The following is a 72089-nucleotide window of genomic DNA, read 5'->3' as shown; positions in this document are numbered from 1 at the left end:
CCTTTATCCAGCTTTGTGGAATACCCCCAGGTACACAAAGTACAAAAAATATGTAAACACAAGTTATGGCTCCACCCAACACATGAACACGAACAAACGACTCCTCTACTGAAAGCTCACATTTCACAGATTCCACAGCTGGAAGTTTAATCTCGCTGTGACCAAGATTCACCGAACCAGAGGCAGAAGAAGACCCGATTTATGCTTCACGTTTGTAAAAGTCAGAAAACATGTCTTACCTTTGCTGTCTTGCTAAAATTAAAACCACATTTATTAAAAATGAATGAATGAATGAATGAATGAATGAATAAAATATTTCTCATTGTCTTTTGGGAGCAGTTTTCTATCCAAAAATCATGATGTTCTGCCCATTTGTATGAGTTTAGACAAAGAGAAACGTCCATTTTTTTTTTCTTCTTAAGTTCCAGACAGAAAACGTCTCTTCATTGTAATAAACCCGCTCTCTCCTGATTACATCAGACGTACCGCTGCAGCAGAGGAGGGAGACATGGACGCCATGTTTTTGTCATCAAAGCCATATTTGTACAGCTCTTGGCACACCACGATGATGTATGTAGACCACGAATCTGCACTTCGAAGTATGCAAACCATGAATTGGGACACAGCTATAGATGTACATTGCATGCTGCATTTACTGAGCACTGGACATCTGACGTTTATCCAAGGGAAGCTCAGTTAACAGTAAATTTTTGTAGCATCGGCTCTTTCTGTTGATACAATATGGGCAAATTTAAAGCATATAAAAACTTGCCAATGCCGATTAATCATGAGCAATTTGAAAGCTGTGATTAATCTGATTAAAAATTTTAATCTTTTGACAGCCCTACTTATAACTGAATTATTATTTTATTATATTATCTTAGTTATTTAATTATGTACTTATTTATTTTAAATACTACTTGTTTATGTATCCTTTATGATTCTGTTTTGTTTGACAGAAGCACATTATTTCTTAGGCTCATTTATGTAGATTTTCGTACTTGTTTATCTTATTTTTCATTATTGCTTTTAGGTTTGCTTAAGTTTTTGTTTTTAGGTTTTTTTTGTTTTGTTTTTTTTTTTTTGTTTTGTTTTTTTTTTTAACTACAGTTGTGCTCATGCGGATCCCCCAAACCAGGAACTACGCACAGGGTGGCTACCATGGTGATTTACCTTGGGTGGTTGGGGGTCCCTCGGACTGCAGCCCTGTGGTTGTGTAACAATCATAAAATCATTGTTACGTAAATATAAATACCCCATAGGACTGGAAACTCCAACCTTAATCTTTTATGCATTTACTCAGGAAGAAATTCAGTACCATCAAGACTAGAGCAATAGTATAACTGAAGATATGAACAGGTGTCTGTACTGTCTGAGCAAAGTAACAACTTGTGCAACAATAATAAACTGTAAAACCCACCAGTCACAATAGAATAAAAAAAGATTTTTGTATACAGAGCTCTAAAAATGTGATTTTGCATCTCTCTTTCAGTCAATAATTAAATAGTATAGTGTTTAGATTAAATGTGTGCAGGGTCACATGTTTAAAGTAAACTGTAACATGACCAGACCTGTTTACTTCCTGGTTGCACCTTGAAGGAAGGATGGCTGCGAAGAGGTTTGAGGCAGAAGAGGCCTCTGTTCAAGATCTGCAGATTGTGCAGGTCTCTACCATAAATGTTACCTTCATGTTCTATATTACTGCAATGAGACTATGACTGTTAAAAGTATAGTTATGTAAATATATAAAAAATATATATATAAAAATATAGTTATACACGAAGAAATCAAGCACTTTGTTCAAAGCCAGGTCCTTTATACATTTCTCTAATTTGCCATGGCATATGTTAAAACTTGAATGTGTATGACATCACACATAAACATGTTATGTTCAATGTAAATAAATCACATGAGCCTAATTCACACTATCAAGTACAATTTCAAATCTTGCATGAAAGTAATGGTGTTGCAAGCTATATTCAAATAAAGAAAAAATGTTGACATACTGTAATCTTTATCTTTAGGCAAAAAGCACGTCTACATGAAAGTACCACGCCTTATCCCACCGGTCACAATTGTGAACATGCATAAAAGACACTTTTTCTAATGTATTTTAATGTTATTATTTTTCTAAAACATATTGATTAGTTCAAAAGGCTACCAATGACACATGATTTGAATATTTTAATGTCTAGGAATAATTTGGTATTAAATGGGTTAATGATTAAATCTTACTATTATTACATTAAGCTACTAGATACTTGTACTTTTAGTTTATAGATACACAAGAAGAAAAAAGTCTGAGAAATTACTTTTTCATTTTAAATATTTTTATTTATATTATAAGGCTGGAGAGATAAAGGTGCCATAGTTTGTGTTGGAGTAGGAATCCCCGTATGAATTTAGATCATACACAGGAAATAACAGGGGTTACTCCACCAGGGTGGAGTTGGTGTTGGAGCAGGAATCCATGTATGAATTTGGATCATACACAGGAAATAACAGGGGTTACTGCACCAGGGTGGAGTTGGTGTTGGAGCAGGAATCCACGTATGAATTTGGATCATACACAGGAAATAACAGGGGTTACTGCACCAGGGTGGAGTTGGTGTTGGAGCAGGAATCCATGTATGAATTTGGATCATACACAGGAAATAACAGGGGTTACTGTACCAGGGTGGAGTTGGTGTTGGAGCAGGAATCCATGTATTAATTTGGATCATACACAGGAAATAACAGGGGTTACTGTACCAGGGTGGAGTTGGTGTTGGAGCAGGAATCCATGTATGAATTTCGATGATACACTGGGAAGTCATGAGGATTACTTTACCAGTGTGGAGCGGTGAAGGTGCCAAAAATTTGGTATTAAATGGGCTAATGATTAAATCTTACTATTATTACTTCAAACTACTAGATATTTGTACTTTTAGTTTATAGATACACAAGAAGAAAAAAGTCTGAGAAATTACTTTTTCATTTTAAATATTTTTATTTATATTATAAGGCTGGAGAGATAAAGGTGCCATAGTTGGTGTTGGAGTAGGAATCCCTGTATAAATTTAGATCATACACAGGAAATAACAGGGGTTACTGTACCAGGGTGGAGTTGGTGTTGGAGCAGGAATCCATGTATGAATTTGGATCATACACAGGAAATAACAGAGGTTACTGTACCAGGGTGGAGTTGGTGTTGGAGCAGGAATCCATGTATGAATTTGGATCATACACAGGAAATAACAGGGGTTGCTGTACCAGGGTGGAGTTGGTGTTGGAGCAGGAATCCATGTATGAATTTGGATCATACACAGGAAATAACAGGGGTTACTGCACCAGGGTGGAGTTGGTGTTGGAGCAGGAATCCATGTATTAATTTAGATCATACACAGGAAATAACAGGGGTTACTGTACCAGGGTGGAGTTGGTGTTGGAGCAGGAATCCATGTATGAATTTGGATCATACACAGGAAATAACAGGGGTTACTGTACCAGGGTGGAGTTGGTGTTGGAGCAGGAATCCATGTATGAATTTGGATCATACACAGGAAATAACAGGGGTTGCTGTACCAGGGTGGAGTTGGTGTTGGAGCAGGAATCCATGTATTAATTTAGATCATACACAGGAAATAACAGGGGTTACTGTACCAGGGTGGAGTTGGTGTTGGAGCAGGAATCCATGTATTAATTTGGATCATACACAGGAAATAACAGGGGTTACTGTACCAGGGTGGAGTTGGTGTTGGAGCAGGAATCCATGGATGAATTTCGATGATACACTGGGAAGTCATGAGGATTACTTTACCAGTGTGGAGCGGTGAAGGTGCCATAGTTGGTGTTGGAGTAGGGACCGCAGTATGGACCATACACTGGGAAATGAGGAGGGTTATTGTACTGGGGTGGAAAGTTGAAGGTGTTACAGGGGGGAACCTGGTAAGAGCCAGGATGGAGAACATGATGACCAGTATAATTTACAGTGAAGGGTGGAGCGAGGATGGTGTCATTAGAGGCAGTTTCAAAGGATGAATGATGGAATGAATCTGGATAAAACTCAGGTGTATTGACAGGATTAGAGATTGTTTGAGCACTGGAGGTGGAGCAAGGTTCAGGTTCAACAGAAATTTCACTCAATGGTTGAGCATGAACTTCCTGCATTTCTTTCTCATGATTTCTCTCTGCTCCCTGTTTTTCCAGCTGCATCGTTTTTCTCTCTTCTTCCAGTCGTTTCTTCTCCTGCTCCAGATTTTTTTTCTCCTCTAAGAATTTATTTTTCTCCAAATCCAACTCTTTTTTCTCCTGTTTGAGTTGGTTCACACTGATTTCCATATCAGTTTGTGCTCTCTTTTGCTCCTTCACTAAGTCTTTTCTTTCCTTTTCCAGTTGTTTGTTCTCTTCGTGGAGATTATTTTTCTCCTCTAACAGCTGATTAGTCTTCCCTTCTAATTCACTGATCTGAACTTCCAGCATTTTATATCTCCTGCTCCAAATTTCTTGTCTCTGTCTAAATTTTCTTTTCTCTTCCTTCACTTTTCTGTTGCTCTCTTCTTCCTTATTGGTATCCACTTCAGTTTGCTTTTTCACATCTTCCTGCTTCTGGACTTGTTTTTCCAGCTCTTCTCTTTGCTGCTGAATATATTGTTTCTCCTGCCACAGCTGATTTTTCAGCAGCTCAAATTCGTCTTTTTCCTTTTTTAGTTTCTTTGCCTCCGTTTCCAGTTGTTTTTCCCTGCTGCTCAAGACAGAGTTTCTCTGGGTGTATTCAATTTTCTGTCTGTCAATCTCTCTGTGGCTCTCCTCCGCTTTGCTGATTTGGTCCTGTAGTTGTTTTCTCTTGTTCTCCAAGTCAGTCTTTATCGCCTCAATTTCTCTCTTTTCATCATGAAGCTTTTTTTTCTGGTTCTTTATCATTTTATTCTCCTCTTTTACTTTTTTGATCATAGTCTTCATTTTCAGCCATATTTCCAACTGTTCTAACTTTTCTTGATCAGTGACTCCAAATGCTTCTGTTGGATGTTCTGTTTCCTCCAAAGCCTGATTGCTTGTCTGGTTCAAGTCTTTTATCTCTGTCACGATTTGTGTGATTTCAGCCTCCGTTTGTTTCTGCTCTATAGGAGTTGATTGTGTCTCTGGTGAATGTACCTTCACAATCTGTTTGACATAGTTACACGTCTCAGATTGGGTTTTTTCATCCGATTTTGAGCCTTCTGTGTCAATGCAAAACTTAAAACCGTTGAAATCGGTTTTCAAGGCACTGCTCTGACTAAATGGAATTTTGTCAGATTTTGGTTTATCCATGCTAAACGAGAAGCCATTTGCAAGGCTGTTTGTTTCTGCTTGTGAGGCTTTGCAAAACTTGAAACCTTTGAAATCGGTTTTCAAGGCACTGCTCTGACTAAATGGATTTTTGTCAGATTTCGGTTTCTTGGCGGTAAAGCTAAAGCCATTTGCAAGGCTGTTTGTTTCTGCCTGTGAGGATTTGGAAAACTTGAAACCTTTGAAATCGGTTTTCAAGGCGCTGCTCTGACTAAATGGATTTTTGTCAGATTTCGGTTTCTCTGCGGTAAAGCTAAAGCCATTTGCAAGGCTGTTTGTTTCTGCCTGTGGGGCTTTGCAAAACTTGAAACCTTTGAAATCGGTTTTCAAGGCGCTGCTCTGATTAAATGGATTTTTGTCAGATTTCGGTATCTCTGCGGTAAAGCTGAAGCCATTTGCAAGGCTGTTTGTTTCTGCCTGTGGGGCTTTGCAAAACTTGAAACCGTTGAAATCGGTTTTCAAGGCACTGCTCTGACTAAATGTGTCTTTGTCAGATTTTGGTTTCTCTGCGGTAAAGCTGAAGCCATTTGCAAGGCAGTTTGTTTCTGCCTGTGGGGCTTTGCAAAACTTGAAACTGTTGAAATCGGTTTTCAAGGCATTGCTCTGACAAAATGTATCTTTGTCAGATTTCGGTTTCTCTGCGGTAAAGCTGAAGCCATTTGCAAGGCTGTGCGTTTCTGCCTGTGGGGCTTTGCAAAACTTGGAACCGTTGAAATCGGTTTTCAAGGCACTTTTCTGACTAAATGAATTTTTGTCAGATTTCGGTTTCTCGATTCTAAAGCTGAAGCCATTTGCAAGGCTGTTTGTTTTTGCCTGTGAGGCTTTGCTAGCACCATTAAAATCGCAGATTTGTCTGTTTTCTGAAGCCATTGTAACAGAAATTTAACAGTATCTTTGTTGTAAACTGTAGAGAAATAGAAAAGTTGTCTCAGAAAAACAATCGTGTCGTGTGCACTCGATCGGAATCTCGGATGATCTGAGAATCTAAATTTAGATTTAGAATTTAGACTTCATAGCATCAGCAGTGATGTCACCAACATCAGACATCAAAGGTGTTTAAGCTCCGCCCACAACAGTTGAAGCTGCTCATTTATATAATCAGGCCACGCCCATAAATGACCTGCTTTTTTTTTTTTTTTTTTTTTACCCTGTCCAGCATCCTAAGATACAGAACGGTGGTCTGTGTGCCATATTTTGCTTGACAGATTTGCTCTACCAAGGAAGACATGTTGTATACATGGCTGCCCTTGATATTCTTATTATTTTTATTGTAATCTTATTTTATTTAGTCTTATATGTCAGTGCCGAACCTGACAAGGAGATAGAGGAAGAGTGAAGGAAGAAAAAGGGAGGGAAGGACAGGATTAAAATGTGTAAATAACAGTTGTCTAGGCTGCCTAAAACACACCACAAAAAAAACCAAAAAAAAAAAAAACAGTATAAACTACCACTGTCATGGTCTGCACTTGCCAGTGCGGCTTCCGCCTTTCTCCTTATTTGGAAGAAAGGCGGCTTCTCCCATCAGGACCGCACAGCTGAGGTGCATCAGGCTCTTTAGAAGACGGTATAAAGACTCCAGGATCTTCTCTAGTCTTCGCTGGATCGTACTACTTCTTGTGGTAACCAGCCGTGCACACGTCTAAACTCTGAGTTGTCTAATCAGCATTCTTTTTTTTTTTTTTTTAACTTGTCCTGTCCAGCATCATAGCAAGCAAAATGATAATCTGGTTGCTGTATCGTGCTGAACAAATTTGCTCTGCCAAGGGGAGGCCTATGGGTAAGGCTCCTCTTGATAATGTGATTAATTTATTTATTTATTTACTTTGAATCATGGAATCTATGTAATCTTGCTGGACCTGACCGGAGGGGACAGAAAAAGATGGAAAATAGCAAAAAGAGCAAAAGGGAAAGAACAAAGGAGACAAGAAGATCACAGACAGAAGGAAACGACCCTTCAATCCACACCATCACCAGACAACAAACTATTACACCTGTACATGAACACACCAGAAAATTTCCTACAACTTTTACAAAAGCAGAAACACACACACACACACAAAAAAACAGGGCTGCCAGTCATTAAGAGTTTTTAAATAATAACCAAATCAAAAAGACATAACAGTGACCAAATACTAACTCGCAGGAAAAATACAAAAAAAAAAAAAAAAAATTTAATAATTATCGCTTAGTATTAAAAACCCACTAGACAACTCAGTGACTGTGTCAGCATGCAGAGCATGAGAAACAAGGAGTGATCAGTGATGAAAAGTGGTGAGTGAGATCATGCAAATGCGACCTCGCCTCCACGGAGGCCAGAGGCAGACCAGGGCCTGGGCCGGGCCCTCAGCAGCAGACCCGGAGCACCAACCCAAGCCACCCCACCACAAAGACGACTCCAGCCCCACCCGAAGGGCGGCAGAGGAGAGCCCCAGCAAGAGCCCCCCACGGTCCCAGGGCACAGGCCCCAGTGGGCCAAAATCAGCAGCCGCGGGGCCGGCCACCCAGGGCAGCCCAAGCGAAGGGCCCAGGAGCCCAGAGACGGCCGCCCCACCCCCCAAAGGCAGAGGGCCCGCAACATGCCTAGGAGGACCAGGCCCCCCCAGACAGCCACCCGGCGTAGGCCAGCACACACCCCGATGTTCCAGCCGCACACCCCGGGAACCAGGGTGCTATCGGCCCCCTCCCCCCACTCCCCATCTACTTCAACCTGCACCCCATATAACCCCACACTCACACCCTCCCCCGTGCCGCACCCACAATCACTCACCACTACACAGTCACGCCACACACAACCCACCCACCATGCCCCAGGCGGACCAGCGGACAACGAGCCCCAAGCACCCCCCCATGACCCAACCCCCCACAGAGCCAGCAGCCCACCAGCGCAGCCACCCCGGGACCCGGCCTCGGGGCAACCACCCCCCTGAGAGGCGAGTAGCCACGGGGTGCATCCAAGGAGACCACTGAATGGTCTCCTCCGTTCCACCCCGCATGGCTCCACGCCTCCCAACTCCCTACGTGTGTGTGTGTGTGAGACAGAGAGAGCGGGAAGTAAGAGGGGTCCGGGGATGTACGTCCAGAGGGAAGCAAACATCCCTCTGGATGATGAGCCTTTAGTGGCATTAGGCACGACTGCTCCCCAGGAGGCCCCCCAGGGCAAGACAGGCCAGGAGAGGCCGCCCCCCACGACCGGGCCATTCAGGGACCGCAGCCAGTGAGCCGCCACCCACCCCAGAAAATACCCACCCTCCCACACCCCTAACGGGGAATGAGAGGATGGGGACAGCGGCAGACCCACGGCCCACCACCCCCAGGCCCGACCAGGCCCCCCCCCACAGGTGCACTTAACCCCGCCCCAACCACACACAGAAACACATGCACACACCTATTTCCTTGCACACTCCCACTCATCCTAACTCACATATGCCCTCTCAGCCCCACCCAAAAAATATAAACACTCGCACAGCATCCAACCCTCCCACTCTCACTCCCCAGATACACCCCCACTCATCCTAACACATGCATACGCACGCACATAAACATACCCCCCCCATTCACACAAACATCCAAAGTATAGACACACACACAACATACAAGCATCCCTGTCTCACACCCCAGCACCTCCCCCTATAATCCCCCGAATCCCACTCAGCCCTCCTTCAAACCCCTACACCCCCCCTGCCCCCGGCCCAACCCTGGGTCCCAGGGTGTCAACCAGACACCAGGGCATGCACCAACCCACACCACGGCAGCACATCCGGGCAAGCTCAGACCCCAGGCACATACGGAGCCCACCACCCCGGAGGGTGCCTAATCAGCATTCTAACCTGTTGTCGTTTCTTCCAAGCTCCCTGTCCTGGAGATTTACCTCACCCTCGAGATCCTGTCTGCCCGCTCCTCGCCTCTCCTGCCAGCCTGCTCCTCGGCCTGACCCTCACTGGAATCAGCGACCTATCATCATTTCATAATAAATCACTCACTGAAGCTTCTCGTGTGCTCTCTTCCTTGGGTCCTAGCCCTGACTCTGACAACCACAGTACTACATAATACATAAAGGAAATAGGATAATGATGATATGAAAAAGTACAGTAGTCATCAAACATACCTGCAGAGAAATGTACTACAAACATCAGCAACATCTAGTCAGAAGCAGATGGAGACACAAGCGCGTGTGTGGCCATGCAACAAGGAAGAAATGTGTGCTTGCAAAGCGGCCGTGATCACGCCGCACCCCGAAGCATCAGCGGGGGATGGGGGCCCAGCAGGTCCACAGAGCACCAAGCCCAGGACAGCCAGTGCAGACTGAGCAGTCCCCCCCCACATACACACACCCACACAACCACATACATTTTCCCTGAGGTCTCACCAGCGCCCCGATGCGGCACAGAGGGCAAGACCCTCAGGGCAAACGGCGCCCAGCAGCCCCCTGCACAGGACTCCAGGCGGGCACCAAACCTCCACCCCCAGCAGCCCCGAGCGCATCCCAGTACACGCGGGCATAGGAAGACCCCCCTGCCCACCTGCTTGAGTTGTGTGTGCTGTAGTGTGGACTGTTTATAATGCAATTAAAAACTGGAAGGAACCATGAGATGGTGGTGGGTCCCATTGCTACCTGGCAGCAGGAACCCCTCAGGGCACCCAACCCCCGTGCAGCCACCACCGCAGCAACCCAGCCACCCAGCCCCAGGCCAGCCTTCCGACAGCCCCTGACCCCCGGTTGCCTCCCGGTCCGCCCCCAGGTAGCACCAGCCCCCAGGCTACCAAGGTCACCGATCCGGTCAAACACACAGTCTCCCACCTAATGACCCTCCTGACCACCAACTCAGAGAAACAGCCAGGATGGACCCACAAGGCCCCCCAGCCAGCCCCACCCCTGACCCCCATGGAACGACTAGACCTCAGCACCCTTTCCCTCTACGTGATGTGACTAATCAGCAGGGTCCAGGGAGACTGAGAATTAACTGATTGGTGTTTAATGGATGCCGATGCAGTCTCTAGACTGATGTGATCCAACAGAAGATTTAATATTTAGATTGTTTTTAGACTTCCAATTCACTAGAATAGTTTTCTTTGCAATACATAAGGCCGTGAGGACTATGTGTGCTTTGTTAGTGTCTATATTGATGTCTCTTAGATCACCCAGCAAACAAAATTTCGGACATGCAGGAATGTTACATCTAACCCATATTGATAAATCCTCACAAACCTTATTCCAGAGCTTTTGGACAGCTGCACAGAGCAATAAAGTGTGTAGGTAATCATCTGCTGTGTTGCCTGTGCACTGTGTGCAGATATCTGAGTGATTAAGAAGAAGAAGAAGAAGAAGAAGAAGAAGAAGAAGAAGATTTTATTTGTCATTATACACAGTGCAGAACACAGGTACAACGAAATTTGTTTCCAGTACAACCCGTCCAAGACTAGACAGCAACAACATGTAGACACAACAGGAACAGGCATACTGAGGCAGCAGCCACTTACAGCGCACCTATGTATTAGAGTAGATATAGAAGGAAAAGATAACATTGGGGGAATAAGATGTGGCTGGGGAGAAAAAAAAGGCATCACCACACTGGGCCTAAGGGCCCAGTGTTGGGATACAAAAAAAACCTCCTTGGTACATAAAAGCACATAACTCAGACATTCACAACATCAGAAACACGTGGCGGGGTGGGAAAGGGGTCTCCCATCACAGCAAGTGCGGACGCAGCTGACATGAGCGCAATCCAGTCGACCCGCAGCCCGGGAGTGGAGGGAGGGGGGGGAGGAACGACCAAGGCAGTGAATCATCGGGGGAGGTGTATCTGTAGTGGTGTATGTGAGTGTGGTGCTTGTGTGACCCATTTTGAACATCCTTTGTCCTGTGTAATGCATTCTATGGAGGTCTTTGTATTGTATGAGTTGTAAATTTGGGCTGTCGGTCATATTAAATGTATTAAGACATATTTGTAGCCAATATGGTTGACTAGGATTGATGGATAAATCTATCTCCCATTTTGAAGTAGGTAGGGAATTTGAAAAATTTATTTTAACATTAATCTGTATATTTTTTAAAGTAATTTTGGGGTACAGAGGTCCATAAAATCTGCTACCACAGGAGGAAGTTCCAGGTCTGTTCGGTGAAGGGGGAACTTTGTGTGTATTATGGTTTTGAGTTGTTGATATTCTAAGAATCTGTTGCCGTTAATCCCATATTGTGATGAGAGTGTATTAAAAGATAAAATGTTTCTGTTATAGATAATATGTTCAAAGTATTTAATTCCTTTGTTAATTCATTGATTAAAATTTTGCATATTTTTGTTTAGTAGAAATTAGGATTGTTCCAGATGGGTGTGAGTTTACACGGTATTATCGAGGAGTTGTTTTTTTTTTTTGTTTTTTTTTTTGTTTTTTTTCTGAGAAATTCCCACCAGGCTGTTAGAGAAGTGCTGATGTTGATACTTTAGCACTTTAGCTTTTTTATACTTAAGCTGAAAAAAGGAAGATCTGAAATTTCCAAATTGTCACAAAATGTTTGTTCTGTATCTATCTACAGGTCATTTAGTAGACTAGGTTTGAGCCATTTTAGGACATATTAGCTAGGAATTAATGTTGAAAGTTAGGCAGGTCTAATCCTCCCCTTACCTTTGGATTCTGTAAAGTTTTTAAACTGATCCTGGGTGGTTTATTTTTCCAGAGAAATAGGGAGATGTGTGATTCTAGCAATTTAAACCCCGTGGAGGAGGGTTTCATTGGATTCATAGAAAAGAAATAGTTGATTTTGGGTAGAACCATAATTTTTTATAGTGGCAACTCTCCCCGTGAGTTAAATGGGTAGAGATTTCCAGCGAGCAAGATCATCTTCTATAGTCTTAAGAAGGTGAATGTGATTACGTTTTGTTAGTTCTGATAGCCTGAAGGGAATATTTATACCCAGGTATCTAATGTTACCTGACTGTAAAGAGATGTAGATTTTGAAAGCTACAGATGATGGGTAGAACTGTACTCTTAGATTAGTTAATGGAGTAATCCGAGAGTGATGAGAATTGTTAATTAGTGAGATTGTTTCAGATAGAGACGTTTGGGAGTTCTTTAGGAATAGTATAACGTCATCAGCATAAAGACTTATTTCATGAAATATATTTTTGGACTGAATGACTTTAATAGCTTGATGTTGTCTAATTGCAGCGACTAGTGGTTCAATAAATATAGCAAAAAGTGAGGGGGATAGTGGACAACCTTGTCTGGTGCCCCTTTGTAAATTAAAACTTGGAGAGGTTTGATAATTTGTTCTGACCCTCGCATTAGGAGAACTGTATAAGATTTTAATCCAGTTAATGAAAGATGGTCCAAAGCTGAATCTGTTTAAAGTAGCTAGTAAATATTTCCAGTTAACATGATCAAAAGCTTTCACTGCATCTAAACAATCTATTATTGTTTCCAGGTTATTGATGGTAGAATAATTTATATTCTATTAATATTTATATTAATTAGTCTCCACATGTTAACAGAGGAATATCTGCCCTTTATAAAGCCTGTTTGATCAGGGTGTATAATGAGAGGAGTTACTTTCTCTAAAAATATAATCCGAAAAAACTATGTATATGCTTATGTCTGAAGTTGTTAAGAAGATCTGATGTGAAAAAATATTTAGGTTTGAGGTTTTTATGACACTTTTATGTGGGGTACAGTACAGGTACTCAAACTTGAAGAATGTCAGTATTTTCAGTAAATGCTCATATCTCCAAAAGCAAAAATAACTCAACACCAGTGTTCTCATTAATTATTGACCTAGTCAAGGCTGTAATAACCTTATATAAAATATTCCAGTTTGCACTTTATTTTTGGAAAAAATGCATTTTGGGTTTTTTCTTATTGAAAAAAAATCAGGGTTTTCCTATGACATGAAGGGCAAAAAACCCAAAATATATTAAAATAAACTATATATGTGCTTAGGCCTGCACTAAACACATAAACAGATTTAGCAGCAGTTTTCTCTTTAAACAGCAAAAGTTAAAATATTATATAAAATCAAATATTTATGAGAAAAAGGATGAAATGTTCAGGATTTACTAACTAAAAGGTAAAAAGTCAACAGGATGAATTTAAAGCTGTAAAACTGCTTCCTTCTAAACACAGAAGGAACAATATGTGATGAATATCAGCATCAGGTCAACAGACAGAAAGCAGGATAAGAATCTCACAGCTTTTAGTGGTTGAGGAGAGAGAAATATTCACAATATGCACTATAACTTCCATCCATGCACCTTTAGTGGTTCATTATCCAGATTTCTGGCCTATAAATTTTCTAACCTTTCATTCTTGGCTTGACTGTTTAGCTTAACACCTCTGCACCTGCAGCCTCCACTACCGGGAGTTAAGTGGTTAACATCAGTAACTTCAGGTCTGAAGATGTAACTATAAACATGTGGTATCCACAGAAAGTCTAGAATCTCAGCTAACAGCTCAGCAAAACCCTTTCTATGACCAACAAACACAGTTAAGACAACAATAATTAAAAGACCAGGGGGGTACTCCACGAACGTAGCTAAAGAAAGCCAGGCTGTAATGGGAAAGCCTCGCTTGAACTAACACGATCTCTGAATTAAGGCTCAAGCCGTTCCACTAACACATTTCAGCTGCATCTAATTGAGGTTAATTCAAGCCAGGCTTACATAGCCTGGCTTAGTGGGAGGTCCTGAGGAACATAGGAAGCCCTGACGAGTGGATGGTGGAAAAGAGGAGCTGCAGAAAAAGAGGGCAAGCCGAGAGCTTAATTTTCTCAGCAGCTGAACAAAGAATGCTGATGGACATCAGTGACGTGCGGTGGGGTTCATGGCTGGTGAGGCATTGAGTTCTCTGGATTCAGATTTACATTGTAAGAACAGAAAAGAGCATCTTATGTCATTATTCAAAACAGAAAAAGCAGTTATGCCACTTAAGCTGTTTTTCATTAGCCTTTGGACCAAGAAACATCAAGTGGATTATTTGTCCAGTGACTCTGTGGCTGGCTCCCAAAAACAGACTTCATCCATAGCTGTCTAACCTTGAACATATACAGCTTTCCAGCCGGAGAAGCATTTCTTGTGTGACATGTTGACACTGAAAACATTGCGGTGTCCACCGTGGCATCTTCCACCTTACACTAAGCAGTGAAGGTGGGAGTGGCTTTCTTCTTGTGAATGTGCACAATCTGGAGACGACCAATAACTGTATGAAGTTTGTAACTTCAACTCATCAAGCTACCATTGTTCTACATTCACAAATCAGAACTAAAACACAAACCCTTTTTATTTTTGTTTTGTGGTCAAGAGGGTAGACATTAAACAACAAAAAGGGGTTGATTTGATTTATAGTCTAAATAACAATAAAAAAAATAAAAACAGAAACAAATGAAGATTTTTTTTCTTTTCTTTTTCCAAAGAGAACATCAAGAAAAGAAATGCCTTGAGATTACTGTCTGATGGTCAGTTAGACCATGGTTTCAGAGGACCAACATGATGACTAACTCACAGAGGTAACAGTTCTGGCTCTAGGCAGAAAAAGCCTCTCAGGTTTCCTTGCAGGCTTTTAACCATCATTAACATCAGCAGCATTGATCATGCTGCTCTGACCAACAGATGGATGCAGCCTCAGGGGATAGCTGGGTCCAACTTGGATATCATTCACAACCTGGGATTATGACATACTGTAAAGCATGAGCACTGATGGACTGGGCTAATCAATGTAGTGGATGAGAGAATTACTTTCAGATAATATTTTTTATTGTATAGGCATTTATTTCAAGCACAACTGCTCTTAATCAAACAATTAGGCAAGGCAAGGCAGGGCAAATTTATTTGTATAACACATTTAATTTACAAGACAATTCAAAGTGCTTTACACAAAACATAAAAACATTACAGCAAGGTGCAGAAAAAATATTAGAATTATTAGTGTATTAGAAAAACAAAGATAAAAAAATAGGACTGATTACATAAAAACAGAAAGAAAAAGCTCAGATAAAGAAATAAAGTTAAGATTTTATTGTAAAAGAACCAGCTGCAGATCTGGACTCCTAGTTAGAACTATTGAAATGCAGATGAAAACAAATAGGTCTTTGACCTTGATTTTAAAAAAACTGAGTGTTTCAGCTGATCTGAGGCTTTCTGGGAGTTTGTTCCAGACATGTGGAGCATTGAAGCTGTCTCCATGTCCAATAGGTTCATACCCAAGAGGTCTCTGATGTATTTTGGTCCTAAACCATTCAGAGCTTTTTAAACCAGCAGCAGAACTTTAAAGTCTATTCTCTGACCTCAGAGCTGGACTGATGTGGTCCACTTTCTTGGTCTTAGTGAGGACCCGAGCAGCTGAGTTTTGAATAAGCTGCAGGTGCCTAATTGATTTTTTAGGTAGACCTGTAAAGACACTGTTACAATATTCAAGCCGACTAAAGACTAAAGCATGGGCTAGTTTTTCCAGGTCCTGCTGAGAAATCAGATCTTTTACCCTTGATTATTCTTAAGGTGATAGTAGGCTGACTTTGTGATTCCCTTAATATGTTTCTCAAAGTTAAGGTCTGAGTCCATCATTCCACCCAGATTTCTGGCCTGGTTGGTGATTTTTAGTTGTATAGACTGAATCACTGTGGTGGCAATCGTTTCTCTTTCACTCCAAAGATCATAACCTCAGTTTTGTTTTTGTTTAGCTGGAGAAAGTTCAGGCACATCCAGTGCACAATGCATTTCCCAAGAGCCTGTATGGGGCCTCGGTCTCCTGGTGATATATATATATATATATATATATATATATATATATATATAACATATCTGTGTGTCATCTGCGTAGCTATGGTAACTAGTTTTGTTGTTCTTCATGACCTGTGCCAGTGGAAGCATGTAGATGTTAAACAGAAGTGGTCCCTGGATAGAACCTTGGGAAACTCTACATGTAATTCTTGTGATTCATGCTTCAAGAGAATTATTAAAAAAAATAAACTCATGAAACAGGCCTGGACAAAAATGATGGTACCCTTAACTTAATATTTTGTTGCACAACCTTTTGAGGCAATCACTGCAATCAAACGATTCCTGTAACCGTCAATGAGACTTCTGCACCTCTCAGCAGGTATTTTGACCCACTCCTCATAAGCAAACTGCTCCAGTTGTCTCAGGTTTGAAAGGAGCCTTTTCCAGACGGCATGTTTCAGCTCCTTCCAAAGATGCTTAATAGGATTTAGGTCAGGCCTCATAGAAGGCCACTTTAGAATAGTCCAGTGTTTTTCCTCTTAGCCATTCTTGGGTGTTTTTAGTTGTGTTTTGGGTCATTGTCCTGTTGCAAGACTCATAACCTGTGACTGAGACCAAGCTTTCTGACACTGGCCAGCACATTTCTCTCTAGAATCCCTTGATAGTCTTGAGATTTCATTGTACCTGCACAGATTCAAGACACCCTGTGCCAGATGCAGCAAAGCAGCCCCAGAACACAACAGAGCCTCCTCCATGTTCCACAGTAGAGACGGTGTTTTTTTCTTGATAAGCTTTATTTTTCCATCTGTAAACATTGAGCTGATGTGTCTTGGTAAAAAGTTCAATTTTTGTCTCATCTGTCCATAGGACATTCTCCCAGAAGCTTTGTGGCTTGTCAACATGTAGTTTTTTTTTTTTTTTTATGATTTGTTTTCAACAATGGTTCCTCCTTGGTCGTCTCCCATTAAGTCCACTTTGGCAAACGACGACGGATGGTGCGATCTGACACTGATGTTCCTTGAGCTTGAAGTTCACCTTTAATGTCTTTAGAAGTTTTTCTGGGCTCTTTTGTTACCGTTCGTATTATCCGTCTCTTTTAATTGTCATTCATTTTCCTCCAGCGGCCGCGTCCAGGGAGGTTGGCTACAGTCCCATGGATCTTAAATTTCTGAATAATATGTGCAACTGTAGTCACAGGAACATCAAGCTGCTTGGAGATGGTCTTATAGCCTTTACCTTTAACATGTTTGTCTATAATTTTCTTTTTAATCTCCTGAGACAACTCTTTCCTTTGCTTCCTCTGGTCCATGTTGAGTGTGGTACACACCATGTCACCAAACAGCACAGTGTCTACCTATATATAGGCCCACTGACTGATTACAAGATTGTAGACACCTGTGATGCTAATTAGTGGACACACCTTGGATTAACACGTCCCTTTGGTCATATTATTTTCAGTCTTTTCTAGAAGTACCATCATTTTTGTCCAGGCCTGTTTCATGAGTTTATTTTTTTTAAATAATTCTATTGAAGCATGGTTGAAAAGCAACGTCTGACTTTCATTGGTTAAATTTCATAGATTTTTTTAAATTATTACTTTTGTCAGATTCAAGTTATTTCTGTGACCATTGTGAGTTTTTCTTTCATTAACCGAAGGCTACCAACAATTTTGTCCATGTGTATAAGGCTCCTCTTGATAATCTGATTCATTTATTTATATACTGTTGAGTAGAATTATGGAATCTATGTAATCTTGCTGGACCTGACCGGAGGGGACAGAAAAAATAAGAAAGACAGCAAACAGAAGCAAAAGGGAAAGCAGAAAGTAGAAAGAGAAGATAAAAACACAACAGACAAAAGGCAACGACACCTTCAATCTGCAACATTTGTACATAAACACACCATTTCCTACAGCTTTTACAGAAAAACAGAGCTGCCAGTGGTTAAGAGTTCTTAAATAATAACCAAATCAAAAAGACATATCACAAACTTATAACAACAACAACCAAAGTACCAGATACAAACTAACAGAAAAAAGAAAAAAAAAATCTCTTGATGTATAAACCCACTGAACAACTCAGTGACTGTGTCAACATGCAGAGGATGAGGAATGAGGAGTGATCAGTGATGAAGGGTGCTGAGTGAGATCATGCAAATGCCACCACGCCTCTACGGAGGCTAGAGGCAGACCAGAGGGGTATTGCACGAAACCAAGATAAGGGATTAAGCCGGGATATGTTGGTTATCCTGGCTGAATTTAGCCCTAAGTCAGTTGCATGAAAGCAGCTCAAACTAAACCCGGCCAAGTTACTGTGGTGATTTATCCGCTGCAGCTAGCCTGCTCCAGACCAGGCTAACTGCCGGAAGATTAATCCTAGCGAGTCACCTGCATGTCCAACGTCAATTCTGTGAGGAATTAATGTGTTTTACAGCATGTCCATGGTCTTCCTAAGTATGGCGCGTCATTTTAATCATCCAGTATTAAAATATTACATATACAGTCACTGTACATTTAATTGAAATCTGTTCGTAATCGCAACAGCCTTTTTATATGGATTCGAGTTGCAGTATTATTACTCAGGCCAAGTGTTATATTGCTATGCTAATGAAGACTGCTAGTCAAATTGCTGTCAGAGGTTTTATAAATATGTGTTTTATTGCATTAATTGAGATTACAAAACACAGCGGATGAGGTTACAAAGGTGTATTCAAAGAAATCAGTGACAAGGGCAGTGTAGAATATATAGGTCCAACTCCCCTTCACCTGTTCCCTCTTCATAATGGCTTTCCCTTTTTCGGAGGATGTGCTGGACGAGGAAGCCCGCATCCTCAGAAGAGCATTCAGATGTGAACGAGTCTTCGGGGACAGCTCACATCCCCTGGCCTTTGGAGATGACTATGTCATTGAGAGATACAGATTTCGGTTACTGGATTTCCAGCAGTTTTCTGAGTGTCCGGCGTTTAATCTCAAGATCCAGCTCCATTCCTTGGAGCTTGCTCTTTTTGAGTCAGCTTTTAACATCTGCCAGCTCTATCTCTCTCTCCAGGTGCCCTGAATAAAGCGTTCTGACAGTTTGTGAAGTCTGTAAAGGAAATGTCAGTTAGCACAGCAGGATTTGTTCATCACGTTGATGTACTTTAGCCAATACTCACAATGTTACCAGGCTGCTTAGGAGACTGTGCAGCATCCGGGTCCTGCTACACATTTTCTATTAGCACCACATCACTGACTTTATATCCTTCATGGAATAAATAAGCAGGCCAATCCCATAAAACTGACATGCCTCAAGCCTTCTGGACTCCACTGACACAGTCTCCTCATCTGCAGACGTGCATTCTGCAGCTGCAGATGTGCCTTCCTCCTGCCGTATACATGCAGCGAGAGGACTCGGATTAAGATTTCACAGAACATACCAAGCCTGTGATTTCGAGACACTGTACTAACCGGATCATCTTCTGGTGGCTCCAAAAGTGTAATTGTGTTCCCAGACACTGCAAGGTTATCCAAAGTCAGACACTATATTATATTTGATTGTGTTCCATGTGCAGTAGAATTGCAGTACGTGATGTACCTTGTATGAAGCGGACAGTTTCTGTGGCTGGGACAGAGTCAGTTATTGTCCCTCCCTGGATCCCCTCCATCACTGGCCTCCCTTTATTTAAATGGAGTGCCAGTTCCTCTGCTGGAGTCACATCCTGGCTTGGTGGGCCGCCCCCTGTGCCAGTTCTATAGGCCTTTTTTTTAACTGCTACAATCATACAGACATTGACATGTCAGCAGACACCTCATCTATTCACCTCGTTTGTTCACATTTGTTATCTACTTTGGAGTCACTTACCAGCCTGCAAAATGTTCTTATATTTAATTTTTTCTTGCTGCCAGGTCCTTTTATGGCCAGACAGGTTTGTCCTTTATGAAGGACAGAAAGATAAAATAGATAAAAACGTTACATGAGTAAAATAGATTAAATGACACATTGTGGATAATTGTTTGCACCTAATCATACTCTACATTTCCTGAGTAACATGCACCTGTTTGTCACTCTTAAAGTATACAACAGTTAGTGGATTTGAAAAGTAACTCCTTTAATTGTAGCCTAATTATGACAGTTCCAGTGGAGCACTGTTTATTAATTGTACAGTTTTTCACCACTTAACTGACTTTGTCTGCCAGGCTCTCTCGCGTTCTTTACTTATGGCATTGGTATTGCCTTTTTTCCTTATAATATCCTTAACTTCGTCAGAGAACTCCGTAAGGAGCTGTTGTTCAGCGGCCGTGACGTAGGATGCGCGACTTTTATCCATTTTCCCATTGGTGATTCTGTGAGCGATCGTGAGGTCTGCTTCAGTATGCCGTGCAAACGCACTTATCCCAACTATCTTCACCTGGCTTAACCTTGCCGCACCTTCTCATCCTGGCTCAGCAAACGTGCAACCAATTAAGCCAGGATAGGCCGCTCAAGCGAGGTCAAGCTGGGCTTGCTTAATTATCCCGGATTTCTTTATTCTGGTTTCGTGCAATACCCCTCAGGGCAGCCCAGAGACCCGGGCTATCAGCAGCAACCCCGGAGCACGAACCCAAGCTACCCTATCCCGAAGACAACCCCAGTCCCACCCAGAGGGTGGCAGCGGAGACCCCCAGCCAGAGCCCTCAGTAGCCTTGGGGCTCAGGCCCCAGTAGGCCAAGATCGGCAGCCGCCGGCCCCACCAGGGACCGGCCATACAGGGTAGCCCAATCAAAGGGTACAGGGCCACCAGTGGCCTCACAACTCGCCATGAGGCGACCCGAAACACTGGCTTCCACAACCCCTGACAGGGCCAGACCCAGAGCCGCCCCCACCGCAGACCAGCCCGTTCCCGCACCATGGGAAACCACCAAGAACCCGCAACTGCTAGTCACTCCCCGCTATTTTCCAAACCCCAAAGCGACAAGGTCACAGTCCTCCACCTACACTAAGTGATCACAGGGGACCAGAGGGAATGAGATTCAGCTAACTGGTGTTTTAAGGAGGCGGACATTGTGTCACTAAACTGCTGAATACACAGATTAATTTTGGTTTTCCAGTTCACAAGGATAGTTTTCTTTGCAATGCACAAAGGATCATGCGTGCAGAGTTAATTGCTATGTTAATGTCACCCAAATAGAACTAGTAGACACAGTGTGGGGTTTGCAGGAATATTACATTTAAGCCATGTTGACATGTCCACACATACCTGAAACCAGAACCTGCGGACAGGTGTGCAGGACCACAAGGCATGGAGATAGTTGTCAGGTGTGTTTTCATTGCAGTGAGAGCAGATGTTCGATTGTGACAGACCCATCCTGAACATCCTTTGTCCTGTATAATGAGTTCTATGCAGAATTTGGAATTGTATTAGTTGCATGTTTGAATTCTTAATCAGTTTAAAGGTGTTTAAACATATTTGTGACCATTCATCTTGATTAAAGTTACAGAATAAGTCAGCCTCCCATTTTGAAGTTGAAAGAGAGAATGAGTCTTCTTGTTTAGATGATAGTCTATATACTTTTGATAATAGCTTTGTGGCATTATTTTAAGGTGTTTTTCCATTACCTTAAAATAATTGGCTCTTTAACCCTATTTATCCCAAGCACAGACCTAAAAAAAGGGTTCAAATAACCAAAAGTTGCATAGAAATGTTCTTTAGAATTACACAGATTACAGAATTACAGCACAATGTTCTGCAGAAGAACCTTACTTCATGCCATTTTTCATCATCTTTGCGATAGTTACCACCCATTATTGCCAGAACAGTTGAGAAATTTTGCACATTAAAGCCAAAAACACATGAACAGCATTTTGCAGAGGCACATATACGACAAGTGCTGCTATTCACACCAACAGGAAGTGTCGCTTTAGAGCCCACATAACAATCCTGACTGGCTGTGAAGTCCCCATGGAAGTCCTGTTTTTGATTATGTTGACAAATATTTCTTTTGCTCTGATGATATAAAAGCAGCAGAGCAAACAACATAGCTGTGCACATGAAGTCTGTTTTCACAATTTCTGTGAAATGAAATGACTCAGTTTCAAGAAACATTTAGCTCCTCACAACTGTTCTGCACAGAGGTCACAGTGTTTCACACAGACAGTTTTTACAGTCGGATTCTTCCATCTGTCCAACCTCCAGGCCGAACTGATCTGACCACTCGCCTGAATGATTTATGTAAGATGTGTGTGTGCTTTTTAAAAATAACATAGTCTCTTATCTGAAAGAAAATAAAAAAATATTAAAAACAGATTCATTTAGTAATATATGATCAAAGGTCATCCAGATCTTTCTTCTGTCCACTTTATTGCCCTGCAGGTCACAAGAGGATTGTTTGTTTCAGGATTTCTTCTGTTGAACTCGGCCTAGAGCCGCAGAAATAACAGGGATGGATGAGGGTCACCAAGCCAGACCTACTATAAGATTCATCAGAAAAGAACGTTTGAAGGCTGATGTTAAAGGTAGAGACAGTGTCTGCTTCCTGAAGCCAAACTGGGAGCTGGTTCCACAGAAAGGGGTCTGATAACTGAAGGATCTGTTTCCCATTCCACTTTTAGAGCCTATGGGAACCACAAGTGCACCAGAGAGTGAAGTGCTCTGCTGGGAAAATCTGAATCTCTGAGATCTGTAAGATCCAATGGAGCTTGGCCACTAAGAGCTTTATATGTGAGAAGAATTCTGAATTCTACTGTGGATTTAACTGGAAGCCAATGAAGAGAAGATAAACCTGGAGAAATATGATCTCAGATGGTGATTCTCATTAGAACCCTCAATGCAGCATTTTGGATCAGATGGAGACTTTTCAGAACATTTCTGGGACTGAACAATAATCAGGAATTACAGTCCAATCTGGAAGGAACAAATCCAGGTTCTAGTTTTCCTGTGTCAGTCTGAGACTGGATGTTCCTCATTTTGGGAATACTCCGGCAGAAGCAGGACATCCTGCAAACCTGTTTTATATGTGAGTCAAAGGACAGATCCTGGTCCAGAATAACACCAAGGTTCTCCACTGTAGTACCGGAAGACAAGGTGATTCCATCCATAGTAATTATAGTCTGAATTTATGAGAAAACTCAGAGTCATTCAGGTCTTTCATTCTTGTAATTAAACCAGACTGATTTGCTTCATTTAGTCCCAATAACATGTTCAATCCTCCGTAGCAAGAAAGTTGTGATCAATGGTGTCGAAGGCAGCACTGAGATCCAACAGGACCAGAACAGACAGAGTCCGTTATCTGAGGCCATGAGAGGGTCATTGGGAACGTTCAGTGAATGGCCGGTAATTCTCTGGTCGTAATTTTACCAAAGTGCTGTTACACTACAAGCCACATTCACAGTCTCCTACTCATCTAGAACTTTCTGTCACACACATTCATGTCCAGTGAGACATCAGAGGCAATGTGAGGTTCAGCATCTTCCACATGTAATCTGGGATTAAACCATCAACCTTCCACCTGTGAGACAAAAAAGGTGTAAATATAAAATTTAACAATTAAGTATCTGATGGACTAAAGAATTACAGCTTTAAGTGATTCAGGAACAGATGCAGTGGTACACAGGGCTAATAAGTAGAAACTGGGATGGAGTAAGTTGGTAATTTCGGCTAGAAGGCAAGTCTCAAGAGTAAGAATGGAAATGAAAAATAAAGATGTCAACCTGATCCTTTTTAGCGGACTGAAGGAACTAATGTACGTACAAGTTCTGAAGGTAGATGATACAGGACAAAAGGTAAGGAGTTCATTTTGGGTAATGGAGCCGAGTCAGACAGCAGGGACAGCTAAGGAATATAAACTTGAAGAGATTGAACCATGTTTGGACAAGAGGAGAGAATCCAAATATCCAAAACAAGATCCACACCCTTAATCCATAAAATTCATAGCCAGGTGCACAAACCAGGACAGGTAGAAGCACAGACTGATCCAGGTTCAAACAGAACTAGAATAGGTCTGAGATCAGAGCCAGAGCCTCATAGACAGTATAGACATGAAGACAGAATCTAAAAACTCCCAATCCAGAGATCCTGGTTTAAGAACAGTCAGTGGTCAGGCATCAACAAACTCACCAAACATTCAGGGTCCAGAGGCAGAGATGAGGATCAGGCCCAGAACGGAGGTGAGGCTCCAGATTCAGAATGCTGAATGCGGAGAGTTGCTAGCTGAAGTCAGGGTTGTAGACAATCTGGTAAGGGACATAGATGGATAGACATGGATCTCCTGGTGAAACTGATTTGGTTAATAATTGGCTGATCGCTGTGAGCAGAGAGGTAGAGAAATGACAGAAAACATGACCAAATAAGGCATCGGTCAGGGTGCCAGACTGGAAAAAGGGACAAGAACAAAAGATCTGGAGATCCACTTCTTCTGCTCGTCATGTAGATTTCTTTTTACATGTGTTGATTTAAAACCTCTTTCAGTGACAATCTGACCGTAAATCATTTCATGTGGAATATATGATTCTGTAGATAAAAAAATGTTCAACTCAAATGTTTTTATTATCTAATATAAAGTTTTGACCTTATTCTTGTTGTAACTGAAGTCTAAAGTTCAGTTTTGTTAGTGTTCTAATGTGTAGGAATGGAGATATCAACATTCTGTCCATACTTAGATATCTTCCAGTCAAATTATTGCAGTTTTCTTTGTGATTAAAAAGTACATTTCTTTTCATTCATTTTTTCCCAGTTCATTTAGTTTAATTTTATATCAGTACTGGTTTTAGACTTTATGTGGTCCCAGTGACGAGGTTCTCCTCAAGCTCCACATGTACTTTAACCAAGATTGGTTCTACAAGCAGCTTTTCAGAAACCAGAGCGCATCATACAAACCATGTCCTGTGTTAGCTTTCTGTAGCGTTGCACAGTCTTCTCCCCCCGCGGTGTACCCCACGGGGACAGCCCATCCTGTACTTTGTCCCAAACATTGGTGAGTTAGTTTAACTACATGAAAAGAAAATTAGACACATAACATCTATTACTGCATACTAATGACACATGAGATAAAAAATGCCCAAAGCACTGATCAAGTTGCTTGTCCTCATTTCAGGAGCTGCTTCTGTCCAGCCTCCTGATTAACCCTTAAAACTCAAAGCCATTGTAAAAAGACACGTAGAAGCTCAAACCTTTTAATCCCAGTCAACATCCCAGCATTATGTTTCAGGGCAGCCTCAGTTGTCAGATTATAAGGCTAAAAGAGTGTAAAATAAATGTATCAATATAAAAATAAATAAAGACCAACCAGAAAAAGAAAGCAGAAGTTATTACTAACAGAACTTTGTAGAAATAACACACAGATCAACAGTGACCAAGCCTTTTCTCATCTGCATCATTCTCTCAAGTCTTGGCTTTCAGGAGAAAAATGTTGTCATTGAAACAAACACACAACAGAAACTATTTACATATTTACACTTTTTCCTCGTTTACAGTTATTTTCGCTACTATTTACCTGCTATCCTCACAAAACCAACTCAGCTGATTTTTAGCGCCACTGTGCATCAAAATCAGTTGTTGATCTTTGGCTGCTCCTGATTGAACATGACCATCAGTTTAAGCTGATTGGTGGAAAGTTTGACAGAAGATGACTACATCATCATTTGTGGGTCAAAACAGAGGTTTCTTAACTTATTTTTATTGTGAAAATACAATAGTGGTGTTGACATGGATCACTCATTGTGGATTTACCAGATAGAGTCTCTAAATAAACTACATTTTGCAGCTGGATTATAAACCTCCTGGACGGGATATAAATGCCTGAAAACCTTCTGTAGATCACCTAAACGGTAAGCCATCCATCACAACTCACCCCACAGTTACACACTACCATGTGCCACCCTGGCCAACTCTCTAGCCTCTTCCCTGCCTGACTATTCTCATTTATTCTAGAATTGTTTCTGCTTTTTAGATAAGATCCATCCAAACAAGTTGCCAAATGTTATGAGCAAACTTACAGCAGTCACACACTCCCTTGTGTCACTGCTTCCCTTCAGATTTATGTGCCAGTTAAACTAAATAGAGGACATTTCTTTTTCAGAATGATCTGTCAGGTTCTGCTGTTCAAATTATTTCTGAGTCATCAAAATAGACTCAGTTAATTTATGGCTCAGCAGTGAAACTCCCAGCTCATAAAACATGTTTTATATTCTGTCACTTCCAGAAACAGCCGTCTGAAAACTGGATTTAATCAGACACATGCACTTCATTTTCTCCTTCAGCTCATCACTCTTAGTAAACGTAATTTCATACAAGCACATACAAAGACTCAACCAGCCCAGGAAAGATAGCACCTGAAAGCTGGTGGATGATTTGTGGTTTTGGCTGATTTGTTTTCATGCAGAACCCAAATGAAAATGAAAAAGACAACAAAGGACAGAGTCTGGATTTTTTCTGGGCTGGAATGCTTGGAAGCGATAATGAACTGAGATAGTGAGTCTGCAGCCTATTTAATCAATGATTCAACCCTTGTAGCTCACCAGGGACTTTTTTCCTTTCAGGCCATTTTTCTTCAGTTTCCAGCCTCCATTCTGGTTGTGTTTCCTCATACGGAATGATTATTTATAAGAAAATGTTTCTCTAGAAGAACTTTCAAATTCCTACTTAAATTTTTCTCAAAGCTGACCAAGAGACTGGGGACAAATGTACCGCCATAGCAGGTCATTAGACAACAAAACAGTCCTCTCCCAAAAACCGCTAAAAAAATATTACAAATTCACACATCTTTCAGACATCGCTCAATCAACTTCTGTCCTATTAAAAATACCAAAAATTATTCAGTTTATTTGAACCCTCTCTGATCCTCGTACTTACAGTCACTGTAACCTGTTAGATTTTGAGTTGTCCTGTGCATGAAATGAGAAAATAAAGATGACTTCATCAGAGTGATGGAGTCACACTTCTGATTAACAAAATCCGATCCATGCTGAAACATGACCTGGTTATTATTATTATTATTATTATTAATGGTAGTAATAATAAAAATCAGCTAATTATAACCATTACACTCTAGTCATTACATTCATGTGGGTTATTTTACGAGTCACAACATTAAAAATAAAGATGTATTTTAATATTTAAACCAATTAATATGCATTTTATTTAATATAAAGTGGTTTTACAGAGAGTTTAATAACTGGTTGTAAGGAGTGAAAATAGACTGAGGTCTGATTTCAGTGTGTTCAGTGTATGGTTACATTTGCAGTATGTGCATATAAAGTAGTATATATGCATTTTAATAATAAATTAAAGGGGATATTCAAAGTGTGTGTATATTTAAAGTGTGTGTGTAATATCAGCCCAGCATATGGTCTTGCTGTTTCTCCTCTTTGCTCCCCGGGGAGTAGAGGGGTGGAGGCGGGCAGAGCAGACAGCACCTGCCGCTGCTCCTGCCTCACTTCCAGGCAGTGGAGGCAACAACAAAGGGAGGTGCAAACTGCCTCCTCTGCGTCTGAGAATCTGGCTCAAGTTGCTCAGAGCGACGAGAAATCTGCCGGAAGCTGGTCGACTTTGCCTTCAATGTAAAAGGTTCATTATGAGCAGGTCAAACACGAGGAGAGGTCTTATTTTATTTATAATAAAAAAATAAATGAGAAATTAAGAATAAAGGAAATACTGCTTAATGCTGCTGGAAACTGAAGCAGAAACAAGGATTTCTTCTCTGAAATTTAAACTAGAAGAGGAGCAACACTGACCCAAAACTTGGCTTGAGTTGTTTATTTATTTATGTATTTTTAGCTATTTAATTTAATTTTAATTTTAATTTTAAAAATGATGGATGGATGGATGGATGGATGGATGGATGGATGGATGGATGGATGGATGGATATTTAGCATGCTACATTGTGTAGGATGCAGACCGGAAGTTGCTGTGTTTTTCTGGTGGACTTGACAGGGGTGTGATTGGAGCAGAAGGTGAATGAAAGAAATGAGGGATGAGGAGGGGAGGATGAATTAGAGGGAGGGGGCTCCGTCCTTGAATCCAGCTTCAGTCAGACCTGGTCCTGCAGAGGAGCAGCAGTGGACCTGAGAAGCAGACAGAACTGAGCCGTGTGGACCAGTCAAGGCTCGCTTTCATCATCAGAGTGACGCTCGCGCTGCGCATCGCTTCGTCTCGTGCGCACCGACAGCGGGTTCCCGGACTGAAGACGAGCTTTATCACTGCAAGGTAAACAAGCCGTCAGCCTCCTTCTTCCTGGCTGCTCCTCATCCTCCCTCTCTGTTGCATAACTGGAACTGGGACCAGAACCAGCAGCGATGTAGCTCTCCAGGAGGATTTTAAAGCTGGTCTCGGCTGGTTTTGATCCAGTAACGGGTGTTTGGTGTCCCGTTTTTGCCGCAGTAGCTCGGTGTGCGTCGGACGGATTCACAGTTTCATGTTAGGTAAACCAAGCCGAACATTTCTGCTCGAATGTGCTCAGAAAGGTCGGTCAGCTGCGTCTTCACGAGGTCCTAAAAGAGATCAGGGCAGATTTTTGAAAGCCGCACGTGCATTGTGCACGTTGATGTGTGGAGCTGCAGGGCTCAGCTCTGTCCCGGGTTGTGCTCCTGAAGAGGGGCCAGTCGGGGCCCGAGGAGCGGGGCCACACTGAAACAAGAGAAGTGAGTAAACCGATTGAATTGCAGTTAAAAACGATAAGCTCGGACGTTGGGAGGTGATGCATGTAGAAAATATTCCAGCTCCACGTGAGAGATGTTTATGTGAGTTTTCTTGTCTGTGAGGAGCTTCGGTCAGTTTTAGGTAACAGTTTTCAAGAAGTATTTGTTTACAATTACCTTTGCCTTTCATTACATTTCAAAGTGCCTTAAAACTTTAGTAAAAGACTAGAAAATCCTCTGGAAAACTGAATGTATTATAAACAGATTTCTCCAGCACGTGCTCAGGTTGCCTGCTGAAGATGGCAAACAGGAGTGCCTATAAAACAAATAAACAAAACAACAAATAAATAAATAAGAACTGAGAACTGATGTTAAATAAGAAGAAATAGATAAACACAGATTTTTATGAGCTAATGTTTCTTCGTGGTGACATCCAGACACATTTAAAACTTTTTACTTCACAAACTGATTTCAGCTTAAACTCTGCATCTTCAACAATCAGGTTTTTTTTGTTCCAGTCATGTTGGCAGACGGATACTTTTTGTTCTGATTCTGTGTTCCATCTTCCATCCATACCCTCCATCCTCCATCCCTATCCTCTGTCCTCCATCCACCGTCCGAAATCTTCTGTCCACTTTCCTCTATCCTCCATTCTTTGTCCATCATCCAATGTCCTCCATCCACCATCCACCATTCACTATCCTCCACCCTTCATCCTCCATCCCTATCCTCCATCCTCCGTCCTGTCAGACTGAATGATACTGATCTGCTCAGACAGTGTGGACATCTGGGTGAGTTCTGCTCTATTTCAGTCAGAATTCAGCTTTTTACTTTGATTTCCTGCCCTGGTGTGTGATTATTCTGTGAGACTGCAGTGTGTCCCACAGACCAGGTAGTAATTTGTGGTCCTCCCCTGGTGCCGGTGAGGGAATGGAGTGTGGCAGTGTCATGTTGGTCAGTGGAAATCGTCATCGGGGTGAATGTAAAGTGTATTCAGTGGGCGACGTTCAAACACACACTTTCTGAGCTGCTATATTAAATATACACCTGTGCTTATCTATTGTTCATCAATCACCTGCTGAGACCATTTTAAGCTACAACAAGCATTTGAAATTATTCAGCTCAATCCTGATTCTTAAAAGTAAGTTCTTTAGAGAGGAGAGAGAACAACGAGAGCTGAAATGTTTCCACCTCACCTGTTTCAGCAGCTGTCTTACAGCAGCATTATGGCTGCTGTTCTCCTGGCTTAAATCTCCCGAGCGGCACCGAGTTGTTCAGCGCTGTTTGATGGCTAGGAACATTTGAAATGATATAGTAGTTAATAACATTTACTAGCCACAGCCATTTGACCGTTCAACTTTATGTCATACCTCCTAAAGCTGCTTTGTGTCCTCCGGACGAGGAAAAAACTTTTAAATACTCATTTGGATTAAAGCAGCAAACATTCAGTCAATGAAATAGTAATAGAGCAGAACAATTTCTTTAGGGCTGTAAAATGACTTTTAATCAGAATAATCACAGCTTAGAAATGAATTAATTGTGATTAATCACCATTCGGGACTGAAATACGCCTGTTTTTACTGTATTGTATCAACAGAACGAGCCGATTTACTGTTAACTGACCTTCATCTGGGTAAACGTCAGATGCATAATTCATCCAGTATCATCTCACCAACCGTCTCCATGGTGATAAAATCTGTCCTAAAACCAGCAGATGTGACGATGAAGTTAAACAGCCAACACTGATGAAGAAACTCTGATGAAACTGATCTGGATAAAAACATGTTTTTTCTTTTATCGTTGAGGTGTAAGTGATAAAAGTCCCACAGCAGCATCACACAAAGTAAAAAAGTAAAGTAAAAAAAAGATCATTGGCTTTTTTCTTTTTTTAAGCTTTTCATCACTTTTTTCTTTTACATTAAATGATCACTGTATGTTTGTTACCATCAGTTCAATATTTTATAAAATCTAGACCTTGAAAAGGTCTCTTTTGTGGGTACGGGTTTGTAAAATTGGACTGTGCAGGACTCAGGTCTTGGGATTCCTAAATTTACTGTAGTGTGCAGAACATACACGTTTTTCTGAACACACACTGTTGGCTTTGTTTTTCCTCCTACCCAAACAACACTCTGCATCACTTCCTTCCTCTTCTTCTTCTTCATGGTCTGTTTAGAGCAGTGTGAATGAGCCCTTAGTTTTAGTTATTTGAAGTACCGTGTTTAGCTATATTTATAATTTTAGCGTGATAAATCTAATGAGAAATCTAATTAGATTATAACTGGACAACAATGAAGTGGCTTGAATTGGACTGTGTCTGTAAAAGTGACTTTGCTGATGATTTTATTGTGGCCTGGCGCTGCAAAAACAAAGCTGAATTTAATATATTTAGACAGAACGGTGATACAGAACACATCTGTATTTTCCATGAACATTTTCTGTTATAATATTTATGAGAGTACTACACATAAGTATTTATTTTCCTATCTTTCATATTCAGGATTTTCAAACAAATAATTCCAAGTTTCTTTTCAGTTATGGGCTAGAAACCGTGAAAGAAATGCAGACAGATTATCTCAGGTGGTTTTGGATGTCCTTGCCTGTAAAAAATGGCTGAATGTGGGTTCAGACACAGCTGCTGCTCCGCTCTGAGCTGGAAGAGGAAACGTGAACGCCCTGCTGTCCTGGCAACCGACCCGGTTTGTTCAGCATGTTGGTCCATTAAACGCTCTGCTTGTGTTTGACAACATATGCAGGATAAGTCGCTAATTACCGTGAGAAGAGATGATACTGGAGCTGCATCATCATCATCATCGTATTTATCATCATTATTATCAATGTCATCATTATTATCATCATCATCACCATCACAGTTTTTCAGAATCTCAAACTTTTTTCTTTGTTTTCAGTTTGTTCATTTAGTAGCAGATCACTCCAGACTTAAGTCCAGTTTAATCCAGTAAAATCCAGCTCATTCTGATCTGGTTCAGTCCAGTCCAGCGAGATCACATGTAGAAAAAACTGTCTCCCAAGTTAACCCCGAAGTTCTTCATCCTGAGTTCTCAAGGGGCAGCAGGTGGGTCCTTCACTCGACTCATGTTTGGGTAGCTAATGCAGGGTCGGGACAGCAGACGGTGTCCATGGCCCCTGGGGCCCGTGCTGTGGGGTCTCCAGCTGGGGCCTTCCTTTGCCGTCTCCTGGGTGGGTGCGTGGCTGTCCCTGCAGTCAGCTGCCTGGGTATCCTGCTCCGTGGGGGCTGCTGGTTGCCCGGGCCTTGGAGCCCTCTTTGTCTTTTTCTGATTCTTGGATTTTTCTGTTCGGGTACTGATTGTATGCTCGTTTTATATATTTTGTATCTTTGTCTCCTTTTTATCCTCACAAACCCCCATTTATGTTCCTCCTGTCAGGTCCAGCATTAATAATTCAAAACTAAGTAATAATACTTCAGTATCTAGAGGAACCTTTTATCCATAAGGCTGATTTGGCAAAGCACATTTGTTCGATGCAACTCTGCAGCTGGACCATGATTCTGCTGTCATGATGCTGGACAGGAGGAGGTTAAAAAAAAGTTTGGTTCTTCCTTTAAAAATTTCCAGTTCTTCAGATGGAAACGATTATTTGTCAGAATCAAAGATTGGACCCTTTCCAGCTGTTCAGGTCGACACACCATTACCTGCTGACAAACAGTCACAATTTAACCTGAGCTGGGTTTAAGTTTGGCTTAAGGTGAAATGTGAGCAGACTGATTTCATTTGCTGGTTGAACATGAAATAGAGATGAGTTCAGGAAAGCGGGAGAACATTTAAAGTCTTTGCTGCAAAACAGTATTTATCCCACCTGATTCCATCTAGTTGAAAAAGTTCTTTTAGTAAAATATTTTAGTTGAATATTTGTGTAAGTATAACACAGACACAGACACAGATATGAGTATTTAGTATAATTTCTTTTCCAGACTGGCTCCTTCTTCCTTCCTGGTTACGGCTCCTTCACAGTGAACTAGATTTGGTTATCAGTTACGTTTAATGCTGCTGAAGTCATGCTATTGTTTCAATTCTTTAGGGAAAGTGACCCAGCGGCTCTAGGTGGCAATGGACAGCTCATCCAGTCATTTCAGATTTATCTGTTTTTCAAGGTGTCCTCAGGTGTTAAGAGTGCATTAAAACATATCCGGTCTTTGCTAAAAAGTGAGAGCAGCTGTCTGTTACTTTATCTGGCCATGATGGACCTGAGGATTATCTTATTATGTCTTCTGATGTCATCAGTGGGACTCCTCAGCTACCTTGACTTTTGCTTTGTTGTGCTGACTCCATAATTTAACGTTCTACAATGATCATCAGATTTAATAGAAGGCCCACAGATTAAGTTGGTCTGAAGATGAGACACAATTTCCCCTCAAATCTAATGGGAAAGTGTGGTATTGTATCGATGGGTCATATGTTAATGCTGGTAGATATGATCTCCGTATAAAAACATTACAATATTTTGCGATTCTGTTCATTATTTTTATAGACACAATTTCTAGGTGCAGCCGAGGTGTTGAGGGGATCCGGTTCGGTGGCCTCAGGATTGGGTGTCTGCTCTTTGCGGATGATGTGGTTCTGTTGGCTTCGTTGGGCCGCGATCTTCAGCTCTCACTGGAGCGATTCGCAGCCGAGTGCGAAGCGGCTGGGATGAGAATCAGTACCTCCAAGTCCAAGACCATGGTCCTCAGCCGGAAAAGGGTGGAGTGCTCTCTCCGGGTCTGCGATAGGGTTCTGCCCCAAGTGGAGGAGTTCACGTATCTTGGGGTCTTGTTCATGAGTGAGGGAAGGATGGAGCGGGAGATGGACAGGTGGATCGGTGCGGCGTCTGCAGTGATGCGGACTCTGCATCGATCTGTCGTGGTGAAGAAGGAGCTGAGCCAAAAGGCAAAGCTCTCTATTTACCGGTCGATCTACGTTCCCACCCTCACCTATGGTCATGAGCTGTGGGTAGAGCCCGAAAGAACAAGATCATGAATGCAAGCAGCCGAAATAAGTTATCTCCTCAGGGTGGTCGGGCTCTCCATTGAAGATAGGGTGAGAAGCTCGGTGATCTGGAAGGGGCTCCTCCGAATCGAGAGGAGCCAGATGAGGTGGCCAGATTAGGATGCCTCCTGGAAGCCTCCCTGGTGAGGTGTTCTGGGCACGTCCCACCGGAAAGAGGCCCTAGGGAAGACCCAGGACACGCTGGACCGACTACATCTCTTGGCTGGCCTGGGAAAGCCACGGGATCCCTCCGGATGAGCTGGTGAATGTGGCCGGGAAAGGGAAGTCTGGGTTTCCCTACTTAGGCAGCTGCCCCCGCGACCCGACTCCAGATAAGCGGCAGAAGATGGATTGATGGAATATTTTGTGAGCTCTAGTGGTTGTGACTTTAACTGCATGTGAAGTGTAAAAATAAATAAAAAAAAACAGAATCATTTGAACTCTGATCAGGATTATTTTCGTGTAGAGCCGCCACCCTAACAAAAAAGAAATTGGGACCTCATCACGTTGTAAATTGATAGTTTATCATAAAAACGTAAAAGATATGTTGTTATAAGGTGACCATTTTTATTGTAAGAACATGAATGTACTGTATGCAGATATTGTCGCGTCCTAGAAATATTGCCGCAAAATAAATTTCATGGAAGTTTTTTTTTGTCAAGCAGAAACATTTCACTTCTTTTTGTCAAGGATTAATTCTTCTACTCTGATTGATTGTTGTACACACAGCAATGTGGGACAGTTATGAGTAGCAAGTATGTCACATGAGACGCTGCATGTGTGAGTGTGTCTGGGTGTATTTGTGTTGCTTTTGGGTAACATGTACCAGTGGTTATGCCTGTCCTCTGAAAACTAAAATAAAAATAATTATATAGGCTATATGCACCACTAGGACTGGGAGAATCATTTCTGTGACCACCAAACACAGTTAATTAATTAAAAGTCCAGGTAAACAAAGCCTGAAAAAATATGTAAACACATATGAAATTACGCGGGGAGCCGCGTCAGACGACATGAACATGGATTAACAACACCTATACTGAATCTCACAGATTCCAAAACTGTAAGTTTCATCCCACTATGACCAAGATTCACCAAACCAGATGCAAAAAGGGCCCAATTTATGCTTCACGTTTGCAAAACATGTTATAAAATGTCTTACTTTGCTTCCCGTAAAACTTATATCCAGGACAAATCATTTTTTTTAGTTAAAAAAAAAAAATTTTTAGCTCATTGTCTTTTACGATCAGTTTTCTGTTAAAAAAATCTCAATTTTCTGCACATTTGCATGGGTTTTGACGGACAATATTCTTTTTCTTCTTTCTAAAATGCCAGAAAGAAAACCTCTCTTCATTTTAATAATGATGTCTCTGGATTTCATCAGACGCACGCTGCAGCAGGACGAACCTCTGCGTGTGGTTTCTCTGTGTTCAGACCCAGTGAGAAAGAAATTTGAGAATAAAAAACTGCGTTAACGCGTTAAACATTAACAGCATTACCTAATTAATGCGTTAACGCGCGTATCCGGTGTGTGTTGGGAACTCTTTAATGCCCCGTTGTTTGAAGTGCGGTTCTGGGCTGTCTTTATTCGAATTTTGTGGCCCTCATCCTTACCCCTTACCCTTCATCCAAAAGAGAAATGAAATAGCCCTTTCTCTAACGTGTAAGTAGGGAGAGGGCTAAGGGGTGGAAATGAAATATAGCCTTAAGTCCTCTCCTCAAAACAACCGGAGTCTCATCTGTAGCTCCCTGAAATTCTGTTTTTTCCATCACAGTCTCATCCCGATTCTGAGGTGGATGGAAAACCCATGAGTGGAGCAGGAGAAGGAGGGAAAGTGACTCAGTGAATTGGCAGCAGAGAGATTTTGTATCTGAAATCTTTCGGTCAGAATTTATTGTTACAAAGACTGAAAGTGTTTGGACATAAAAAGCTCATCGGTTGACTCGAGTGAGACGTGGTGAAGTGGACTATGGCTTTTTTGTTGTTCTGTAACGGTCACAGATATAATGGAGGTGTTTCTGCGTGATCCGATGAAGTCAGTCTCAGTGAGCATGAAGTCATCCTGCTGCCTTTGTTAGAGGATGAGGAGGGTGGCTGGTTGGTTCAGCTCAGTCACCACAATGTCCCCACAGTCCGCTGGGTTCTGGATGGACAGTTTGACAGCTCAGTATCTGTCAGTGTGAATACTCTTGCTTTTTTTTAATCCATTCAATGTGCTGAGCTCCTAAAACTGATAGACCAGCATGTGGTCAGAAGAAAAGATTTGCATGACTTATTTTTCACCTTTTAGTTTTTACAACTTAACAGGAAAAACTGGCCTGTTTTCCTGAAACAGCTGGAAAATGTTTCTCCATCTATTTAGTTGCTTGTTACAAAATGAGACATAGATCTTTCAGAGTGATGGAGGAACATTCAGAGCAGTGGTTCCCAACCTTTTTTCTGCAGGGACCCCTTCATGCATATACTAAAAAGCCATGGACCCCCTGCTCCACCTCGTGCTGAAACTATACTTGGTTTTATGCTTTCAAAAGTTAGATTCTCTCCATAAATAATGTTTTCTGGGTGAGTCCTGTCCTTCAGTAAAGCCAAAGTTAAATTAAGTTAATTAAATTAACATATAGTCTTAGTTTTTTTCTTTTTCTTAAAATAATGTGTGGACATCAATCACAGCCCGAATTCTCAAAGCCTCAAGGAGCCCCTGTGCTCTCTGGAGGACCCCAAGGCTGGAAACCACTAATTCAGTGTAATGTTTCTGTTTTTCTGAAGAGTTATATGAGGTTTTGGTATCAGGTTCTGTTTGGTTCAGACAAGCCACAGAGTTTTCTTAGAGAGAGAACCTTGATGAAACTCGTGAGGTTTGGATAGTTTAGGATGTGGATGACTTGGTTTCCTACAGAAAGCTACAGCTGCAGTGTGCTGCCAGTCAGACTCCACATTAAAACAATCTCCATGAGGAGGAAGCAGCACCGTGTGTGATTTACAGAGAACCTGAAGCCAAATTAATACAGGGCTAGATGATATAATCCCAAACAATATCATGGTTAATTGAACATGTTGCCTTGATTACAATTTTATTAGCAATTATTTTAGTATTGTTTTATTTTAGCTTTCTTAGCTTGCAAATATTTTCATAATAGAAGAGTAGATATCGATTTTATAAGAAGTGAAAGGAAGCACACACAGCTGAACTATATGTGGTCATTCAATGAATATTTTTAAATATGTTTTAAACCCATTTAAATAATTCACATGATCAAGATTACTTTGATTATTGCTTCTGAAATCACAGAAGTGTTTCACAGTGTGTTGAACTGACAGAAAGTGGCTGATATTCAGTGAAAACACACAGTCTCTGTATTCTCTGTGTATTGAACATTCCCACCCGCTGCAGGTGATGGCCCTTTCATAAGTATGAAAACATGGAAACAAACTTACTATAGGAAAATAGGTTTTACTGTCTTTATTTCTCAGTTAAAAACTACATTTGTTCTAATAAAAACTACAGGATGGTAGAATGGATCAAATTGAGGTGGGCTGGTCTTAAACATAAAACTGAAAATTGGTTAGACTCCGGCCCTGCCTCGCTGTCCCATCTTCATCTTCTTTATTTATTTATTTAATTTAATTAGGACAATGCACATTAATAAACACTTTGTATTAATACATGACATTGTGTAAATATGCTGGATTTAGCTAAAAGCTATTTTCCATCCGTAGTCCTCGGACATTTACAGACAAGACATACAACAACAGATATCATTTACAATACACAAAAAACAATCAAACAATATATCACACACATTAAACCTCACCTATGTTGACAGGTTTGACTGTGTTTGAGCCATTTTTTGAGTTCTTTTTTAAAAGACTATAAGGGTGGAGCTCTCTCGTATAGAAGTTGGAAGACTATTCCAATTCATGCAGCCCTTAACAGCAATGGTGTTTTGTCCTGTGGCAGTCTGCCTAAATGGACCCTCACAGTCCCCTCTGGAGGCAGATCTGGTCCTGAGGTTACTGTCTCTACGTATGATAAATTCCTCCGGGGGGGCTAAGCCATGAAGAGATTACTAGATGAGAAAAGCATAAAGTTTTAAAATTTTCAAAACTTAAAAGATTGTATTTCAATAAAATTTCACAGTGGTGAGTTGAATATGCTTTTTGGTGAACACCTTGATAGCTCTTTTATAAAGTTGTGCTATAGGTTTTAGTACTGTGGTGCCTGCAAATGACCATATTGTAAAACAATATTCTATATGAGACAAGCTCATGCAGTGAAGGTATGATTTAGCAGCAACAGTTGAATTAAAAGGCCTGATTTGCTTAAAGTTTTGAAGATTAAATTTTACTGTGTTAACCACTTTTTTCACATGTTTTTTTAAAGGTAAGATTTGAGTCCCATGTGTTTCCCAGGTACTTAAATTGGGATGCCATTTCAATTACCTCCCCACCTATAGATATGTTTAGGCTGTTTTTGTAAATGTCATGCAATAGTTTTGTTTATGTTAAGCATAAGATTATCATCATTAAGCCAGTCTTGGATACCTTTTGCAAACACATGGAAGCGAGAGCACATTACCCTAGGTTTATCCTCACTGCTACCAGACGTCCATTTTAGAGTTCAATTCAAAATTCTTGTTTGTTTTTAGATCTTTAAATGATCTCGTCCCTACCTCTCTGTGCTGCTGGATCCCCTTCCGAACGCTCAGGTCAGCTGACCAGCTGCTCTCGGATGTGCCAAGGACACAACGGAAGCTCAGAGAGGACGAGGATTTTGCCATTGAGGCTGCCAAATTGTGGAGTTCGTTTTGCATATTAGTAACTTTTCTTCTTTGACTGTGTTTGAATTTGTTTATTTATTGTTTATTAAAGCCCACCTCTTTAGTCTGCCTGGTCATTTGATTTTATATTGATTTATTGTTTCAACTTTTTTGTTTTTATGCTTTTATTTGTGGCTCCTTTACTTTTACTTATTTTTAGATATTTCTTTACAAGTTACTTATTTCTAAGGCATTTTATTCATGTTCAGCACTTTGGTGTGTGGTTGCTGTTTGTAGGTGCTTTGTTAATAAAGTTGGCTTGGCTTCTGTCACACCAACGATCATCTGTGAAGACAAAACATTTAAAATAGTCAAAGTCATAAAAAATGTCCTGATATACAAACAGAAAGAAACTGCAGCACATCTGAGAGGAAGACAGATTTCTCTCATTTCTTCTCAGCATCACTTCTTACAGTGAAGAAGCTTCTCTTGGTTCACTCAGTCTCAAAGGATAAACTGCGTTAAACTATGTTGGGATTTAAAAACAGCTCTTTGCTGACTTCTGGTCTTGCTACACTTTATCTTGTGTATGAACCCTTCAGATATTGACAGATGTTCTGTGCTGCTCGTTTCTGTTTTTACAGCCTTGTTGTGATGAAACATGTCATCTCTGAGCTGACGTTCAGGGTTTTCATTAACACCATCTTGTCTTTTGAGCAGGCAACGGCTGGACGACTCTTCTCCCAGCGAGTGATAAAGTTGGATCCAGATGATGGGAGTTTTCCTGGGTCTGTTTGTCCTCGGCTCTGTGGTTCTAAGGGCAGTTACTGGTAAGTTGGACTTTAACTCTCATTAACCTCTTCTTGATCTACAGATTGATTGATTTTTTATTTATTTTTATTTTTTGTCTTCTGTATGAAATGACATCCCCAAAATAAATGAATGAAATAAAAAAAATAGATAAAAGTAAGACCTGATTTATAATTTTGGCTGCTAGCTTGTCCCACAGTGATGAGACCGACATCTTTGCATTCAGCAGTTTCACGTGACACCCTGGTTGTGTGGTTTGCTTGAAGTGGAGAAATTAGGGAAAGGTGGATATCTCATTTGGCAGGGTATCTGTCTCCCATGCGGGACACCTGAGTTTGAACCCCGTAATGCACGAATATTAACACCTTCCAGTTGGGTCCTTAGGCAAGACCCTTAACGCTTCTGAATAACCACCTTCAGATGTAAGTCGCTTTGGAGAAAAGAGCCTGCTGCATGACTGTAGAAGACGTGGACAGTTAAGTTCAAATGTTTTTGTTGCATTCTCATATAATTGCTTAGGGTTTGAAATGTGTTTGGTTTGGATACCAGTGCTTGGTAGAGTCTTTTAGCTGAGTTTCTCCTGGTCATTTTGATATGCTGTATGTTAGGATTGCTGCTTCGTAGTGTCTGCAAACATCTTCTGTACTGTAGGATCTCTACAGCTGGCTGCAGAGTGGTCTCTATTCAAGAACAGGTCAAACTGGTGGATCTGGTTAGTTTCGCATTGCAGCTGGTGTTGGCATGTAGTGTAGGAATAAACAAAATATTTTAATTATTTAATTTATTTATAAAATTTATTTCTTTATTTAATTTTGCTGGTTCGAGCCTCGGCTGGGGGGTTCAAACAGTGGCCTTTCTGTGTGGAGTTTGTGTCTTCTCCCTGTGTAGGCGTGGGTTCTCCTTGGTCCAAAAATGGGCATGTTAGGTCAGCTAGTCACTCTAAATTCTTCCTGGGAGAGTGTGAATGTGAGTGGTTGTTTGTTTCTCTGTGTTGGCCCTGCAATGGACTGGCGACCTGTCCAGGTGTACGTGCCTCTCACCTGCTAATTGCTGGGATAGGCTCCAGCTTTACCCTGAATTAGACTAAGCAGTATAGAAAATGGATGGTTTGTAAAGTAAAGTTATGATGACAGAAGAAGACCAAAAGTCCACAAGGTCCATGAGAGTTCTAATAGATGTGTGGGTGTGCTGCAGAGAGATGAGTGGATTCAGATGATGGTTAACAGCTTTAAAGGTGGAGTTTCTAACTAAATCAAAGGTCAGTGACAGAAAAATGTAATCTGTTAAAAACGGTTTCAAATGGTATATAATAACTTTACTAAAATAACTGTTGCATTTTTATCCACTTGCTGTGGGTCCACATACATGACGCCATATTTGTGCCACCATTTACGCTACAGTGTCTCTGAATGGACACACAGCTCAGTGTGTGAAGCTTTAAAACTGCAGTAACAGCTTTGTTTGATAGCTGTTAGAGGACCGTTTGGTATAACGGTAAAAGGACCGTAGAAGAAGACAGTAAACATGTACACAGTGTTGAAGTAGTTACCTGTAGTGCAGCCATCCGGCAGTGAGGGAAAAGGTGATAAGTACAGATTTTGACATGTTCAGTGACTCTCTGTAAATGCCAGTACTACAGTAACAGGATCTTTTTTTTTATCTCCGCTGAAGTGATTTAGTGAACACAGTAAAGGCCCATTTATGCTCCCTTATGTACGAAATAGATACGACCATTTCAAGCATCACCGGTCCTTCATACTTCCATGTGTCTCTTACGTTGTCATGGTTGTTAAGTCAATTCATCCACTAGTGGCAAGTGCTCAGTTCAGAGTTCATTTCCACAATCTGATAGTCAGTTTCAGACACTGGTTGGTGGGGGTAATGCTCCAATGTGAGTTGTTGGGAACCACCCAACATGCCCCACATACTCATGCAGCCTTTCTTCAAAAGCTGCCGACATCGCCACAGTTCTTGTCCTCGTCGTCCTCTTCTTCTTTTTATTCCTCTTCTTCTCCGGTTTGTTCCTCTCACAGGTCACATGTCAGCTTTACCATTCAACACTGTCCCCGCGGTTTCCAGTGGTATTGCTCTGATTGCTGCGTGAAGCGATGGATCCGCAGACCCCCGAAAACGGATCAAATATGCACGTAAACAACGTAGGAGACGGACAAAAGTGTTTCCACATTCTGACGTCAGAATGTGGAAACACTCGTCAGGATACGCAGACGGACCAACGTGAAAGTGTTCTTTCATCTGCGTATCCGTCTTTTGCGCCAAGCAAAAATGGGCCTTAACACTGAACAACTGTTTTCCATGAAGTTCATGTTCACGTGATGCCGTTAACAGTTGAATTTAACAACAGGTGAGTTGTTAGGAGGCAGATTGGGTGGAGAAATGAGGCCCTCATCCCTCATTGTCTTTTCACAGATCTGAAGCCTGGTTTGGAAAACTATCACACATGAAATGAAAAAGTTTAGATTTGATAGTTTCCTGTGAGAAGTTTGGATGTTTGGCTGTTCTGGAACAAAAGACACGTAGTGGCAGAAATGATCATTCCTGATTAGAGGAGGGGTGAGAACTGGTACCTAGCACTGCTGTTCAGTCCATTGTCCAGCTGATCTTCCAGGTATCTGTACGCCTCCCCTACATCCACCTCTTCCCCCAGGATGTAGACAGTGCTTTGTTTCCTACTGTTCCTCTTGAAGTCAACAGTCATCTGTTTGTTTTTGTTTGTATTCAAGATGACGTGATTATTTCTGCACCATCTCAGAAACTGATCGACCGGTTCTCTGGACTCAGCTGCAGAGTAATCAGAGTATTTCTGAAGATGACTGGACTCAGAGTTGTATTGGAAGTCTGAGGTGTACAGTGTGAAGGGAAATGGTGAGAGTACAGTCCCTTGTTACTGACCACAGGAACACAGAAGCATTATGGAAACTGTCACTTACATCCAAAAAAAGCAGTGGAATCTCCAAATTCCATCAGCAGTTGATTTATTAGACCTGATTCAGAGTAAGAGAGTTAAGTCTGGCAGTCAGGAATCAAAGATCCTGCAGTGTTTCACAGCTGATTAAAAGTTTTTGCTCATTTGGAGCCATTGTCCCTCCAGGTCTTTGGGGGTTTCTGCTAGGAAAAGCCCAACCCAAAAACAATCGATTATTTATCTGTAATTCAGTGTAAACCATTTTAGTATGAAAATAAAACTAACTCAAGAGGTGGACGCATCACAGCAGATACCACTATGTTAAAGTACCCGAGGATGGAACATAGAAAACAATGAAGGATTTTTTTTATTTTTATTGCATTTTATATTATATAACCTCATTATAAACCTCCAGAAAACCATGAATGATCACAGCCAAGCCAACTTTATTTATAAAGAACTTTAAAAACAGTAAGTACTGACCAACATGATGAACAGTAAGAATACATAAAACATTTTAAAAAGACATCAATTTAAAAACATAATAAAACAAAGTAAAATAAGACCAAAACTAAAATAATAAAAAGATAAAAATATATAAAAACCAAAAATAATATTAAAATATAATAAAATCAACTCTCACGCTTTGTGAGAAAAGAAAAGAAATGGATTTTAAGTATGGATTTAAAAATGGACAGTGTGTCTAACTGCAGCCAGTTCCACAACCGAGGAGCTGCCCCTGCAAAAGCTCTGTCCCCTCTGAGCTCACGTCACGTCCTCGGCACATCCAAGAGCCGCTGGTCAGCTGACCCGAGCGGCCAGGAGGCGGAGTGAACATGCAACAGCTCAGAGAGGTCGGACATGTGCAAAGATTCATGGAGCTGAAGTGAAACAGAGCTTAGTTACAGAGGTTTTTGGTGAAGAAATAGCCAGGTGGAGGAAAACACTGCAAATAGGTGGATCTGTGGATAAACAAATACTTTCTGTAAATCTGAGTTACAAGGGCTAAATCTCATCGTAACTCTGGCGTCGATCAGCTGATTTACGTGATTGATCCTTAATTTGATTACGAGATCCACTAGAGTTATGCTGATGTCACCATGGTTACATTCATATCACCAGTTATCAAGGACACAGAATGACTGACACCTGTCGTTGTCCAATCAAATCCATGTAACCAGGCAGAAAATGGTGATTTTGGAGGGAAAACTGCTCAACAAAGACACGGTGAAATGGAGTTTTCCAGTAAATGTGGTTTTATCCTGGTGAATAGAAGTTTTGGATGCCAGACAGCAAAGTTAAGAAAGAATTTATTATCTTTTTCAGATGTGAAGCAGGATTTTGCTTTTTCTGCTTCTGGTTCAGTAAGTCTTGGTTGGAGATTTTGAAACTTAAAGTTTTATACTAGAGATGTTTGTCGGTGTATAGTTCATGGGGTAAACAGGTGGGGCCATCATTTGTTTTTACATCTAATAGTTTACCTGCTGTTTTAATTGTGTGCTGATTTAGTTGTATTTGGTGGTTTTATTGAGCTTTTAGCTAAGGCGTTTTGCTGAGCGGACACCACAAATGTTTAGATTGACATAACACACCTGACCTTCCACTCTGTGAAACCAGATGCTAATGCCTGCACCTGACTCCTTCATCAGGACAAAACCAACAGGAAAAACAAAGCAAAGACGGTTCTACGTATCAAATTGTTCCTATATTTTAAACACTTACTCCATGTGACAGAGAAACACAATTACAAGTAGACATGTGCATGTGAGGCATCACCACAGAGCCATGTCAGGGTGTCATGAGCAGAGCGAACCATAAACATAAACGTATGCTACATAAACGTAACCATAAATGTTCCTCATGCAGCATGTCTCTTTTCAAATGTGGTTTTCAGGTGGAGATGTGTGTGTGTCAGGTCATGACAGCGGGCCTGTTTTTGAAGAACAGCCGAGCAGTTTAATTTACCCAGAAGGCCTGACTGAAGGCAAGATAACCCTCAGCTGCCAGGCCAGAGCCAGTCCAGCTGCTTCCTACAGGTGGGTAACACACAGAAATAAAAGATGTGGGCCACAGATGTTCATCTGTGTGTTTGGAAATACCAGAACTACTTTAACCAGATTATGAGGCTAAAATGATGTGAAATGAATGTATGAATAGATATAGCAGCATAAAGGCCGACCAGAAGAAGAAAGCAGAATTTATTACTAACAGAACTTTGTGGAAATAACACACAGATCAACAGAGACCAAACCTTTTCTCATCTGCACATCATTCTCTCAAGTCTTGGCTTTCAGGAGAAAAAATATTGTCATTGAAACAAACACACAAGAGAAACTATTTCCATATTTTCACTTTTTCCTATTATCATTTTTGTTCTTTTAGGACAGACATATAACTCTGCCCATCTGTTGGCCTTTGAAATGAAAATGAAAAATACTCCCAGAGGGAAATTTTAATTTGCTGCTCCTGACATTACCGTCAATTTAAACCATGTCATTGGTGGAAAATTTTGACAGAAAGTGGCTTCATCATAATTGCTAGGTCTAAATAGAGGTCTCTTAGCAACATAGTAGTGATAGTGACTTTTTTCTGTTGTTTTTATAATGAAAATGTGAAAAAATAAGGGTGTTATCATGATCCCTCATTGTGAATTTCTAGTCTCTGAATAAACACTACATAAACCTCCTTTATTCAGAGCAGAGATATAAATATCTGGAAAATTACAGAGTAAATACATACTACCATTCCTGAGAAACTGTTGATGAAATAAGTGATAATGCTCAGAGTTTTAAGGGTTAAAGGAATCAGAGGTGCACGCTGTTACCTCTCAGCTCGGTGCTCTAAATTTCCACCCTGACTTTTGTCTTGCAGGTGGCTTTTGAATGGAACTGAGGTCCCACTGGGTTCGGACCGGTACACTCTGGTGGCTGGTAGCCTGGTGATCAACAGCCCCGAGCCGTCTCAAGATGCAGGATCGTACCAGTGTCTGGCCATCAACCGCTGTGGGACCATCATCAGCAGAGCCGCTAGCCTGAAGTTTGGCTGTAAGGGAGGAACATCTGGATCTGCCTGCATCTGTCACTCTGTGTTTAATTTATGATCATTTTAATTAATTGTAAAAAAAAAAATGTTATCAGTGCTTCTTTTGAGATGTGTTAATCTCACTTCTGGGATTGTCCTGTTTCTCCAGATCTCCATGACTTCCCTCCAGAGAGCAGGAGTCCTCAGACAGCTTACGAGGGTGCAGGGACCTTTCTGGCCTGTCAGCCCCCACCACATTACCCAGGTACCCCATCTGCTGCAGACCTCCTAAAATGAACTGTTATGTTAGACAGAGCACATGTGTCATGGGTTTGGGGCTTTAAATCCGTAGAAATATTAACTTGAAGAGGGAATAAAAACTCTTTTTATGTCCAGCTGACTGGAACTCTGTGATCTGTCCTTTCCTCAGCTCTGTCTTACCGCTGGTTGATCAACGAGTTCCCCACCTTCATCAGGAAGGATGATGAGCGCTGGTTTGTGTCTCAAGTGACAGGGAACTTATACGTGGCCAAAACCGAGCCAAACGACACCGGGAACTACTTCTGTTTCACCACCATTAATCTGGACATCAGCACCAAAAGCACCTTCAGCAAGCCCGTCCCCCTCACTGTACTGCCGGACGGTACGATGGCCCCCGCCTTCCTCTAACAGATAACCGCATGTGCAGGTTGCTGGCTGTGTGTTGCTGGCGATGGAGGGACAGCGTTACAGCGAACTGCTGACTGAGCCAATAAAAGGTGAAAACGTCAGAATCTGAGTACAGGAAGTTCCCCTTCACAGCTGGAAACTAACTCCATATGAAGGATGTGTGTGAACTTAAACTTTCATCCCAGTGCTCCAGTCTGAGGAGGGCAGACCCTTCCCATCATTTACACACCTGGATTCTGACGTTTTCACCCGGTTTAGTGATCAGTATGTTGCTTCCCCTCAGATTACAGACCCTACAGCTGGTGAATGATCAGCTAACCCAAAACAAGACCAAACACTTCACGTAGTTTTACTGTTACGACCCAAACCAGAGAAAAATCTTTCTCATCAGTAGGGATGTCCTAATTCTACATGTTCTTGGTCCGATTATTAGTTATTGAATATTAATTTAATATTCAATTGTAGGTTATCTTTTTCAGTCTTTTTCTTTTTGTCATTTTTTCTCTTATTTTTTTAGTATATTTAATTTGTTTTTGTATGATTGTGAACAAATAAAAGCATTAAGGGGTTAAAGTTGATCCATTTCTGTGTATAAGTGGGGACATCCGGTATAAAACCTATGCCAAATTAATTAGGAAGTAAACAAACAAGTAAAAAGCTTTAATATTGTTATTTCAGCCCAGTAATGCCAGCAGGTGGATGCAATCAGGATTTTGTCCTGATTGCATCCTGACAGCATCAAAATGACCCAGTGATCCGTTAAAAAAAAGCAAAAAGCAAATTGTGGATTTAAAAATATGATTTTGTCTGTTTGTGTATATGTTTATATCCATGAATTACAGTATGTGTAATTCAGAGCATTATTCAGAAAGTTTGTGTTCATGTGGAAGATGGGTGGAGTGTGTGTGTGGGTGTACGTGTGTGGGTGTACGTGTGTGTGGTAGGGCAAATTGACACGAGGCACAGAGAAATGCACAGCTTTTTATTGACACATGCAACAGCCAATATTCTCTGTTGGGTCTAATTTGACCTGGAACACAGTTAATGTAACTCCTCTTTTTTAGAGACCTTCAGAATCACACAATTTAAACTAAAGATAAAAAGACTAGCATTATGAAAATGGTCCAAGTGTGTCATGGTGGAGATGTAGATCCCAGCCTGTTAACATGAGAGCCAACAGAAACCTTACACGGTCTCCAGGTGTGAAGCCAAGAGCAGCAGCTGCCTGACGATTCACTGCAGGTCACTACACACATCTCACGACTGGTGGTAACTCTGGGACGTAGATCAGCACTGAGAGGGGTTGAGTGCAGCAGGAGATTGACAGGTGGGTCGAGGACAATCTGGACTCATGCAGGCATTGCAGTGGTCTGTCCTGTTGATGAGAAGCTCAACTGTGATTGGTCAGTCAGTCTGTGTTCAAACCCTCAGCTATGATAATCAGCTGAGAGGCTGAAATGGGCTTCTTCTGAAGGCTGTCTGGACTCACCAAGCTGATGGACACAATGGACATGTCCCAACAGTAAGAGATCTCGTTGGAGAACCAGTGTACTCTCAGATGATTTAACAACTCAGTGTTCTCCGAGGCAGAGATAAGGAGGTGGTTGGGCAGAGGGATGACTGCTGAGATTGCTTCCTGTGACCCAAACGTGGATAGACGGATGGATAGACGGATGGATGGATGGATGGACGGATGGATGGATGGAGGAATGGATGGACGGATGGATGGATGGATGGACGGATGGATGGACGGACAGACGGACGGATGGATGGACGGATGGATGGACGGACGGATGGATGGATGGACGGATGGACGGACGGATGGATGGACGGACGGATGGATGGATGGATGGACGGACGGATGGATGGATGGATGGACGGACGGATGGATGGATGGACGGACGGATGGACGGATGGATGGACGGACTGATGGACGGACGGACGGATGGATGGATGGATGGATGGACGGATGGATGGATGGATGGATAATACTCAGTACATCAGCTGTGGATCACTGCTTTAATCACCATTTAAAATGTGTTTTCTGGTTAGATTTCTGTGTAAATGAAACAGACTGCAGACAGTGACCAGAACAGATGAAGACAAAAGTCTTCAGGAAGGTCTCATGATTATTGTATCAGACAGGCGCCAGAAACATGTCATCCTCATGATTAACTGTCCATCCTACTCCCTGAAACACACAAACTGCTCATCCACTAGCTTTGACGGTTTGTTTTCTTTTCAGCTAATCCCAGGAAGTCTGCACCAAGTATTAAAGTTCGCTTCCCAGCAGAGACCTATGGCCTAGCTGGACACAACGTCCTGTTAGAGTGCTTCGCCTATGGAAAGTAAGTTCCCACCTCAGAAATCCTTGGATGAAGTTTTCAGGACTTATTCTGTAAAACTTGTCTGTTTTCATTTTTACTTTGGAGCAGCTGTTAGCCTGATGGCTGATATACAGACACTGACGGTGCTGCTGTCTAATGCTTTGCTGGATCTTCTGTCTTTACTTGACTTATCTGACTCATCTTACAGTCCAGTCCCTAAACTTCGATGGAGGAAGGTGGATGGTTTAATGCCATCCAAAGTGGGCTCCTCTCTGGATGGTCCGACCCTCTCCCTGCCAGAACTCTCCTTTGATGATGAGGGCATATACGAGTGCGAAGCCTACAACTCAGAGGGAAGTGACACGTACCAGGGACGCATTAATGTGCAAGGTAACAAAAAGACAGCTGCAGCAATGAACTTCTGTTAGTTTGATCTTATCTTCATACCAATTTTCCCCGTTCTTCTGCCAAACCTCTGCAGCTCAGCCAGAGTGGTTGCAAGTGATGAGCGACTCAGAGGTGGAGATCAGCTCCGAGCTTCGCTGGAGCTGTTTGGCTGCTGGAAAACCTCGACCCTCTGTCCGCTGGCTCCGTAACGGACAACCACTCAGCACACAGGTAACACACAAGCACGATGCTGCCTTACACACAATGTTATGTTAGGACGTTATTTCAAGAGCACATTTTCTGTTTATGAAACTCCTAAAAATGGAGAAAAAAAATCATATTTAGTCATCAGTCAGGACTCATTTGAAATTTGCATAAACTTAAAGATTGAGTTAAGCAGAAATTAAATCAGCTGCTAAAATTGCATTAACCACTCGATCAAACGAGTAAAAAAACATCATCAGATAAATCAAAAAATGACCGTACAACACTCTGACAGATCTCAGATCAGCTCCAGTCAAACACTGACAGTTTTACCAAATCAAACTGTTCACATGTGAAATCCTGAACATAGACTGCAGTTTTTAAATATTTCAGTGTCCTTCAAGCTGTGGACTGAGTTACCAGCATTTTTAAATGGTCAAACTTACATTTTTATGGTGGTTTGTCCTGCCAGGATTTGTCAGTATAAAGAGAGCTGCCAGCAGAGAACCAGAGACTGGGCCCAGCAGTCCCAGCAGTATATCGTGTATGTGGTAATCTCCGCTAAAAAATACCAGGTGCTGGCAGTGATCCTGAACTCTGCAGCTCTGCACTAAATTCATATGTGTTCTGACACTAGTATGTATTAATACATGTTGGTGTATCCATTAAAGTCCAGCTGAGACCAGTAAAAGTTTCTCAGACCACCAGGTGAAAACTGACATGGGTCAGGTCTCTATCACCTGGGTTCTGCTCTGAATAAACCCACAGAGTCCACAGACTGTGATTACTCCCAAAACTTTGGTTCTTTTAGTCACTGAGATGCCCTCAGGCCTTTATTATGCTGCTGGTTCTGTTTCTGGTCCGGCTGGTGGGTTGCCAGCTCTGTGTTAATGCTGCGCTTCACTCAGAAATAGACAGTTCAGGTTTCACTGACTTTCTGGGATCAAGGAGGAACTGTTAGCTAGCTAGCTGCTAATCTGAAGCTAATACAGCTTATAATGTTCCACTGTGAGGGGCGGAGTCTCTTTTGCTTACCTTACATTCATAAACACTCATAGGATTTTAGAACTTCCCTTAAAATCCTGAACGTAAAAACCCATGAAAGACTGTTCAACAGACAGATATAATGTATAATATACAATGGTACGGAAAGCATTCAGACTGCCATAAATTTTTACTCTGTTAATTTGCATCCATTAGTTAAATTTAATTTAAGGTGATTTTTTGTCCTCATTAATGTACACACAGCACACCATTTTGACAGAAAAACACAGAACCATTGACATTATTGCAAATTTATTACAGAACAAAAACTGAAATATCACATAGCCACAAGTACGCAGACCCTTTGCTCAGTTTTGTGTAGAAGCACCTGTTTGAGCTAATACAGCCATGAGGGCTTTTTGGGAATGATGCAATAAGTTTTTTTACACCTGGATTTGGCGATCCTCTGCCATTCCTCCTTGCTGATCCTCTCCAGTTCTGACAGGTTGGATGGTAAACTCTGAAGAACAGACACTTTAGCTCTCTCCAGAGATGCTCACCTGGGCAGGTGATGAGCTGCCTGGTTTTCTCCACACAATACTGCTTCGAATTTAGGCCAAAATGTTCAATCTTGGTCCCATCAGGAAATCTTGTTTCTCATAGTCTGGGAGTCCTTTGTGTATTTTTTGCTAATTATTTGGGCTTTCATGTGTCTCTCACTGAGGAGAAGCTTCCGTCGGGCCACTCTGCCATAAAGCCCAGATTGGTGGAGGGCTGCAGTGATGGTTGGCTTTCTAGAACTTTCTCTATCTCCCCACTGCATCTCTGGAGCTCATCCACAAAGATCTTTAGGCTTATCTCTTTCTCTCTCACCAAGGCACTTCTCTTCAGATTGCTTTTTCGCCAGCTGGCCAGGTCTGGGAAGAGTTATGGCTGTTCCCAAACTTCTTCCATTAAAGGATTATGGAGGCCACTGCGCTCTTAGGAACCTTAAGAACAGCATAAATTTTTTCGTAACCTTGGTCTGATCTGTGTCTTGCTACAGTTCTGTCTCTGACCTCTTCGGGCAGTTCCTTCATGATTCTTATTTTCTCTGACCTGCACTGTGAGCTGTAAGGTCGTATAGGTGTGTGTGCCTTTCCTAATCAAGTCCAATCTTTTTGATTAAACAACTGGACTCCATTGAAGGTGTAGAACCATCTCCGGGATGATCAGAAGAAATTGAAAGCACCTGAGTTAAATATACTAGTGTTCATACTTACGGCCATGAGATATTTCAGTTTTTGTTTTTAATAAATTTATAAAAATGTCCTTTGTGTTTTTCTGTGAAAAGTGGGTGCTGTTTGTACATTAATTCTGTGTGCTGCTCTTCATCGTTTCCAATCTCTGCCTGCTTGTGGTCCTCCTCACTGTGGATCTGCAGGACCGGCTGGAGGTAAATGGAGCTCATCTTAAAATCAGTAACCTGGCTCTGGAGGACTCTGGCATGTACCAGTGTGTAGCTGAAAACAAGCATGGAACCATTCACTCCTCTGCTGAGTTGAGAGTCCAGGGTAGGAGGACTAATTCAATCTTCAGATTTATACAGAAACAAGCCGTTCATGATGTCTTGTATTTATGTAAATTGATGTTAAACTGGTCACATGACTCTCTTACCTAAAATGAACAGTCCTCATGTTTGTCTCCTCCTTGCAGTTCAGGCTCCAGATTTTAGGCTGAATCCCGTCAGGAAACTGATTCCAGCAGCCAGAGGGGGGCAGGTGATGATTGAGTGTCGTCCCCGAGCTGCTCCGAAGCCCATCCTGTTCTGGAGCCGTGGCACGGAGCTGCTCACCAACAGCAGCAGGTAGTCCAGCTGTGTCAGAAGATTTCATGTGGCAGTTCAGACCTTCTGCCACTTCATAAAAACTAACAAAAACAGAGAGAAACTCACATCTCTGCGTCTTTCAGTTACACTCTCATCCTGGATTACCTGAGATACCACAATAATTTTAAATCTTTATATTTATTATAGTTGTTGTGTAGATGCTTGTAACTGAAGGTTACTTTGTGGTGTGAACTGAGGAAATGGTGATCAGAGCTGACCTGTGGAGAATCCACAGCCTCTTGAATAGATCGGGAATAGAAATACTCTAGTGAGGATATTTTTCTTTGTGCTATTTCCAACCTTATCAACAGGCTTTTAAGCAGGAGGCCAAACCAACATTAAAGCTGATGATTAAACCTGATGCCACAATATGAAATTAAAGGAGTAATTTTACTGCTATCATAAAATCTGGTTCATAATCAGCTTTTTTTTTCTCTCATTTACAGTATGTCTTAAAAACTCCAAAAACTCTGAGTTAAGTTAAAACTGAGAATAAGAAACTGAACTTGAAAAATCTGTAGGCCTAACTAACCAACTAACCTGTAACCCTGAAGGCTGCAGGCAGTGTGATCTGGGTCGTTGGGGGCTGTTAGCTGGGGTCTTGACCTTTCCTAATGGCTATTTTTTAAAAGGTGTGGACTTCTCTTCTTAAACTGGATTGTAGCTCCTGCAAAAATAAATTAATTGAGTGCGGGGCTGTGCCCCAGTACAATCCTATGTCTTGCAAAGCCCAGCTGCCTCCCGTACAGAAGGTCTAAACAAGAAGAGATTAAACCTATCCTTGGAGGGTTAGTACCATCAGATCAACCATCCTCAGGTCTGATCCTACACTCTCGTTTCTTCTCAGTATCACAGTAACTCCTGATGGCGTGCTGTGGATCCACAATATCAGCAGGGCAGATGAAGGGAAGTACACCTGCTTCGCTGAGAACAACCTGGGCAAAGCCAACAGCACTGGACACCTGTCTGTCAGAGGTAACCTTCCTGACCTACAGCTCTGAGCAACCTGAACACTCTGCAAGCTTTCATCTGAACTCTGCAAACTCTTACAGATGCCACCAAGATCACGCTGGCTCCCTCCAACGCTGACATCAATCAGGGGGAAAACGTCACTCTGCAGTGTCACGCCTCTCATGACCCCACCATGGACCTGACTTTCACCTGGGCTCTTAACGGGGTCCTGTTGGACCTGGAGGACTCTTCTGGGCCGTACCACCGGGTTCAGGGGGTGAGTGCATTTATTGTTTTGATTTCTGTTTGTATTTAATTTTAGTGTTTTTATTTTGGGGTGTTTTATTTTGAAGGGTCGTGTTTCAAGTAGCCTACTGTTTTTTGGTGGTCTTTTATTTAATTTTATTGGTCCTTTATTTGGTATTAGTGTTATTTTGTTTTTTTATTTTATTTCATTTTAATTCAATGGTGTTTATTTGGTAATTTTATTAGGAAGCCATGTTTGGTGTATGTGAGTGGAGATTTTATTGTTTGATGTAATTACGTTTTTCTTTTGCGGACAAACAAAGTTCTCCTTAGGGACAATAAATAAATTAATTAATTGACTTGAAGCAACAGTTTTCATCTGTTCTCAGAGGTGGTAAACAGGTCTAGACCAAGTCTCTGGGTCAGGACCGAGCCCCTGGGTCTGGACAGAGTACCTGGGTTGGAACAGCTGGTGTTCTGACTCAGACTGACTGATAGGATGAACTGTTTGTCTTGATTACTCAGAAGGAGAACATCGGTGACCTCTTGATCACGAACGCCCAGATGAGTCAGGCGGGAACGTTCTCCTGCACGGCGCAGACGGTGGTGGACAGTGCTTCTGCTTCAGCTAAACTGGTGGTTCGAGGTGAGAGATCACTCTTCTTCTTCTTTTTCTTCTTTTGATATTTAGTGGCACAAAAACAGAAAATATTCTTTTAAATTAGATTTTTATTTTTATTTTAAAATTCTGTTGGAAGTCAAATAAGGCACATGTCCAAATTAACATACATGATTTGAATTCAGCCAAGCCAATAGATGCAGATCATACACTATATTGTCAAAAGTATTGGTTTACCTGCCTTGACTCCCCTATGAACTTAATAGACGCCCCATTCTTAATCAGATGAGTTGAAAATGTCGTTGGTCTACCCTTTGCAGCTCTAACAGCTTCAACTCTTCTGGGAAGGCTTTCCACAAGGTCTAGGAATGTGTTTATAGGAATTTGTGACCAGAAGCACGTTAGTGAGGTCAGACACTGATGTTGGATGAGAAGGCCTGGCTCTCAGCCTCCGCGCTAATTCATCCCAAAGGTGCTCTCTCAGGTTGGGTCAAGTTCATCTACACCAAACTCGCTCATCCTGGTCTTTATGGACCTCATCTTGGAACAGGGACTAAGAGGCCATGTCCAGCTCCTGAAAAACAACCCCAAACCATAATACTCCCTCCACCAAACTTTATACTTGGCACAATGCAGTACCGGTCTCCTGGCAACCGGCATACCCAGACTCTTCCATCAGATGCCAGATATTGAAGCGTGATTCAACTCCATTGATCTAGAGTCCAGTGGCGGCATTCTCTACACCGCAGCATCCAGTGCTTTGCATTACTTTTGGTGATGTATGACTTGGATCCAGCTGCTCGGTCGTGGAAACCCAATCCATGAAGCTCTCTTCACACTGTTGTTGAGCTGATCTGAAGGCCACATAAGGATTGAGAAAATTTCACGACTGGACTTGTTGCACAGGTGGCATCCTATCACAGTACCACACTGGAATTCTCTGAGCTCCTGAGAGCAACCTATTCCTTCACCAATGTTTGTAGGAACAGTCTGCATGCCTCAGTGTTTGATTTTTAAACACCTGTGGCCATGAAAATGATCCTAACACCTGGGTTGGTGGTCCTACAAAGAGCACAGGGGGTCCCTGAGGCTTTGAACATCCAGAGCCAATGTAATTAATGTCCACACAGTGCCCCTAGTAAGGCAATATGTTTTTCATTTACCTTTGGCTTTGTTGAAGGACAGGACTCAGCCAGAATACAGTTTTTATGGTGAGAATCTCATTTTTGAAAGCATAAAATCCACTGTTAGGAATAATAATAATAATAATAAATTTAATTTGTATTGCACTTTATATAGAATCTCAAAATGCTACAAAAAACTCGAATAAAAAGTTTTTATAAAATGCTATTTACCAGAAGGCTTTTTTTTATAAAAAGGAAGGTTTTCAAGTTTCACTTAAAAAAAAACATCTAAAGACTGTGGGCCTCTCAGGTGGTCTGGTAGGGGTTCCACAGTCTTGTGGTAGCAGCTGAAAAGGCCCGATCACCCATGCTGCTGAGCTTGGTTCTGGGAACTTGGAGGGTGTTTGTGGTTGCAGAACGGATGGTGCAGGAGGTGTGAGGGGTGAGGAGTTCCTGTAGTTAAGGAGGGGCATGTCCATGAATGCACTGGTGGGTGAGGAGGGAGACCTTGTATTCTATGCTGAGTGGGACGGGGAGCCAGTGAAGAGTTTTCAGGATGGGGGTGATATAGTCTTGCTTGCGCACCCACATCAGGAACTACTGTTCTAGTAGACAGCTGTCTGATAGAGGCAGAGGGGATTACTGAAATAATCAGTCCAAGATCTTTTAGAAGACGAGAGTCCAGAGAACCATACAGGAGAGGGTGAGAACCCAGATCAAGAACCAGATGAGGATGATCACATCAGTTAAAACCAACATGTAAATATCTGGGTTACTTTCTACTTTAACCAAAAAAGAAGTATAACATAAAGAAATCTGTTCCAGTAATGTGATTTAACTTCTGCTTTTAACACTTTGTAAAATGTGGTGAATAAACTCTCTTCTAGATATCTGAGAAAAGGTTTAACCCCTAAAACTCTGCTAAGTTGTATGAGATGTGGTCTCTTGGTGTGTGGAGATGTTTTTACATGTGTGTGTGTGTGTGTGTGTGTGTGTGTGTGTGTGTGTGTGTGTGTGTGTGTGTGTGTGTGTGTGTGTGTGTGTGTGTGTGTGTTGGCCAGGGAGGAGATCAGCCAGGTGCCTTTTAGGGGGCAGCCTGGGCCTTGGGCCCCCTCGCTGTGCCTACCACTCCCCAGTGTGTGGCCGGTGGGTGTTTCTTGTGGAGGGCGGCGGCTCTTTGCTGCAGTTACTGGGCATGCAGACACCTGTCCCATCCTGGGAATGGGGGTGCCTACTCTTGGGGTGGTGGCTGGTCTCCTGAGTCTCGGGGTCCACTGGGATGGCTCTGATCGCTGTCGTTCTGTGGGTTTATTCACCAAAACTACAGTCATGTTCATGTTTTTTCTTTGTGTTGCTGATGTTTTTCTTTCTTTTTTTTTTTTTTCTACAGCATGTCAGGTTTTTTTTATAAGATCTTCTGATGTCAGGTCAGTTTTGTTTTCTTAAAGAAGTTGCAGGTGTTTTTTTTTTTTGTTTGTTTCCTTACAGGAGGAGCAGCTAGTTGTCTGTTTTTTTCAGCTAAGATTGAACAGCTGATGTTATTTTATATCTGGTATATCCTTGTCTTTTTTTCTTTGCTCTCTTCTCTTTATGCTTTTGTGCTTTCATTTCCTTGCGTATGTTTTCTTTCTCCTTTCTTACCCCCCAGCCCTCTTGTTAGGTCCAGCATAATATGTAAAATCAGGAATAGACAAAATAAAAAATAATGCTTAAATTATCAAGAAGAGCCTTATAATCCATAAAGCTCCTCTTGGCAAAGCAAATTTGTTCAGCACAACACAGCAGCCAGACCATCCCTCTGTTTGCTATGATGCTGGACAGGACAAAGTTAAAAAAAAAAAAGCCAGATCTGCTATCACTTATACCATCAACAGTTTCTTAGGTAGTGTGTAACTCTGCAGCGTAAAGTGTGATAGATAGCTTACCCTTTGGTCCCCAACCCTGGTCCTCAAGGCCCACTATCCTGCAGGTCTTAGATGTCTCCCTGCTGCAACACACCTCTGACAAGCTCTGCACAAGTCTGTTATTGAGCCATTAATTCAAGTCAGGTGTGTTGAAGCAGGGAAACATTGAATGTCTGCAGGACAGGGGGCCGTAAAGACTGGAGTTGGTGATCCCTGCGTGATCTACGGAATCTGTCCAAGAGGTTTACAATCCAGCCACAAAATGTAGTGTTTATTCAGATACTCTATTATGTAAACCCCCAATCAGTGATCCATGATAACACCATTATTTATCACATGTTGCTAAGAAACTTTTTTTTACCTGAAAATGATGAGGAAGCCACTTTCTGTCAAACTTTCCACTGATCAGCTATAATTGACGGCAATGTCCAATCAGGAGCAGCTAAAGATCAACAATTGAGCAGAAAGTTTTATGTCTGTCTGAAAAGAACAAGAATAAAGCTCCTCTATGGCTGGAATAAAGCCAAGAAGACATTTCTGATGCACAGTTGTGCTGAAAGCGAGTTGAGTTGGTTTTGTGAGGATAGTAGGTAAATAGTAGCATAAATAACTAACTGTAAATAGCAAAATGCAGCTGGTGGAAAAAGTGTAAATTTGTAAATATTTTCTCTTATGTGTTTGTTTCAGTGGCTATTTTTTTTCTCCTGAAAACCAAGACTTGAGTGAATGATGTGCAGATGAGAAAAAGCTTGGTCACTGCTGATCTGTGTGGTATTTCCACAAAGTTCTGTTTGTAATAAATTCTGTTTTGTAGTTTTGGTTGACCTTTATGGTGCTATATGTATTGACACATTCAATAATGTTGACTTCCTTGACTTGTGAGGACCAACGAGGCTTTGCAACAAGCTGCAAAGAGCATATCTCAGTACCTGGAGTTTTAACTGATAACAAGGATAACCACACATCTGTAACAGGTGTGGAATGGACCCGAAATGCAACACAGATAAATCAGATTTCTTGTTCAAACAGTCTTTATGTTGAGCAGGACCACAGCTTTCAGACATTACAGCAGTGAGAGTACAGTACTGTATTTGTATAGTGCCACTTCACAACAATGTCATCTCAGGGTACTTTACAGATAAAGTAATCTGTCCCAACCAGTTGGGGTGGAGAGGACAGCAAAGAGAGACCAACGGACACCACAGCTTTTAGCCAGGAAGACCTGCTGAGAGAGGAGGAATATGTTAATTATGCCAACGCTGTCTTAAGTTTTAACATGTAAGATAATGAGCAGAGAGATGAAAAAAAAGAGCTCAGTGCATCATGGATGCCGATGGCAGCTTATCTGAGGGATGGCTAAAAAACCCCTAACTGTAAGATTTATCAAAAAGGAAGGTTTAAGCTTGATCTTAAAATGAGAGGGGGTCTGCCTCCCAAACCCAAGCTGGGAGCTGGTTCCATACGAGAGGAGCCTGGTAGCTGAAGGCTCTGCCTCCCATTGTACTCTTAGAGACTCTAGGAACCACAAGTAGACCTGCAGTCTGAGAGCGAAGTGCTCTGTTGGGAATCTATAGAACTATGAGATCTTAGATGTACAGAGAAATTCTGTCCTAGATTTACGTGGAGCCATCGTCAGGATGAGAAAACATGGTGTGGCCCAAGGCCTTTCAGGTGCAGAATACCTGGCTGCAACATTTTTTTTCTTTCGCTCCACAACACTTGATTTATATGAAGAAAATCAAAAAGCAGTTAAAGATGCATTCACTTCTTCTTTTAGTTTCAGAATATCTTTCAGATGGGATTCATACATCTGAGCGTTGTTGGAGAATCGAGTGCTTCATGTTCTCTGGTTCCTCCACCTCTGACTGAAGTTTTATGCTCCTGCTGTAGAACATCAGGATGGATCTAATCATGTCTCATCACGACTCTGAGCTCTGACTGTAAAATCACTTTTTCTTTGTTTTTTTTTTTTTTTCAGGACCCCCGGGACCTCCTGGAGGTTTACTGGTAAAGAACGTGGCTCAGACGTCTGTGGAGCTGAGGTGGAGTCGAGGTTATGACAACCACAGCCCCATCGGCAAATACGTCATCATGGGACGATCGTCTCTGTCATCAGAGTGGAAGAAGATGAGGACACGTGAGTCCATGAGACATTTCTGTCCATTGTAGACATGGAGACGAGGTGTGTTTGGCATTAAAAGATGAACACTTTTATTTACATTTATTTATTTATTTAGATGGAACGATGTTTACTCCTGAATGTACAATGTACGTTTATTTATTTATTTATTTTTATTCTGTATTTATTTTTATATTATTTATTTAATATTTATTTTTATTTGTTTAGTGTTATTCATTTTTTAGTATTTAATTGTAATTTATTTCATTCCAGTCATTGTTAATTTTTTTCTTATTTTTGGGTGTATTTATTTTGACTTATGTGAATTAAAAATAAATTTAAAATAATGGTCTGGGTCAGCGCCCCTCTTATGTGAAAGTGTGATAGGATAGAATAGAATAAAATAGAATAGAATAAAATAGAATAGATACAGAGTCCCAGCTGAAAACAGGGATGGGTGATTCCATCATTCTAAGTTTACGGTACTTTTTCCATCCATACCTATTTGTTTTGCCCCTTGACCTGCTTGTACAGTGTACATTAATATCTTTATTGCATGGGCAATATGAAATATGAATAATTTAAATCTCATGAACATAAATACTTGAAAGAAATACTTATAAAATTATAGTAAAATATTTTAGTTCATAAATCAAATGATAAATTGAAAATTAATCTATTTAAAATTATAATAAAAATGATTAGACTAAAAAAATGATATTAAAATTAACTTTCTTAAGGGGAAAGTGCTCGAGATCCTGCATGAAACCAGTAAAATCAAGTATCAATACACCCATCCCACCATGAAAAGATGCCATCACCTCCACCTTTTATCCTGGGAGTAGGAACATTTGGGAGACCTCAGAGCTCTGGATGGAGGCTGGAATAGTTTAGACCGGTCATGTATAAAATGTTCAATTTGATCCTTTTGCAAACTGGAAACCAGTGTAGAGAGACCAGTATGCGTGTGACACGCTCACAGCAGTTCTGCATACTGTTAGATCGATGTGTCAATCATCTGCAGAACAATGAAGAAGTGTTCTAGTTTGAGTTCAGAGGGTTGAGGCTGGAGCTTCCTGATGAAGATGACGTTCCCCGGCTGTGTTTCAGACCCAGAGAACATCGAGGGGAACGCAGAGTCGGCTCGTGTGACTGGACTGATGCCCTGGATGGATTATCAGTTCCAGGTCATCGCCAGCAACATTCTGGGCAGCGGAGAGCCCAGCATCCCGTCACACACCATCCGCACACAGCAAGCAGGTGAGACATCACATAACCAGCTGATTGATGATGATGATGGCAGGCCAACTTCACACAGCTTCATCTGGAGGATGAAGGCTTCACAGAATTCTGCTGCCGCCTCCCAGATCTGTCTGAGATGTTTGACAAACAGAAATAAATAAATCAGATCAGATCTGATGCTGTTCTCTCCTCTTCTTCTACTCATTCTGTTTCTGTGTTCGGCCCAGCTCCAACAGTGGCCCCCAGTGGACTGGGAGGAGGAGGAGGAGACCACCATGAGCTGATCGTTACCTGGACGGTGAGTAGACAGTTCTGTGTTTCTTCAGTTTCCCTAATTAGTTACTTATCAAAATAAAATCCTTATTTTTAGATCACTTTAACGATTCAGTAAAGTGTTTCTGTGGTCCACCGCGGATGCTTCCTACTTCGATCCTGCCTTTGTGTGACTGAACATTGTCTCTGCTGATGTTTCTCCTCAACCCTGCAGCCAATGGCCAGAGAGTACCAGAACGGGGATGGCTTTGGCTACATCCTGGCATTCAGGAAGAAAGGCACGTTATCCTGGTCCGAGGTGAGAATTCCCAACGTGGAGTCATCTCGACATGTCTACTACAACGAAAGCCTGACGCCATACAGTCCCTTTGAGGTGAAGATCAGAGCGTATAATCGCAGAGGAGAAGGCCCGTTCAGCCAGACTGCAGTGGTCCACTCTGCAGAGGAAGGTGGGTCAGCATCATGTTTCTGAGTCACTAGTTTTTGTTTCCTGAACAGGAAATGCTCACGTTGGCTAGAGGACAACACTTCTGCCTAACGTCCTGCAGGGCTCCTCTCAGACTGAGCCCCCCCCCCACCAGCAATACACTGGAAGTTCTGGACTCATAAGTATCGGCTGCAGCTGTGAAGAAACATTTTTTTCTGCATTCTTGTATGTGAAGGTCAAGAAACAAACTGTAAAGACATCAAATGTTGGAGTTTCCTCTCCTTGTGTCAGGTTCTGCTCCACGTCCACATGACTGGATCTCATTATTTCTGCACATTCATGTGGCCGGTCCAAGTGGCAACCTCGGCCGGTAAAATGTGAAGTCTATGCCAAAGTGTAAAAAATTGCAGTTGCCCCCTCAGCCACTAGGGCTGGCTCCAAAACAGAGCAAATCCCCATAGACTCCCATGTTAAAAAGACCAACTACACAGCAGAAATAAACATGTTTAAAGCCTGGTACAGCAATCCATTTTAGGATTAATAGGTTAAGTTTACCTTCATGTCAACTGTGAGGGGGGTGATTTTTTTTAACTCTTGCATTTGGATGTTATTTAATCTTGAAATTTGGCATAATAAGGGGCATGTCCTTATGATTGACAGGTATCAAATATCTGCGGAAAGAAGTGAGAGTGCAGCAAAACCACAGGCTAACAGCATGCCTTAACTTTAGCCCGCCTACCTTCATTAGCTGGTTAGCTACCATTAGCTCTGGATTAGCTTGGTTAGCTCTTAGCTACAGGCAGCTCAGGGTTTGATGGTTGTCAATCATCCACCCCCTCTCTCCATCTCTTCGCCCATTTTTGGATTTTCCGGGAATGATGACATATGTGATGCTGCCAAGACGGTGACGGTGGGAACTGCCCAATGTTCCTCAATTCAGCTCTTTACAAACCTATGGGTGACGTCACGGAGGCTCCATCCATCTTTTATATACAGTCTATGGGCCGGTCTCCTGGTTTACCACCTGAATCCACCTGTCCCAACGACAGTCCACTGCATTCTGCTGGTTCCGACCAGTCCTCTGTAGTCTTTGCTGAACAGACATCTTCAGCCTCACGTGCAGTGTGTTTGAACTTGAGCTGCACATTTGTAATAGTCTGAGTTTTTGGTTTGTTGATTTCTGCACCAGTCAGTCTAGGCTTTATCGTTCCACTCAGAAGCCTGATTTTCTGTACAATCTGCATTAAAATCTGACTTACATACTATATCTTGGTGGTATGTATATGTATATATATATATATATATATATGTATATATATTGGTGGTTGTGGTGGGATTCATGGGCATCCTGCAGGATTTTCTGTCCCCAGCAGAGGGCAGCCACAGCCGGAATCATGGATATTGAAATGACCTATTTTCAGGTCACAGTCTGTATGCAGTGTTATCAGATGTCAGTTGACGTGTGGAAGTTTGATGTACGTTATAACTTCCTCCTCACAGAGCCGACGATGGGACCTTCAAACATCAATGCCACGGCGTTGTCAGCCTTTGAGATCCAGGTGTCGTGGGAGCCTGTCCAGCAGCTCAGTGGTATCCTCAGAGGATATGAGGTGATGATCTACATCTGCACACATCCGGGTTCAATCGCAAGCTGTAGGGAAAGGTTGTCTAGACAGGATGGGTTAGGAAGGGACAGGAAGCAGGGTAAATCATGACCAGCTTTAATCTGATCAACATGTGACATCAGAAGAATCAAGTATTTTTATTCAGAGAAATTTTGATGTCACGTTTTACCTGCAGCGAGACTTTGATGCTGATCTTTGACCTTCCGTAGAGCTGTGATCATTTATATAATGGCCTGAAAAAGTTCTGACTCACATTATTGACTTTAATCTCAGCTCTGCCTATTTGTTAGAGTTATATCAGCTTTGTGTGTGTGTGTGTGTGTGTGTGTGTGTGTGTGTGTGTGTGTGTGTGTGTGTGTGTGTGTGTGTGTGTGTGTGTGGACGGGCTCTTTATATGTTGGCAAAGCAAAGATAACCAGTTGTTGTTCATATCAGTACGTGCACTCCCATTCTGTGCACGTGTTGTGTGCAGACATGTTTCTGAACCTGGGGGAGTGCAGAGCGCCATTCTTATGTGACCTAATGTCTGTCCTCAGATCCGATACTGGCGGCAGCATGAGCGGGAAGCAGCAGCGGACCGCGTGAGGACGGTGGGGCTGGAACCGACCGCCAGGGTTTCCGGGCTCCGGCCCAGCACTCGGTACCACGTTGCTGTTCTGGCGTACAACAGCGCCGGCACTGGGCCACCATCACCACGGAACACCGTCACCACCAGGAAGCCCCGTATGGCCTAAGCACCCACCCCACGCAACATTCAGACATTCAGTTAGCTTTGGATCCAACTCCGATCCATTTCCTGTTTGGATCATTGTGTTTGGGTCAAGATCTCACTTTATTATCCGATTTATTTTCTTTTATTAATCCTGCGAACAAACCCAAACAGATTACATCAGCCAGGTACTGTCCTGATGAGGTGTGATACACTGATTGGCTCGGTCCAGACAGGTTCAGGGAGGGGGGGAGAGAGGAAGAGCTGGGGTTAAAGAGGAAGAGCTGCATGGAGGTTGTAGACAATGATGTGTGAGGATCAGCTGGTAAACCAGTTCCCTTCTTCAAACCTGACACTCTTTCTTTGACTTGGTTTTCCTTTCTCACCAGGTTTTCCTGATGCTTCTGTTTTTGTGATAAGAACAGTAAACATCAGCTAGGACAGTCGTCCACCTGTCATCACTTCTTAAATTAAAAGATTAAACTCAACACAAAAATAATCCAAAGACCCCAAAGAAAGAGGAGCTCCGTATGGTTTATGACCCCCCTGACAGCGTCAGGTTATCCCTCCCTGCTGCAGGAAGGAAGTTAAAGAATGTTTATCTTTAACCGATGAGGAAACACAAGCTGGACTGATAGTTATTATTTCTATGCATTCAACCCATCCTAGTTACACTGGGAGCAGTGGGCTGGCTTATTGCTGCACCTGGGGGTTGTGCCCCTGAGAAAGGCCCTTAAAGTGGTTCATCTTTGTTGCCAGTCCAGGGACTTGAACCTGGGTCCTCCAGCCATCCCCTTACGGTGTCAGATCAGAATTTAAAATTTAATATAAAATTAGTTTCTGTTTTAGTCAGACAGAATTAAACAGTTGACATGATTCCTGGTTTTCTGCCATGTCATTCTCTGAAGTGCATCTTTTATCCAAAGTCTCCAACCACTCCTCCTCCTTCATGTTCTGAATATCCTGACGTCTCTCTGTTTCAGCTCCCAATCGCCCTCCAGGAAACGTCTCCTGGAAGACCCAGGGCTCATCGGTGACAGTGAGGTGGGATCATGTGACGGCCATGCACAATGAGTCAGCTGTACTGGGCTACAAGGTGAGGGCCAGACAAAGTCCAGAACCTTCTCAGACTCAGAGTCCAGAACATTCTCAGGCTCAATAAAGGTTTCTCGGGTTTCAGTAAAGTTTTGTTTAAAAAAAATTTAAAAAAAATACACTTTAGTAGAAATGTTACAAAATCAAGTACAAGTCCATTTACCATTTTACATAAAAAAAAAAAATTGTAAATTAAATTAAAATTCTGTAATATTTGATATTCGTGTATTTTTAAGGGGTTAATGACATGTGTACCGGCTGGAAAAAAACAGAGCCTCAGACTGTGTTTTTTACATTTTTTTTACTGTTAGTGTTACTAGTCGGTGTTAACGTCTGCAGAAGTGTCCTATGAGTCATTTCAGATGTTTAAGTGATTCAGCGTTGGGTGTTGTTGCTCGGTAGGCTGTCCCATTTCACAAACGTTGAATAGACTTCGAAGTGTGTAGACCCTGAATTTGGACACAGCTCAGAATATTCTCAGGCTCAGAGTCCAAAATCTTTTCATACTCGGAGTCTAGAACATTCTCAGACTCAGAGTCTAGAACATTCTCAGACTCAGAGTCCTGAACATTCTCAGGTTCAGAGTCTAGAATCTTCTCAGACTCAGAGAACTGGACCTGCCAGATCCCACATATCAAGCTTCTCTGTAGTCGGAGCGATGGCTGCTGTTGGTGCTGCTGTATCCTGAAACCACAGCAGATCTGACAGTGACACTGTGTTCCACATAATTCTTGATCTTTTGTTCATTTCTTCTAAATACTCAGTCTGAATGACAGTGAATATGATTTTTCAATCATCAAAACAATGTGAGGTTTTAGAAAAATCTGGATTTTAATGATGAAAACATTGCTGTAAATCCAGAATTCCAGATTATTCTGCAGAACAATCTCCAAACATTAAACAGGTTGTAGAAAACTGTAAATGTTCACCAGTTGTATTTTTTCATCATGTAGGAGATAATTTTTCTTAAACAATTACAATGCTGACTGAAATTGATTAGAAGATTTGAGCCTAAAACTGGAAAGATATTGTTTATATATAATTAATTTGTGGAACAACCTCCTTCAGTAGTTTCACCTGGAAACTAAAGATCAAACCTGTCTGAGATTATCTGTGAAACAACACAAAATTAATCTAACAGAAAAACTACAACCCAAATGCTTCATTAACCTGAATCCTACATGCAGAGCCATCTGGAACACGGCAAAAACTCCTTCCTGTTGCCATTTTCCTCTGTCCTCCATGTTCACTGGGCTGCAGGGTTATTCAGAGGTTAGGTTTAACCACAAATCCTGACAGTTATCTAAATATGTGCTTTCTCACTTTCTCTGCTGGACAGGTGTGTGTCTGTGAGTTTGTCTGCTGATATTGATCCAATTAAAGTGTAAAGATGTTGAACTTTGGTAAGACTGAAGAGAACAGAGCTTATTAGTACAGGATGGTCTTTCAGTGTCATAAAGAAATGTAGATTAATTAAACTGATTAAAGTCATGTTTTGCAAAGTGAAGGTCACAGCAGTAATCTGTCCGTGAGAGATATGAGTATTAATAAATGGTTATAAACACAAAGATCAAAGATCCTGTTTATGAGGTCTGCACCAGCCTTTGCATGACCACAACATGGCCATTAAATGTCCCAGTCGCTGTATCAGAGCAGCAGATAAAGCAGTGATAGCTGTTGTCTGGATGTTGTTTTGGTGATGTTTTGATGCAAACCGCTGTGTGTGTCAGGTTCTGTACAAACATGAAGATCAGACTGCATTAAAGTTTCTGGAAAAAACCAAGACCTCCGTGAGTCTGCCGCTGCCTAAGGACAACGGCTATGTTGTGCTGGAGATCCGGTCCTGGAGCGAGGGCGGAGACGGGCCGGCACACGAGATCATCGTGTCCCGGGACTCAGGTGAGAGGTCACGTGTTTCCTCTGCAGGACCAGCATGACCATCCGGTCAGATGGAGAAACTGAGATGGACTACAAGCTCATGATCCCTCACACCACCTCTCACAGATCTGACAGATAAATGAAGACAGTTCCTAAAATGTGCACAATACTGTGGGATATGTGCATCAGACCCCCCCAAACCCCCAACACTGGTACAAAACAACAGAGACAACAATTCATTCATAAATCATTAGACAACTGTAAGAGAGTAAGAAAAACACAAGATTTTTTTTCAAAACCGGCTGCACACAGTTTCAGGTTTGCGTCATCCAGAGTCACATGACTCTTGGTGTTCCTGTGCACCCAGAAACCTTCATCATCCCTTATCGTCACACATTGTTGGACACCGTTTGTACATCCTGATCTGGATAGTATCAAAAGTAAATCAACTATCGTGTGTGTGTGTGTGTGTGTGTGTGTGTAATATATGATTTGCAAATGTATGATTAAATGCACATACAAAAATTTATAAAATTACACACAAAAAATGTACATATGCCCAAATTACAAAAATACACAAACGTTAATATTTTATACATTTTTCACCTTTAACCTTATAAATCTAATAGTTTTGTGTTCAGAAAGGCTTCTATGCATACAAATCCTTATATTGGATGCTGACTTTCAGGCCCAGTCAGCATCCAGACATGTTTTCAGGACAGACTCAGATTTCAGATTATGAGGCTAAAATGGTGTAAAAATAATGGCCCAGCAGATCCAGCACTATAAAGGCCAACCAAAAGAACAAAACAGAATTCATTACTAACAGAACTTTGTAGAAATAACACACAGATCAACAGTGACCAAGCCTTTTCTCATCTGCACATCATTCTCTCGAGTCTTGGTTTTCAGGAGAAAAATATTGGCATTGAAACAAACACACAACAGAAACTATTTACATGTTTACACTTTTTCCTCTAACTGTTTTTTTTTTTCTGTTTAAAGCTATTTACTATTACTACTATTTTCACAAAAGCAACTCCAACACAGCATGTTTATGGCACCAATTCCTGTTGCCCATGGCAACACTTTGCTGTAGACGGTTAAAGAAACTTGATGATTCAGATTTTCTTCTGATGATGAGGTTGTTGTTAACGACGATGTGTGTTTTGTACTTTGTGAAACTGTGTATCTAACAGGAACCGGGATGATGGTGCAGAAGGACGCCTCCTCCATCCTGACTCCCCAGACTCTCCATCTCCTCAGTGGCTTGCTGCTCCTCACCACGGTCCTGTCTGACCTGTGATCTTCATCAGTCTGTGGACTGAGTGACTCAGCCTGGTCTGGGTCCAGGGGGGTGGGCGGGGGGGGACCTTCTGTGCTGGGATTGGGGTGGGCTCTTCACGTTTCATTTCTTTTTTATATGATAAGTAAATGGACAGTATTGGAGGGGAGATTTTTGATTCGCTATGGGACCTGATTTCACAACACATCCACCTGCAGCAGGTGAGACTCAGGCTGCAGGTGGAGGCTCCTCGCAGAGGAGGAGTAGTGTGTGTAACTGATGTACATACATGTGACGGAAGTCTGTATGTTCACACTCAGAGCAGCCAGACTGAAGAGTCTGAGCAGATGGATTTAGATCTCAGAGGGACAGATACTTCCACAATTTAATTTAATCATCCCAAGACACCTGTAGACAGTCCAATTCAATCAAATTGAATTATGTTGAATTCAGTTCAGTCCAGCTTTATTTATACAGCACCAGCTCACAACAAAGTCAATTCTATAGACACAGTCCTGTTCATTGTAGTTAATAATACTTTAATTCAAATCCATTATATGATCCACCTTAGTCCAGTTTATAATAACTGTGTTCACATAAACTGATTTAAAAAAATAAAGACCGGAAACCAACAGATTGGATCAAATCTTCTCTTTGATTGAATTCTCCATCCTGAGCATCCAGAACCATGACAGGACTGTACTGATGTTTATTGTACTTACATTTCATGCAGCATGTGTATTTTGGAAACAGATCTGCAGATATGTTGGGAAGCAGCTGCTGTTAAAGCAGTTTCTAAAAACAACTAAACCGTCTAAATAATTTTCCTCACAGGATTCTTGTAAAAGGCCGATGTGACGAGTACGTCCCACCACCGAGAACAGAATCCTGTCAGGGAGTTATTGTCACGGTAACAGTAGGTCTGCTGCAGTGGTCTTTAAACTGAACGATGAGACTCAAAGTAAGACCGAAGCTGTTTTGGGTGCAAAATCCAACCAGAACCAAACAGAACCAGAACGGATGCAGTGAATGCAGCAAATGTAATAACTTGGTCTTAGAGTTCAGGTCTGGAGATGTTTAAAGAACAGCTGTAGAAAGTGAAATGTTAAAAGAAGCTGGCAGATGTTGAGGGAGTCTTCAGCCCGTCAGCTGGACTCTGGCTGACTGTTACCAGTCATTCAGTTTGTAGAGAATTTAAAAGACCTGTTCATCAGCATCATGTCTGGTTCTGTTGGACATCTGGATCATCTCCGCTGACTCTAAAATTGTTGCTCTCAGTGTGAACACAGGATCTTGTTGTTTTCCAGCGCCTAACGTCTATGTGCCTGGCTGTGTTTTTGACTCATATTCAGTATTTATAACAAACCTGGGCCCGTGAAGGTCTGGGTCCAGATGAACGTTTACTCCATCAGCATTGTAAAACTGCTTCAGTGTTTGTTAGGTTTATTACAGCTGTGTATCTGCTCAAGAAGTTGAATGCCAGGGAGAGATGAAAGAGCTGGCCACCAAAGTTATCAGAGCAGGTATCTGTGTCACAAATCATCCTGGTCGTAATCCTGTCTGAGCCAATCAGCTCTTATGTAACACGTCTGATTCTGCTGGGTTAACAGGAAGGACGTGGCCTCCAGCTCAGCTGTCAGACTCCGTCTGAAAGCGCCGTGTCTTTGTCCTCATGCCTTAAATATTCATTTATTTATTCTTTGTTTGTTTTGTTGTTGTTGGTTTTGTTTTTGTTTGTTTGTTTTTTCAGTTTTTTTGAACTGCTTTCTAAGAAAAGCTCCTTGTCAGACGGTTGCTTTGGGTTCACCTGTGTGTGAAACTTTATAGCAGTCATGTGACCTGTCAGCAGCAGGTAGAAACATGTCCATCAGGGTAAATGCTGCTGTGATTACAGCCTGCTGTCCTCACGTACACAAGCTCCAATGAGCTTTAACCTCTTCTTGACAAGAGAGGTTCAGGTAGTTTCCATGGAGATGAAGGGGGTTTCATAGTGACGGGCTTACTCTTCCTATCATAGACCATCTTGGGATTCGCTTCTTTCAGGATCCTCATGGTTTTTCCAGTTGTGGGGTCTATCCCTCCATTCTCCTGACTCTGACCCCTGATATCGGCCCATGGCTTCCTGAGATATTTATCCGGGTAACACCTCAGTTCAAACATCTGGAAACCTGCTCTGGTTGACTTTTTTTACCCTCTACTTGGACTACTTCATTAATTAAGTTTTCACTGAAGTGGTTTTGTTTTAGGAGGAGATAACATTTACATTTTCTACTGTGTTCCAGGTAGATTTACTCTGACAGAGTAACACATATCTGGATTCTGACTCTTCTGTAGTATTCTCACATGTCTTAGCTTTCTTTTTAGACCAGGGTTATACATACAAACCTTGTAGTTGTGAAGATATACTTATTTTGTTTTGGGAATGCTGGTTCAGATAGGAGGCAGAAAAAATAGGCCTTGTCAAGAAGAGGTTCAAGTTAGAGGACGTCCATCATCATCATCATCAACTTTCTGCTGAAAATCTGACAGTATCTGTTTTTGTTTATTATTTATTATTTTATCGGTGTTTTTGGTGTGAACCAGCTCTGGTCCAACTGGTCCTGTCCTGGTTATCTGGTGCAAATACAGGATTTTATAAACATGCTTTATTTCATGAAGAAAATGTAAAGTTTTGTTGTTTATTTATTGATCTGATTTGATATTTGTGATCTGAATGTGAAACTGGTTGTAGATCATCTCACAAACAGCATCTCCTTCACTCTGGTGATAAACCAGGTGAGCGGAGTCTAACTGTGACCCGGGCCGGTCTGTGGTGCTGGTCTGATCCGATGCAGGGCGGCACACCTGCTGCTCCGTCAGCATGGTCTTATTCTGGCTTTGGTTGTGCTTTCTGCTCCAGAACGTTCTGTGGAACATGAAGCAGCATGTTCAGCTGTGTATTCTTGTGTTTTCTTATCACCTTCAGTTCTGCCTGCAGAACCACATAGCACGGTCGCTCTCACATTAGTGATTTATGCCCCACCAATCAGGTTCATCCTTCCTAAAGGTGGTTAATGTGGCCAAGCCAGACTGGGCTGGGTTGAGTTTCCTTTCGGCCTTTTAGAAATTTGTGATGGAATGAGAGGAGTGTTACTTGTAAATATGATTTCAAATAAACACCTTTGACTTATATTCTGGTTTCTCGTAATTTTCTTGTCTTTCAGTGACTCAGAGATGCAGCAGGAAAATCTTCTGGCTGGTTATCATGTGGACTGCTCTCACATCTCACTGGAGATTCCAGCTGAACTGAGGTGTAATCAAGTAGCTTTGCCTCAGATTTGCCCATTTTAAGATTCTCATGTTCAGTTTTTATTCAGACAAACACAAAGTTTAATCACATGATGGAAAAGGTGAATTAGCTCCTCCCGAAAAGGAAAAAAAACAGCAAAAACTCAGCGTTCAGAAACTACCTTCAGACTTATCTTTGTAAATTCAGTTGGAAAAACATTTGTAGAGAAGTTGAAGTGAGCCTGTAGTGAAAAGGATGACTGATGGAAAACGTTATCCAGCAGACATGCTGCTGTCAAAATGCATCCAGCTGTTTCCGACATCCTGCTGATTAACCCTTTAAAGGTCACACCGAGAATTAAACAATAGAAAAATGCTTCTTTGCATTTCTTTTATTTTCTTTTGGACAGTAATAATATAATTTATTATTTTTTAACAAAAGGTTGAGATAACAGTTAATAATATTTGAAGTCTAAACGTGAAAAAGCAATGAGATAACATGCACTTAACTTTGGCATTATATCCCCAAACCACGTGGTAGAGATGGTTCAGGTAGGTTAGTTTCCACACAGTTCCAATAAAACTCGTTATAGTCACTGAATAATTAGCTTTACCAAACAAAAGAACTTAAAGTTTAAGTACTGAAGCAGATTTGACACATAGTTCAGCCTGCAGGACTGGAAGTCTTCGCTATATTTGCTGTCAGAGACCAAGCTAGAGAGGTGTCCAGGCACTGGCTGCTCCTGAAATCTGATTGGACACCTCAGGTGATTGACAGGTCACTGGAGGAGGAGGACAGCAACATATTTCCAGACCTGCATGGATCTCCAGTATCACTACAGCTTATAGTTAAAGTAAAAGTAGATTCCTAAATAGTCATCCTTTACAAATACTGACATTTGGCTGCACATTTGTAGAAGAAAAATTGTCCCATGTCCCAAGTACAACTACTAATGTTATGTAAGACTATTAACTTGATGTTGGCATAGAGCTACATAGCAGCGCTAATCTAGTTATATGGTAGTACTAGATTAGTTTTAAAGCCCCACTATGGAACTTTTGCAGATTTTCTCAGTGAAATGTCCCCTATCAACATATGTTTAGGGACCACACATCAACTCAGTTAATCAAAATTTTCATATTGGACCTGAAAATAAACTATAAAGATGCTCATTGAGTACCTCAGTATCCATGCTATTTAGCACCGAGTAAGCTAGCACTACATAATCCAGTTTCATTTAAACAGGAGGCTAGCAACGTAGCTAGTTTATTTTAACTAGTTCAGTTTATTTAATTTTAGTTTAGTTTATTTTAAAGTAGCTACAGCATCCAGTTGTGGCGAAATAAATCTGATACAGGAAGATAAGAATGAAAAAAAAGGGAGATATTTCTGACTGACCAGGGGAGAAGCCATCGAACACAATGACAAGTGAAAGTCTTGCTCACCCTCTGTGTAAAAGTCTACCTCCGTGTCCAAACTTCTGACTGGAGTGTATTTGTGTTCAGGATGAATTTATGGCCATCAGGAAACAAATCCACATTCTCTACAAAACACAGCCAGCATTTTATTATCATCTACATCATCTGATTAATTTATAGAGGTACAGTTTACTGTCGCTGATCCAGGCAATGGTTCTTCAGTGCTTGTGACCGTCGTTCCTGAAGACAGCCGCCCACCACACTGAGCTCTTATCAGCTGCACTTTGCCACCTTCTATTAGTCATTAATGAGAATAATATAAATATGATCCAGCTGTGGTAAGAGCTAGACTCTG

The 72089-nt window shown here is 41.7% G+C and overlaps 2 protein-coding genes across 4 annotated transcripts in view; both read left to right on the top strand.

Annotated features, from left to right (window-relative positions):
* The first annotated feature begins 27914 nt into the window (after positions 1–27914).
* cntn2 (contactin 2) lies at positions 27915–70219 on the top strand. 3 transcript variants are annotated; one of them, XM_041981289.1, is made up of 23 exons: positions 27915–28167; positions 39080–39189; positions 43987–44128; positions 44964–45136; positions 45283–45378; positions 45544–45756; positions 48028–48130; positions 48318–48499; positions 48591–48727; positions 51108–51237; positions 51380–51530; positions 52399–52526; positions 52604–52779; positions 53274–53394; positions 58374–58532; positions 59625–59774; positions 59984–60054; positions 60244–60478; positions 61957–62066; positions 62618–62804; positions 63774–63886; positions 65616–65784; positions 66963–70219. In XM_041981289.1, the coding sequence occupies exons 2-23, from the start codon at positions 39129–39131 to the stop codon at positions 67067–67069; spliced, it is 3114 nt and encodes a 1037-aa protein (XP_041837223.1). In that variant the 5' UTR covers positions 27915–28167; positions 39080–39128; the 3' UTR covers positions 67070–70219. The 3 variants fall into 3 exon arrangements, with proteins under 3 accessions (XP_041837223.1, XP_041837225.1, XP_041837224.1); XM_041981291.1 differs by lacking the exon at positions 27915–28167 and adding an exon at positions 28271–28382; XM_041981290.1 differs by lacking the exon at positions 27915–28167 and adding an exon at positions 28384–28424.
* A 1762-nt stretch (positions 70220–71981) lies between these two features.
* chia.1 (chitinase, acidic.1) overlaps positions 71982–72089 on the top strand; it is a 7971-nt gene continuing 7863 nt past the window's right edge. Inside the window, exon 1 of the mRNA XM_041980585.1 lies at positions 71982–72089. This exon is cut by the window's right edge and continues 22 nt beyond it. The gene's annotated coding sequence lies outside the window, so the exon portion shown is untranslated.

Source organism: Melanotaenia boesemani, chromosome 3, assembly GCF_017639745.1.
Source record: "Melanotaenia boesemani isolate fMelBoe1 chromosome 3, fMelBoe1.pri, whole genome shotgun sequence".
NCBI lineage: Eukaryota > Metazoa > Chordata > Actinopteri > Atheriniformes > Melanotaeniidae > Melanotaenia > Melanotaenia boesemani.
The sequence above is the reverse complement of the archived record's forward strand: the minus strand, read 5'-3'. Positions and strand labels throughout refer to the sequence as shown.

Coding starts and splice junctions, on each gene's coding strand:
- cntn2 (XM_041981289.1), top strand. CDS start 39,129: ATGATGGGAGTTTTCCTGGGTCTGTTTGTCCTCGGCTCTGTGGTTCTA. Junction 59,775..59,983: donor CATCCGCACACAGCAAGCAG/GTGAGACATCAC, acceptor TGTTCGGCCCAG/CTCCAACAGTGGCCCCCAGT. Junction 62,805..63,773: donor CGTCACCACCAGGAAGCCCC/GTATGGCCTAAG, acceptor TCTCTGTTTCAG/CTCCCAATCGCCCTCCAGGA.